At 38.8% G+C, this 72089-nt stretch overlaps 1 long non-coding RNA gene across 2 annotated transcripts; it reads left to right on the top strand.

The window, feature by feature from the left end:
- Positions 1-27811: 27811 nt before the first annotated feature.
- On the top strand, positions 27812-64272 carry LOC146761556 (uncharacterized). Of its 2 annotated transcripts, XR_014944240.1 has the most exons (4): positions 27812-30661; positions 31160-31230; positions 63664-63779; positions 64172-64272. It is a non-coding gene; the product is annotated as an uncharacterized LOC146761556 (long non-coding RNA). The 2 variants fall into 2 exon arrangements; XR_014944241.1 differs by lacking the exons at positions 27812-30661; positions 31160-31230 and adding an exon at positions 63016-63205.
- The last annotated feature ends 7817 nt before the right edge of the window (positions 64273-72089 follow it).

The raw sequence follows: 72089 nt of genomic DNA, 5'->3' as shown, positions 1-72089 counted from the left end.
TACTTGATCACATACTGTGATTTTCCATGTAGTGCCTATATCGTTTATTATATGGAATGGATAGAGATTACTGAATGAGACAAATTATTATTTTCAACTTTTTTTTTTTTTTTTTTTTTTTTTTTTTTCTTTTTCAGTCCTCTATCATATAGACAATCTGTTCTAAGCTTGACTCAGACCTGGATACTTCAGAGCCTTTCTAAGTCAGGTCAGCCATTTATTAGACATCAGAGAATCTACATAGCCTTACTCACAGTGGAGAATATTCTGTTATTTCTGTGTTTGGGTTTGTAACTCATAGTGCTCCTTAAATGCTGTCCCAACAGCGTGCATACACCAGATAATGAATTTTTAGAGCAGAGTGTGTAGCAGCTAATTACCACATGAGTACTAACAGTAAATAGGAAGGTAAGTATTATTATAGTCTGCATGCTACAGAAGAGGATCTGAACATACAGAGACACCAATTTTTGGTGCCTCAGTAGTCTTCTGGATAAAATGGGACACAACTAGATATTTCTGATGTGCCAAGTGCAGGCAGCTCTCAGAGCTGAGACAAGTCAGGAACACTAACAGGCCATCCATCCTGTGGGCTCAGTGATGCACATCTTTTGATACTGCTCTTTTGCACTGCCTTCTTGTGTGCATATGTTTCCTATAGAAAGTGCTGTTTTGTGTGGCTCACCTCACTCCTTGTAAACCTACTTGACTCCACAAAATGCAGTTGCTTCACATGAGGCTGGAAACTGAAGAAATAGGGAATGTATTATTGCATTTTCAACACAGAGTGGAAATTGTGGAAAGGTGAGAATCTTGGCACTTCTCTTACACTGAGAGCAAGAAGAACAGATTACTCCACTTAATAGCAAGATAAAATGAGAAACAGTTTGTCCATTATCAGTATTTCACAGTGTATCTCCCTCTCTCTCTCATCCACCTTTCTCAAACTCCTGAATTCCTGAAGCCCTGCAAGCTCCTTGTCTTCCAAGATCCATTTCACAATGTCGAGATAGGTTGATGGAATAAAGCAGATCCTTATCCTTTGGCACCTGTGTTTCTTTTATCTTTCTTCTTATTATATTTTCTTCCTTTCATCCATGGGAAAGAATTTCTGTGGCAAATATTTCTCAGGCCTTTCTAAAGGGTCTGTGTGAAAGGGAAAGAAGAAGGAATAAAAACAGAAAAAGCAAAGAATTTTTTTTTTTTTTTTTCAAAGATGAAATCAGAAGGGTATTTGTTACAGTAAAAATGCAGCAAGTTGAACAAAAGGATCACTTTGGAACACCTTGTTGGTAGGGCCATCACTTTGATGTCAAAGGTTACTCATTTGTGGAAGACTTTATATGATTATGATACAAAGTATTTCTTATGGTTTGGCTACTACTACTATTAAAACTGTCAGCTTGAAATTACCAAGATTTCACAGAACCACAAAATTGCTGAGGTTAGAAGGGACCTCTGCAGATCATCTAATCCCCTCTCAAGCAGGATTCACTAAAATGCATGACTCAGGATTACGTCCAAATGACTTCTGAATATCTCCAGGGGAGGAGGCTCCACAACTTCTCCAGACAGCCTGTGCCAGTGCTCCATCACCCTCACAGTAAAGAAACTTTTCCTCAAGCTTAAGTGGAATTTCCTATTTCAGTTTGTTCCCGGTGCTTCTTGATCATTTACTGGGCATCACTGAGAAGAGTCTATCTATCTCCATCCTTATTATTGATCAGATCCCTCTGAACCTTCTCTTCTCTGGGCTGAACATGCCCAACTCTGCCAGCCTTCCTTCATAAGGGAAGTGTACCCTTCATCATTTTAGGTTCTTCCCTGCAGTGCTGGTTTTGAGCAGGTCCACACCAGCCTGTACTAGTGTATGGGGTTATTCCTCTGCAGGAGAAGGACTCTGCACTTCCCCTAGCTGAATTTCAAGAGGTTCCTCAGACCATTGCTCCAGCCTGTCAAACTCCTTTTGAATTTCAGCACAGCACTCTGGGTTATCAGCCACTCCTTTCAGACTTATATCATCAGCAAACTCGCTGAGGAGCTACTCCCTCTGCTCACTGTGCTGCTGATCATAACCCTCTGAGACCTGTCACTCAGCAAATTCTCAATGCATTTCAATGTCCACTCATCCAGCCCACTCTTCCTGAGCTTGTCTATGAGTCATGGGAAGTAGATAGTGCCAAAAGCCTTGCTGACATCCAAGTGTACATCCAGTGCTCACCTCTCATATACCCAGCCCGTTGTCCCATCGTAGACAGCAAGTAGGTTGTCCAGAGCAGGGTCACAAAATGATAAGAGGTCTGGAATGTCTCCCATATGAGGAAGAGCTGAGTAACCTGCATCTGTTCAGCCTTGGGAAAAGAAAACAGGGGAGATCTGATTAATGTTCATGATTATCTAAAGGGAGGTGGGAGACAAATGGATGAGGCCAGGCTCTTCTCAGTGGTTCACAGCAGTAGGACAAGGAGTAATGGCCCCAAACTTGTATACTGGAAGTTCCATACAAACATGCAGAAGAACTTCTTTATGGTGAGTGTGATGGAACACTGGAACAGGCTGCCCAGAGATGCTGTGGAGTCTCCTTCTATGGAGATATTCAAGACCCATCTGAATGCCTGCCTGTGTAGCATATTGTAGGGCACCTGCTTTAGCAGGGGAGTTGGTCTTGATGATCTCTTGCGGTCCTTTCCAACTCCTGCAATTCTGTGATTCTGTGGTTAAGCATGTTTTCTCTTTGGCAAATCCCTGCTGACTACTCTTGATTACCTTCTTGTCTTCCATGGGCTTAGAGATGGCCTCCAGACTGATCTGTTCCATCACCCTTCCAGAGACTAAGGTGAATCTGACTGGCCTGTAGTTTACTAGGTGCTCCTTCTTGACTTGTTTGAAGACTGGGGTGACATTTATGAAGTAATTTTTAATTAGTCACGTGTACTGTGGGGGCATTCATACCTACTAAGAGATATATTACATTGATTTAAGTAGGCAGTTTGATGTTGCAGTAGGAAGCTCATCTGTCCTGTTTCTTATTCAGGAAAATTTCTAGTATGTGATTCTTTGTTGCCAGCATAGCTTACTATCATATATAGACTAAAATCAGCAACTTTGTACAAAGTAAATCTGTACAAAGTAGGGAAAATGAGAAAAAAGACAGTAAATATTACGCTAATACTATGAACAAGCTAGAACTCTCTTTATAAAGCTGAAACTGAGCTATTTAAGGTTTTAGATATACATAATATTTTGCAGTCAAATGAAAGTGCTTCATCCCATATTGCACTGCTTTTGATATAAATAAAATGTATGTGCAATATTTCATTACATTTCAGAAAATGTAACAAGAGCAAAATGGCATGATCTTGTATGGCAACATAACTTTGTATTCATGGCTGATTTTTTTCCCCCTTAACACAGAAGAATACTGTGGGTTGATGCAGTGTCCTAACACAATAGGGGCTAATGAATAGAGCTTGCTGCACTCAAGAGACTGCAGTTCAATTACTAGCGGTGCCAATCAAGTCAGAAATATTAACCATGGTAACAGCAGATTTGAGTTGCATGGAATGAAGCAGTGGCTTCTTGGGGAAGATCGCCTCTTGGGAGGGAAGGGAATGATCGCAGCAAGAGTCACAGAAGGTCAGAGAAAGCTTCTTTGTGGTAAAGCAGAGCAGCATGCAGCATGTGATGGGAAGCTCTGTGCTGTTTGTGTATGTTTTCATTGCAGTGTGCCTATGACAACTAGCAAGTGTGATTAACTATGGAGTCTATGAAATGTGCATAGCATATTGAATTTTATTTTGTATGTATATGTGTATTACCCAGAGTACTTACTATGCCCTAATATATAGTACAATGTAATATCCAATTATGTGAAAGATAAATTTCAATGCAGATTAGGTCCTAAAAGGAGTAAAATGTTGCTGAAGTCAATGCTGCGCTGAATTCCACCAATTGAATCTGTAGCCTTTTATGAGGATTTACTTAATATAGTGCATTTGTTCTGCTGGCTGATGATCAGAGTGAGGATCCCTTGATTTGATACAATGGCAGTGTTATGTATTAGTAGCATGAACAGGAAGCAGCTGGCGTCCTGTTCAGAAAACAATTTCATTTTTTATTGCAGAGAGCAATATTGAAAAACACTGTGTGTGCATGAGGGGCCTAATCCTTAAAAATGTGAGAGCTGAGATACTCTCCCATTTCATTGACCAGTCACTTCTGAACTATTGTTCTTGATTTGCCTCTTTTCACAGAAAGCTGTTCTGGTGTCAGTTCTTCAGAATACAGAGAAAAATAGCTCAAGCCCTGGAATGGCTATTTTGCACCTGTCTGCCACCTCAGCTGTCTGGTGAGTATGTTCAGTTGTGTAATGCTTTTTTACTAGACGGCATTTCTTTTCGGTCAGCATCAGTGAGAACTTCTTCTATACTATGCACCAGGTAACATTAAGACTGTTAATTATGGGTACTGTTTTGTGGGTTCTTAGATTCACTGTTTCCTCATAGTTTTGTAAAAATATCAGACAGGTTTGTTGATATCTGAAGAAGTAGCACTAAGAAATGCATTTGATTGTGTCTGCAAAGCTTGTGACAATAACATGTACTTAATATCTTTCTTCTCTGAGGATTTTGGAATGCATGATGACTATTGTATACATTCATGATATCTCTGTAAGGCAGACAGGTGTAGTGCTTGGGCAAGGAAGGTGAATCATAGTGTCTTGTCTAGATCAGGCATATGAAGTATAGTCATCCCAGTCTAGTTTCATCACCTTAGGCCCCTCTTGTAGCCAAATATTTTTCAGTTTCAGGGGATGATTCACCTCAGTTATCTCAGAACCTGCACCAAGATGAGAATAAATGGAGGTCTCCATTGTCCAGAAATGGAGCTCGAGGTTGCTTCATCACCCACATTTGGGCTCTAAAACCAAATGAGATGGAATGACTTGAGGAGTGTGTCCTGACAAGTTAGGAAAAATAGCAGCCAAGGAAAAGAGAGCAGGCAAACTTGAATTTTAATCCCATTTTTATCACAGCTGTCTGTTTGGCCTCAACAGGATTGCTTTCCATGATTATCACCTTTTTGCTCCTTTTCCTCCCACTCTTTGTCTGTTTTGAGCATTGAACAATTATTCAGTGTAGGAGACTGTCCCCCTTTCCTTCTAATGAAGAATGTTTAGTATTTAGCTCCTATTAGAAAATATGATCCATGTGGTTAGGATAGCCTGGTAAAAAGATCTAGGGGTCCTGATAGATGAGAAAAATCAGCAGGGATAGGGAGGTGAATGTCCCTCTCTACTCTGCTCTTGTGAGGCCCCATCTGGAGTACTGTGTCCAGGTGTGGAGCCCTCAGTACAAAAAAGATATGGAGATTTTGGAAAGGGTCCAGAGGAGGGCCACGAAGATGATCAGGGGGCTGGAGCACCTCCCCTATGAGGACAGGCTGAGGGAGTTGGGTTTGTTCAGCCTGGAGAAGAGAAGGTTGCGGGGTGACCTCATTGCAGCCTTTCAGTACCTGAAGGGAACTTACTCCCAGGAGGGGAGTAAACTCTTCGAAAGGGCTGATAATAGCAGGACACAGGGAAATGGTTTTAAGTTAAAAGAGGGAAGATTTAGGTTGGATGTTAGGGGGAAGTTCTTTACTAGGAGAGTGGTTAGGTCCTGGAACAGGCTTCCCAGGGAGGTTGTGGATGCCCCGTCCTTGGAGGTGTTCAAGACCAGGTTGGACGGGGCCCTGGGCAACCTGATCTAGTAAAGGTGTATGTTTGGTGGCCCTGCCAGGCAGGGGGGTTGGAACTACATGATCCTTGAGGTCCCTTCCAACCCAGGTCATTCTGTGAATTCTGTGAAAAAGCTCTTGTAAGTCACTGCTATTTCAATTGCATAAGTGACTTAAGCAATCAGTGAAGGAGGGATGAGAAGCCACTTACCATGTTTCTTAGACTACTGCCCTATCTACTGGGCTAAACTGCAATTTACTCACTGGATCCAATTATTGTGAAACACCACCAGAAGCAGATCAAGGAAGTTAATGCTTAGATTTACTGATGGTATGTTGTCAAGACATTTGCTTGAGAAATGCAAGAATCATATTCAGGTCATGCTATGACTGGCTCAGAGCAGTGCCTGAAACCAAGTTAGTCTTCAGTATTGGTTGCCATTAAGCTACTGGGCTATTTTCTTGTCAACTCAAGGAATATTAAAATAAAGGGTGTCTGGTATCCAGAATGACCTCTTCAGTGTCTAGACCAGTCTCTTTGGAGAAAAGTGGCCTGGGTTCAAATTGTGATAAGTGAAAGTCAGAACAGAACCAGTTTCATATGTCTCAGCAGACCCATAATTACTGGAAGAAAGTATGAAACTGGAGTGATAGATAACAGCATTATCAGCATCTACCTCTAAAACCCCCTTTCCATTTGTCCAACACAAACACACATTTTGGGATTACTGAAATTACACTTTCTGGCATGAATTAAATATTATTTCACCTGATCTTGATGTTTGCAGTGGTCTGTCCACAGCAACTATTGAATTTCTAATAATGGCAGCTTTATTAGGCTGCCATGGGAAAAATGTATGTAGCACGAGCACATTTGTAAACTATGCACTCTGCACTTAGTCCTTTTGTATTCAGTAGAATATCCAAAGTTACCCAAGATCTTCATTTTTCTACTTTCTTTATCAATATTTTTTATCAAATAATCTCTACCATTTTGGCAGACTCATAATTTTTATTATTCCTCACTTTTGCCTCTCTTTAGCTCCTGCCTGCCATAGGAAGACATGTACTGTCTTACTAGCAAAGTATTTGTGCTAGAATATGGATTTAATAACAAGGTAAGTATTATTTCTGACCTAATAACTAATGTTAGTTGAATGATGTTCAGGCCAGATATACTAACAACAATTCACCCTTTGTTTTTAACAATATTACATTCTGTGTAAAGCAAGAAAAATCTATAACAAACAAAAAATCCCAACAGGCCAAACAACTAAATAAAAATTGAGGAACTTTATTCTAGTGTAAGCCTTATAAAATGTTCTCCATCTCCTTTCTTGTTTACAAATGTTAGGACAGTATATCTTGTCTTCAAAAAAATGTTTGTTATAAAAAAATAAATGTGCTACTTAGTTGTTTCCTTGTCTGTAGTCACAATTCATGATGCCCGTGTATTAGTTCACTGGGCCTTTTAAATGATTGCAAGGTACAAATAATGTATACCCTTGTAAAAAGACAGACCCACTTCAGCTCCTTCTCTTGCTGTCCCACGTGACTCTTCTGTCTTCTCTCTGCCTTCTGCCTGAGTAGTTTTCTAATTTACAGCCATAGTAGAATGGAAACAATATGGTCTGCTTGGTATAAATGTGCAAAATGTTACTGTATATGCAGCTAAGTTATTCTTTAAACTTTGTTATGACAAAGCAAGCTAAAGTGAGTTCCTTGGTATAACCAAAAAGGAACAGGGGTTTCACAGAGGAGCTGGTTGCTCCTGATTCTAACCTGGCAGAAGGAGGAAAAAACTGTAATCAGTATAAAGAGCCTAATTGAGCATGACGCAGAGGCAGATTAGGAGTGTGGAAATGGGAATTTCTTTACTCCTGTGACAGTAATTTACCTGCACTGCTGTATCCTTGGAAAAGAGGGTCTCCCTGTGTCTCTAAGAGGGCAAAGAAGGGTGTTTCCTTGAGGCAGGGGTGGGACAAACTATGGGCTGCCTTTATCTTGCCTCTTGGCTTTCAGCGAAGCTTTCAGATCTAGAGGAGCCCATTTTTAAACAAGTTTAATTTTTCCTGGGGTCTATGTCTTACTGATTATGTCTGTTTTACCATAGAGGGGCTGGTAACAGAAAAGATGAGCCTGTAGACAAAAGAGGAAAACAGAACAGCATGTGCAGAAAGTCAATACATATCTGAAATTTGAAGAAATATTGACTGTTCCCATTGCCATGGTAATCATACACATTAACACAAGCTTCAAACCCTAGTCTTCCTTATTCAGTGGCTAAGACTTGAACGGAAGACATAAAGGCTGGATAGTTGGATAATGGAGAAGTATCCAAAGACTACATGCAATCAGATATCCATGTGCACATAAATCTTCCTCAAACATAATCTAATCTTAATAGCAGGGAGAAGATTCCTGAATGTCATTATCTTATTTAGTACAAGTGGTTCATCAGGCTCTTTGTTTTGTGCATTGACTAACTGATGATCTTTCCAAACAACGGAACCATGACTTAGTCCTTAGAATCACTCAGGAGCAGTGGTTTGAAAACTTCAGGAGGTGTATAAATACAAAAAATGTTGTAAATGGCAGGAAAATGATTCCACTTTTAAGAAAAGAAACATGGATGCATGTACAGGCATGTTACATTTCAGTTATTTGCCCTGACAGTTTTCCTGATACACAGTATATTACTTGCTTTAAGGTATGTAAGTAGCAGTGATTTGTGATGTGTAATAAATAGAAAAGGAAGTATGATTTTAAAAGAACCATACTTGAGTTCTATATGTAAAAATAAAACATAGATACTCTATTATAAATTATATGTTGCTGTTGTTGCTGCTTCATGTTATGCTGAAGGACTATACAACCCAAACAACATTCAATGCATGCCATGTCTATGAGTTATTAAAGGAGACGCAGACAGCCACATATCAGAATGTCAGCATCAGCAACGCCCAGTCAGTTAATCTCTAGCAGTCTCTGGTGTAAGTTAGATTACCCTAGAAGTATATGTGCAGTCTCTCTATTTGAGTAGGGAGTTGGATATCAAGTATGAGCTTTCTGATGTAAAAATAGGAAACAGGAACTGTACTTTAAAGTTATTAACAGTGAAGCTGAAATGCTTTGGCTCATTTGGTTTACTGAGTGATGTACATATAAATGTTTAGCTGGACCATCTTTTAGTGACTCTGCAAAGGTGTAATGAACCATATTATGATTTTCATTTTCTGTAAGATGCAAGGACCTGTCTATGAAAAGCAGGTGGTTACCAATCTATTCAGATTGGAAAATTGGGTAAAGAGGGACTTTGGTATTAGCCTCTAGTCAGGTATTCTATAGTAACAAGTACTATGAGAACAGCTATAGCATCTAGATGACTGCCTCTCAGCCCTAAATCTCCCAGGAGGTTTCAGTCTTGGAATACAGGAGGAGAATCATCCCAAGACATATAAACACTCTGCTTGGTACTCCCTAAGCACAGAAGGAAGCAAACTTTGCTTCTGATTAGTTGAAGTTAAAAGGGCAGTAAAAAGAGAAGTTAAAAGACAGTGAGCAATTTGACCAACTTTTCTCCAGGTGCCAGCTTTCCCTCACGTAGCTGTTTCCAGGATGTAGATGAAGAGAAATAAATGTTGTTAATTCCATGTGCAGTAGATCAGTAGACTTGCTTCCACCAGTGACTAATAGTGATCAATGAAATCATGATAGATGGTTTGCAGTGGAAATCTGAAACAGTATTGTGAACTGTTTTTAGTATTACCTTCAAGAAGAAGTTATACAAATGCAGAACAATGTTGTTTAAATTGAGTGACAGCAGTGGCTGATTGGTCCTAAATGTCTGGGAGCCAGCTGCTGAAGGGCAGTATATCTCAATGATGATGCTCTCTGCATCTTTTGTGTTTGAGAGAGAATTCGCTGTAAGTCTGTGTACGCTGGATACATATATGTAGTTAGGTATGTGCTGGAGAACTTCCCCAGTTACTACTGCTTCACACTTGAGAACAGTGACATCCACCAGTAAGGAAGAGGTTATATTGGAAATAAAAAGAAACTTTCTCTTTTTTATTAAAAAAAAAAAAAAAGTAGACAGAAACCATGTTAGTGAGCAGTTATTCCAACAGTTTTACTAATATATATTTTTATTGTTCTCATAACTAGTAAGAGAGATTAGACATTTTAGCTCTCAGAGAAGGTTTTCACTGTGGCAATGAATAGGAATTGTGGGCTCTTTCAGACATTTAAAAGTATCTGTAGTTCTTTTTTAGTTAGAAGAAAAAAATAAATGTAATTTATTCAGTGTTTTTTGACAAGCAAAGTTTAGGTTTTAAATGCATAATTCCTGGCAATTAGAGGCAATAAAAAAGTATGCAGAATGGTAAAACTACCATTTTAATCTGGCTTCATGAAATATATGTTTGCCTTGCTAAACACTTAACAGTACCGACAGTGGAGCTGAGATGCCTTGCAATCAGACATTATTTGATCAGGCAGTTCTTGTTGTACTGTACATAGCTAAAGAGTTGCTTTAAATACAATAAATAAAAGTAAAATCTTACACAAGGCAGCACAGCTTAGTAATTGCTGTTTTGGAGCTCACGTCGCTGCAGTTATTTAGCTCAGCATTTCATCTCCAGCTGCAGCACAATTTTTGCCAAATATAGATAAATGAAGTTAAAGTTATTGGCAAGGACTAGTTCTGTATCCCTGTTTTGAGTTCACAGATTCATAGGAAGGGCCTTCCTTTATTTTTGTAGCTAGCAATTGTTTTGAACTCCTGTGTTCCAGTACAACAGTGTTTTCAGTTCTGTTTTATCAGATACTGGTAAACAGAGAGAATGAGCAGGTTCTTTCTTTGAGAAATATATCACATGAAACATGAGGGAGGAACAGGCTAAGAAACTAAACCTCACCCAGTGTATTTTAGGGGTTTAGTACAATCTCGATACCAAATCTGCACACAGAGACTCTGCGTGGGATGCGTAACTCTATGGAGTACTAATTACTTTCTGCACTGAACAAGACAGCCTAGTAGCAAGGTCCCCTGCAGACTGACCCTCCCATTATGAGCTACATACAGATGATTTCTGGCTTTCTTGGATATTCTGTAGAGAACAATTCCACCCTATGAAACTTAACAAGTGAGACACAATAGATACATAACACTGAACTTGTTTTATGTCACTGTAGAAACACTACTAAATAAACTCAAGAACTGTAAAATTTAGGTCGTATACACTTGTATTTCTTCATATTAGCTCAGTTCCATTTCCTTCTCTCTGTCATGCACAACAAGTTTTCAGTTTCACAGCTGTTTTGTGATTATCTATAAACAAGCAAGGGGGGTCAGGAAATGCTGGTGTTTGCCTCTGATCCACCTGGCTCCTTTTCCTTTGATCTATGATCCCTTCTCTTTAAAGGAAGCCAAGCAAGAGTCTTTCCCTCCAGAAGGCAAACTCATGGAGCTCCTATTTGGAATAGCTATGCATGGTAAAACATTTATCAAGAGCTGCTGTCTAGATATGGGAAGGAGAAAGTACTCTCCTTTTTATGTCCCAACAATGTACTAAACTTTATCTCCACAGACATTCCATATTAATTAGCATGTGCAAACCTTTCCTTGCATACTGCTTTCTCTGTGGTTTCTTAACTTAGGACCACAGCTACAGAAGTTCTCAAAAACTCTGAATTAGACTAGGAAGATTCATGAAGTTTGCCAGAAAGGTTTCAAAGGGAAATTATTTTTTTCAGATTTAGGAGAGCGAGTTATTATTATTACTTTTATGCCTGAGAAATTTCCCTGATTCACGCGGAATGGCTGGTTTCAGCCAAAGAAAAGGCTTCTCCTTTCTGTAATTTCTCAAGAGCTTAACCAATACAGTGAGTTTCACTTCACATATCCTAAGTCACCCTAATTTCCAAAATAAAATTTGGGAGGTTTAATGAAGTTACAGCTTTTTAATTGGAACAAACAAACAAAAACTATTCAACTAAAGTGCTGCTGATAACACAGCAGCAAGAAGAAAACAGAGATTTTTTATTTGCCTGTATGTTATGGAAGCAGACAATTACATTTCTTTAGCTACTACAGTGATTTTCAATACGTGTTGTGAAATTATCTACTTTTCAGATTACCCTTACTTTGATATTACTTAAGAAATGATCAGTCATGACCTCTTTTGAAATGCACTGGCTCTCACAACTAGAATATATAACTTCCTCCTATTCTATTATAGTAATCGCTATTATAGTTGGCTTTCTCACTGACTTAGCTGAAGCATATTATAAATATGGAGAATTAAGAATGATGATTTCTTTTTTTTTCATATAAGAAAAGTCAATGAAAAGAATATTTGTCACACTGGAAAATATTTTTATTAAATAATTGAACATTTTTTAAAAAGATCTTTTTCCTTGAAGGTTGTCTTATGGAAATAAGGTACTGTTTCTAATGGATACAAAGGAAAATATTTCCACTTCAGTGAATGGCTGTAAAATAGCAATGAATTTCCAACACAAAATTTGGGATTATCTAAATTAGGACCATTATTCAAGACTCACCGTCTGACCTTAATGGGTGAATTATATAGATTTTACAAAAGAGTAGGCAGAGATATTACTAATTCTCTGTGTTCATAAGGTGTACTCAGAAAAGAAACATCGATTTTGTATCCCCACCTCCTTCTCTCAGTTCTAAATCAGCTGGAAATAACACTCCATAAGATTAGGGAGAGTAGCCTGATTCTCTTGAGAGCAACAGGTAACAATGGATACAGTTTTGATGTTCTAACTCATTTCTACAGGATTGCTATTCAGGTTATTAGTGTTGGTGAAACTTTTCACCGCTGGATTCAGAGAGCACTTTTCTACACATCTGTACTTTCACATAACTCCTCCAATAAGTGCATCTTTCCCCAATAGAGGAGATAAGGACTGGGCAACTGCTCTGTACCAAGAGATTATTTTTTTGGATTAGATGAATATCTCTGGTTCCTACTGTCTCTCACTGGCTGGCATTTATTCCTCAAATAACTGTGTTTTCTCATGGCTACTCCTACATGTATTCTGGAATGTATTTTGGATTATCTCAGTCTAGCTGGCTTTTCCAAAAGAGCACATCAGGCCAAGCTCCACAGGTCTTTGTAGAAACCCACCTGTGGCCATTTTGGTGACTTTTTTGGGTTGTGAAGTTATTAGTTTTACAGTCAAATATGCATCCTTGTTATTTTCCTCACAATTAATCAGTCTGACTAAGAGGCCGATCTGGTCTCATCAGCTACATAGCAAGAAAGCAGAGAGAAAAAACAGAGCCCTTCTGATATGGTGGCTGCATTCCTTCTGCATATCCCTCCTGGAGATCGGTTTACCACAGAGTCTCCTGTTTGTACATATAGGGCTAACCTCCCCCATTGCGACATAACAACAACATGATGTGAAAATAAAGAGAAGAATTCCCAGGAATGTTCCTCTCCATAGCATGTGTGCACATATGAATGCAAGCGAGTGAGCTCGTGTGCACACAAACACACGCTGTCACATTTGGCTCAGTGGCCACTGTGGTTGAATAATGTCGATACCAGAAAGTCTTAGGGTGCTGACACTTCCTCTGGCTGTAAAATATTTACTGTTCCTTTAAAACTGAGAATAAAAAAAAAAGGTCAGTCTGTATACTGAACAAGGAGTAAAAAAAAATCCTTTTTTTATTAGAAAACACTTGAAACTTATCATGTGCAGCAGATGGGAGTAGAAAATGCAGCTTGAAGACAGTTATATAAATATATCCTTGATGTCTGTTTTGCTTTTCAATTTGCAGTGAAAAGTACAAAGGTAGAATAGAGCGCCAGTCAGGGCTGCACTGTGTCTCTTGATATCCATTCCAGATGTTGGCTAGACTTCGTGGAGCCAGGCTTATGGCACTGAGGCTGGAGCTCGTTGTCTTTTCCTCCAGGTGTGATGCTTCATGCTGATCCCCCCACATGCTAGCCCGTCTTATCCAAACACACTAAGCTCTGTGACAGGCTTCTACCACCTTTTTGACCAAAATTCACCTCCCTTCCCCCCCCTACCCCCCACCTCCATACTTTCCACCCACCCCAACTTCTTGCAGCTTGATGGGCTCTGCAGAAAAGCCCACTTGTCCCTGCCTATCATTCTGTCACTTCAAAAGCAAGTCCTCCTAAAAAAATGAGCTCTGACGTGGTTCTCAAATAATGCTAGTCAGTTAGTAGCTGCTTTGAATATTCCTCTTTGTGTTTTGAGTGTGTCTGGAGGTACTATTTGACACCGAGTATGTCTGCCAAGCCTCTAATGGTAGTTCTCTGTTTGTGCATGCTTGTAAAGGATTTTACACTGTAATATTTTAACTCCCTGATTAAACATTGCTAAGCACAGAAGTATATCATAAATCTTGCAGGCGCCAACTCCATTTATCTGAATGTTAGTTACTGTCTACGGTGGGTAAACAAATTACAGCACAGTTTATTACAATATATGGAGCCACGATGTAGCTCTATTAATATCTTGTACCCCCTGGAAATATATTGTTGGCTCACAGTCTGAATTTTCTCTCCTGAACAATTAAAAACAAATTCTGAATGGAGGGTAGGAGGGTGCGTGTGAGAGGGAGGGGGGAGCACTTTCAAGGGGAAACTTGCTGGGAGTAACAATAATGAGCTGCAATATCAAATTACTACTATCCTGAGTTTGAGGTCAGTACATATTGAGCTAGATGTAAGATATTAAAGTAGAAACTTTTCTAGTTTGGAATGTATTAATGCTGCTAAAGCTGCCAGCAAAACAGCTAGAAAGAGTTTGACTTGGAGAGGGAAAAAAACAAAGGAGAATATAAACAAGCAATAGCATTGGAGTCTCTTCCTTTCTTAGCTACATGCAGTACATTTGCAAAGATCATCCTCATTAATGCTAGCAAGTTTAAGGCACACAGTTCCACTTGTTGATCAGAGATGAACGCTAGAGAAGCTGGAATATTTCCGAAGCCATCTACAAAAATAAATAGTCACTTCTATTTTTTTATCAGATTGCTTTGCCTACACAAATAATCCCATTTACGTGAATTTATTGCAATCATTGGAAGCTCTATCTTTCTGAAACTGCAGAATAAACAACTGATTAATGTAGGAACTTAAACCTTTAGCAATTCTACCGGGAGGCTTTTCGGATGACTAGTTTAATCCTATTTGAGATAGCTTATGATATATTTCAACACAGAACTAGGAGCAAAGAAAGACACAGTGTAAGTTTGAAGGAAATTCATGGTAACTATTAAAAATAATTAAAATTCTAAAAAACTGGAACAAGATCAAGATTGAAATAGTGTGTGTAAATCCCTATTTACTTTTGATGTTATTAAAGGCACTATTGCTGCTTGTTCTAGTGGATTGAGTTGTAGCTTAATAAGATGGCTATTACTGGAGTTATACCAGCTGGATTTCTTACAGTGGTGCAGTGCTGATGGCAAAATAAAATTAAAAATAGGTAAGAAATGGTTGTTTCCCTAATTCTGCACCGCTGCCTGCAGGAAGGCTGGCACTGAAACCTCTGATACTAAATGATGACTCTGATGTCACGTTCAGTGGGAGCAGGCACCACTACTTGTTATTATCTCCCTTCCAGGAAACTAGAAAACACCAATAATTTAGAGACTGGAAAAGAGTTCATTACTTGCAGGGGCAGGGCAGGATAATGTACCAATGTTCTTAAGTGGGCTCCACTGACCAATAGCACAAACACTATCCTTCATGAAAGGGATCAGGGCTTAGTAAAAATAGAAATCCAAATATTTTTAAAACTTTTGCATATTGTCAATGTTGCAAATCACTACATGAGATTGTATAGCATCTGCTGAATATATGTCTTTAACTAATAAAATTTGGACCAATTAATTTTACCTAAGCAGTTTGTTTTTATAACAAAAAAAGAAGGAAGGCTTAATTTATTGCTGCCCTTTTCGTACTGAAGTCAATGAACTCAAGCCAGGGATGAATTCAGTTCTGAGAGTGTTAGAGAAACTAAAGTGTGTTTGTGACAGTGTGTAAAGATCCAGTTTGTATACATGATAATTCCTTGATTCAACAGTGTGTTGAGCATCCTGGCCTGTTCCAGCAATGCATTAATCACGTGTGGGCATGTAGGCAATTTCTTTCACATCAGTTGAACTATTTCTGTGCTTAACATTAAGCATGTTGAGGGGCCAAGCCTACAATGGAATTTTAATTTTTTAAAATATCATGCATTAAAAGCAGTGCAATCCACAGAGGTACTGTTAGGGCCTGTACCACCTCTTTACTGCAGAGAGAGCCCTAAGGTGCCTAGCCCTCCTTGCTCATGCTCTATTTGACTCCATGCACATAAAGAGCTCCAAGTATCTCCATAGAGTGTTTAGGAAACATCTCTTGATTGCTGAAGTAGAAGATTCAAAGAATGTGTGTCTTGGTTTCTAAAAGAACAGGAGCAGTTTAGGAATACAGTTTGATTCTGCACGCTGAATTATTGTGGATAATCAAACCAGTATATCAAAAAGTGTTCAGACCCTGGAAGCACCCACCTTCTACAGTCCTGTGAAGTAGAGGAGGGTTTGTCAGAGGAGTGCCAAATAAAGCAAAGTGTAATTTCCTGTGGTTGAGCATTTGCACCTCAACTGGAACTGATTAGGAAGGTTTGAATGTAATAACTGAAAAATCTGGACAGGAGAGGTCGCAGTCTTGCAAATTATCTTTGGAGAAGTCAGAAGAGGGGATTCTATGGAGACCTCAGAAGATACTTTGGCAAAAACTGAGATCTCAGAAAGCAGGATAGGAATGAGGGGAGGAACAGTGAACCTTTAAGGGTGAACTAGTGGGAAGGTAAGAATAAGAAAGATAAGTGCAATAAAAGCTTGGGATAGAAAAATAAGTACGTTTGACTTTCAGGTTTCTTACCAGAAGGGTGGAAAAGCAGAAAGTAGAACAACTGGCATGCTGGCTTCCCCATAGTTTCCTCATAGCAGACTATGAAAAGCCACTGAAGGTCTTACCTCTTACCTGGTGTTGGAAAGAGATGGTAGAACATCATGGCAGAGTATGAGGTAAGCAGGGAAGATAATTAAGGAGAGTCTGCAGTGCATCTTTAAATAAGAAAACTTAATAAGAACTGTGGGAGCCAACAGTAAGAGCTAGCACTTGTGGGGTGCTGTGTTGAAAAACATGCTGTGATGAAGGATATAGACAAAGGCTTTGTGTTGAGACTTCAATAGCTGTGCAGTACCGGTAGTGAAAATAAAATGGCTCCCATTAAGGGTATTATACCTGTTAAAGAAATTTTGGAATGAAAGAAAAGGATGAATGATAAATGGCAGTGCTGCCAGTCTGATCAGCTTTAACATGGATTATTCCACTCCATTTTCAGCAATGGGAAAGGCAGTCTTATAAGAAACTGATCCACTTGGTGAACTTGAATTTAATATGTCATTCATAGTAAAAACGATTTGTTGATTCTCTTTTTGCTGACTAAATGACAAGAGGCAAGTTTATCAGTGCCCAAAGAGTTTTCTTGGGCCTTGGATGATTCTACTGCTTTTTATACAATATTCAGTGGCATAATCATGGACTGGTGAGAATGATGAAGCTTGTCAAAAGGAACTGTGGTACTTATTGCTACTATCATACTGAATTCTGTTCTGTGCTGGATTTTTGTGAACACTCACCAAGCATATTAACAGGTAAAATATTTTGATGCATACTGCGTAGTAATCATTCCAAATAAACTCTCTCAAATTCATGTTTATTGGCATTTACAATGGAAAAACTATTACCTGAATAAAGTCAGGACGCAAAACCCAGTAATATGGGGTCTAAATGTGCATTCCCAGTTTATATGACTTTTGGGTTATCAAATACCCTGAGATGTTTTGGCATCTCTCAAAACAAAAACACATTGGAAGTAGTGTGAGTCTGACTCAAATTAACATTGTTTTTTGCTTAGGCAGCTAAGGGATTTTGGATCAGACTTTAGCACATAGGCACAATTTGAATGATACATTCATTAATCTTTTCCTTACCATTTTCCCACAGGTTTTTCTGGAGCAGTGGTGAATTTTAAGACAGAGAGAATCAGATGAAGTAATAGGTAAAAGTTACTTCAAGTGCAGTGGCCTGCATGGTGGAAAGCATGGAAATACTCACGAGAGAAGTAAATGAAATGAGCCCATGGCTTGAATTGCAGATGTACTGACCAGTTAAATTCACATACAGAAAATCAGTCAAGCATTTCTAACCACAGAGCTACAACATCTGGCTGTGTTATCCGCACAGTGCTATAAGCTGGAATGATATAGCAAAGTACCACACTTTTTTGATATTCTTGAAGTTTCTACTTTTAGCACTGTTTAAAGATGCTGTGCTTAGATGGGCTTTTGGTTTGACCTTTCAGCTGTTGTTCTCAAGGTCAGTTATGGAAATTCCCAGTCACACAGGTCTCTTCACAGCATTTTGTGACAAATGTATTTATGGGCAATTTCTACAAGTCATTACATTCAGCACCAGTTTAAAAAAATCAGAGGTTACTTTACACAGATTACTAGTTTGCTAGGGATAGTTTCTTCAGCTCCACATTTAACCATGAACTCATTATACGTCTTTGTGACAAATTTTCTGCAGATGCATTTCTTCCATGAGTTCTACAGCTTTAATGCCCATCTTTTTCAGGGGCTGTGTTTATGTGTTTCCCCCCCTGGCTACAAATAGATTGACATTCATATCTATTTTTTTTAATTATTTCAGAAATTAAGGAATTTAAATGAGGTTTCTATGCTAGGAGCTATATCACCTAAGTGCTGCTTATGCTGAAAGCCAGATTGTAGACATGTTCAGTACAGTGTGTTGATCTTCAGCAAGTCTCCAGAAATGACTATCTTTCTCCACAGAAATACAGTGAACCCAGGGTATTTTTCATCTAACATGAATGACTTGATCACATGGTTAATTACCACAGACAAATCTCAGATCCCCTGAGCTCTGTACCTTTGGGTCAAGAACAGCTGGGAGGAGGTTAAAGGTGGTCATGTTCACATCCATAGCAAGAGCAGAGGTGGGCTATAGACCAGTAGTGTAGACATCTGCCTTTTCAGAGAGCTTGCAGGCAAAATACCTTGGGCAGCCCTGGTTGAGAAAGCTACATAACTCTGCTCCACTGATGCTATAGTGAAGGGGATCCCTGGTGCCTGAAACCAGACTGGGAGCTGTATGGCACCTGCATTCCTGATTCACGTGCTCATGTTTTTGTGTAGTCACAAAATGACACAGGATGCCCTAGCTACTCTCCCTACTTCACTCAGGAAGTCCATATGCCACTTGAGGTCCTGCTAGATGCTTTCAGGAGTTCAAAAAAACCTTGTACATGTTGTACTTTGGCATGATCCAAAATAAGCAGTCAAAATTCAGGCCTGTGTGGAGACTGTTGGTTGTAAAATGGAGAGCACGTGACATTTACTCTCATGACTATAACAAGAGGAGCCGGTGCGCTCAGAAAGGAACACATAGCTGCAGGCTAGACGAATTAATTTTTCCAAAACTGTGTGTGTCACAGCCTTGATAAAACTCTGTTCTCTTTGTACACTCCAAGCTGCTGTGTTCAAGTAATTTTACAAGGTATCTGAATGTTTTTAGTTTTCTTATGTCTCAGTTAGATTTAGGCTCTCTTTCTGGCAGAGTTCTTTGATATGGTTTTTATCTACCATTGTTTGAGGGAAGCAAGACTCCTACAACCCATCACCTCCTCCTCTACTTCTGCACGTGCATCTTTTCCCAGAACTCCACATTGTGATCAACATGGACTTGCAATTTCTCCTCTCAAAGTCATAGGATATCTGAGATGAACAGATGGGTTGCAAAAGCAGTCACATCTTATTTCAGCTAGCATTAGAAATATATGTCTGTGCAGAAAACATTTTCAAATTCAGCCTCCTGCTTCAGTTTTCCCATTAGCTTGAGATGGTTTCCCTTCTTTGTCCAGAAATTTCTGGGCTGTCCTTGACATTCCTCTTGTTTAAATTTTAAATCTCTGAGTCTTAGCAAGTTCTGCTGCTTTCTGTTCCCTCTTTCTTTATTCTGACATGATCTCAGAGGAAATAACTTCTGAAAGTCTCTTTCCTATACCTCAGGTGATCATTAGATAAGGCTTATCAGATGACTACTTCTTGGTAACAAATCTGTAGTTCAGTTATTATCTTTCCTGGGAATCAGAATTGAAATAACCATTTCCTCTGGATAGTCACCATCTTTTATCCAAGTGTGCACCACTTAAATGGAGGTTCATCAGAATTGAATGGCTCGCTATTTTTATCTGAGAGCCAGGTGCAAGCAACTTTTCTGTCACCTACTGTGGGTTTTATGTCAATACGGAAGCAAAGAATTGGAAGAAGGATCTGAGCGTGCCACATTCCTGCTGGAACTTGTGCATTGACAGATGTCCATAAGAAAGATTCCAGTGTCAAGAAGAAATCATAGGTAGAGAAATTCCCCAAACTGTCTCAATATGAAGTGCTGCTTAGCCATATGTCTCGTTATAATTAGCACTGGTAGGATGCATATATTCCAGATCTGAGTTGATAAAATATATTCGTTTTGATAGGATGATTTTATAGACATCTAAAATATTTTCTGCCTAAGCATGGAATGCAACTGTCCTTGCCAATGATCTGAAGTCAGCCTCTTTGAGATGCAAGTACAGACTCAGAAAATGGTGCCTAACTTCATGGAACACAGTGATCTCCTGTGGCTCCACCATATCCGCATCCCTGCAAGAAGTCTGCAGGACTTTGTTTAGCTCAGTGTCCATAAGCCAAGAACAGGTCTGGTACCATCAATGTGAGAGATCCCATCTGTTGTACAACTAGTATTTCTTGCTTCACACAAACATTCCTGTTCTTTATTTACTGGGGATATCAAACTACTTTGGAGTGAAATAGGACAAATTTAAAATAAAATTCTTAATTATGTAAACATAATATGCACCTTTTATTGGAATGTGTGCAAAACAGAAATCCAAGCCATGGACTCCGAGGAACTGGAATTCACATCTTTTTCACATACAAGATTTGAAGGGAATGAACTTTAGAAATTCTAGTTCAACAGATCCAAATCCTGAAAAATATTTCATCTGAGATTACAGTAGAAACACATTGAGTGGAGAGACCAGAAAATTGTTATCACAGCCATTCTTATGTAAGAAGTGGATGAGTATGTGAATTGAATTAGAACATAAATTCATGACTTTAACACGTGCTACCTGAATACCCATCTGCTTAGCCTAAGAACAAAAAGGGGTTCATTAATGTAGTACTGAATAAATTACTCACACAGATATATGTGTTGAAATGTGTTACAATATTTAGAGCCACTTCCTTCTTTTTTTTTAAACTGTATCTTAAAAAGCCTGCTGCATTTTTCATGTGAAAACTAAATAGCAAATTGGATCTGCATCTAACAAAAGAAATTCATGTTTTGAAGTTGTGGAGCGGTGGCTGACCACTCATTCACATGGGCTGACTAGAAATGTTGCTTAGAAACACCACGTTATCAAAGAGAGCCCAACATCAGGTTGGAGTGTTTCCCAGACAGCCGGTTAGTGATGATAATTTGCAATGGAAAATTCTAATATCTCTTCCAGCACTTCTTTCTTTTCTAGATCTTCTTACTTTTCCCTCTTCAGATTGTTTGTCATGTCACTTTACAATTTTATTCCAGACTCTGATTTGAAAGATAGCATGGAAGTATGTGTACTATGGTTTTGGATTGGTAAGTGCTTCTGCAAATACTAAGAAAATGTTCTTCATCAGAGTAAAATACATAGAAAATCCATGATGAAGGAACTGCAGGGTAAACTGATGTTGTTGATATTGGGACTGCTTTGGCTAGCTTTTAATGTATGATTTTCTCTGTATATTTTAATAACAATCAATTATCGTGGATTGTTTGATTCTAAAGATAATAAAAAATGTACCATTTCTGAACAAATATAGGGACTATCTATCCAAATACTGCAGTCATCTCCTGGACAAGAGATGATTTCATATTTTCAAACAGAATCTGTTGCCCAGGTAGGACAACGAAAACCAGCATTTGTTTTGTCCCATGAATGCAGGAAGGTTGGACAGATTTCTTTCAGACTCCAAGGCAATTTTATATTGCAATGGCCTGACGTCTGCTCCTCTGGTCCATGCCACGACCCAGAGCATCTGTCACCCCAACTGCTGTGTCTGGAATGAGGAACAAATGGGTCACACTAGGGCATATGTAGAGAGGTAATCTCTGAGCAAGCTGGGTCCTAGGCAGTGTAAGTTTTATAGATGTTTTCAATTCAGATATTTGTATTAGTCCACATATACTGAATTCTACATCTAATAGAAGAAATTTCACACTTTTCTCCTTGCAAGAACAGATTTTAATCCAGAACTGAGCCCTTGTGTTGACTCAGAAGGAGGAGTGCCATCTACTGAGTCTCCCACGTGAGTTTGCACTTCATCTGCCAGGGCTCATTTGGAGGTCACCAGGGAAGTGACCAAGTGAAGCAGAACAACTCTTAAGAATCCTTTTTATTAAACCTATATAAGTTTCTGGATTTCCCCAGCAGTCCTTCTCACTGCTGAGATCAAACCTCTTTTAGGTCTTTCCCTACTTGCAATTTTCTTTTTCTTTTCTTTTCTTTTCTTTTCTTTTCTTTTCTTTTCTTTTCTTTTCTTTTCTTTTCTTTTCTTTTCTTTTCTTTTCTTTTCTTTTCTTTTCTTTTCTTTTCTTTTCTTTTCTTTTCTTTTCTTTTCTTTTCTTTTCTTTTCTTTTCTTTTCTTTTCTTTTCTTTTCTTTTCTTTTCTTTTCTTTTCTTTTCTTTTCTTTTCTTCCTTTTCTCTTATTCAAAGGGAATCTTGCAAAGTAGTGCCACAATAGAATAAAAACTTGTTCCCTGATCAAAACAGGTGGCAAGACTCAGCATCTTTTTCACTTCTATCTTAAAATAGGGCAGTTCTTTTCCTTGAAGCTAGCATTTAATCATGTGCAGACAGACCTCATCTCATTTCTAGCCCTTTATTTGCATTTTGAGGGAGTAGAACAGGAGGTTTAAGTTTTGGGTAACGGGGAATGTAGAGAATGGAAGGAGTGTGTCGATGGGGAGTTTAAGGGCTTGTATACTCTTTGTACAATATTGTGTTTTCAAGCCTGTTCAGGGCTCTGCATTCCCCATTGCTCAAAGACTGCTGCCAGTTGCAGAGTAGTAAGCACAAACTGAAATGTTTAGATTACTTACAATATAAATGTCCCTTGCCAGAGATATCATTCATGTGGGAAGGCGCAAATGAGTTGTGAAAACAGAGCGTAGAAAATGAGGATGACAACAGAATGTGAGTGAGAGATACGCCTCAGAAAAATAGTAGAAAAATGCGTTTCCACATTTAAGATTCCCATGTACTCTAGAGTAACAAATTGCAGTTGGTATACCTGAATAAGAATGAACCTTCTGAAAAGAAATTAAAACTCCTTGGTGACATCTGAGTGCAATATATATATCGCAATAGCAGCAATACATGCTCACACCCCCAGCCAGACCATGGTGTAGGCAGAGTTCAAGTGGCAAGGTCCAGGGTAGCTTCCCAAGTGCAAGTAGCACAGCAAAGTAATTGCTGCATTGGTCTGGGATTAGTAGATGATATGCCAAGTAGTGTGATATCAAGCTTGCTTTTCTTTCACATGAAGCAAAGATTCTTTCATAGATCTATGCTGTATTTAAGGAAATTTCAGTTTAGAGCAATATTATCTCAGGTAGCTTTGTTGTAGCTTGATGGCACGTTGTAACTATGACTTATGGCTCATTAAAGAGAGATTATCCAGTCAGGGGGGAGACATGCTAATATGCCAGATATCCTTCTCTTATCTGGCTCTTATCACAGGGAATTTCTGATGAATCTTCAGAATCAAACTGAAAAAAAAAAAAAATCCAAATAATGCTCAAATGTAGGGGGAACAATTAAGATCCATATGTAGGAAGATGCCGAACAGTGATAAAGAGATGAAGAGTCAGACTGGTGACAATCCCATTCAGAGGAAATAATGTGGATGACTCAGACTGAGCACTGGAATGCAATGATTGGCAGTGTGACAGCTGCAGCCTATGGCTCTGGCCCCATCCGCTGGCCTTAAGTAGCTGTTTGTCACTGCTGCAGATTGATTTATCTCTAATGATTAGAATTGCTGTCAAGGAGGAGCAGGGATTAGTCAAATATATATATATTTTTTCAATAGATCCTAATAGATGATCTATTATCTTAATAGATATCTTAAAAATAATATTTATTTAAAAATATTTTTTATTAATTTGTGACCTATTCTTAACTTAGAAACAAAGAAGCCCATTGGACAATTGCCATCATATTGTTTTGAGAGAGCCCGCTTTCCTCTATAATCTGCATTTATATGTGTGTGCAAACAGAAATAAATATATCTATCCAGAAGTATGTGTGTATCTGTGTACACGCACTCATACAGATACAGATAGGTGCATTTTTTTGGACTTTGTCCAACATTTTCTATTGATTTTAGCAGGGATGGACAAGATCTTAGATCCTCTTTCATATTCACCTTCCTTGAGGCTAGTCTTTTTTGGGACATTTAGGCAGTGTGTGTTCTATTTGTGGCCAAGTTTTAGGGTATCTGAAGTACTTATGTTAATACGGACATATTCAAATATAGTCCTGTGTTGAGTAGAAGCTGCTTGCTAATGGAATCTTTTAGTTTAGATGAAATAAAATAAAATAAAAATCTTGGGAAGGTGTCTCAATATTTGGGGTTGTGACATATTAAAAAAGAGCACTTTATTTTGTAAAAAAAACCCACCAGCACCAAAAACAAAAAAAAAAAACCACAACAAAAAGTGTTTTTCTGACTGTGGTTGCCAATCTGTTAACTTTGTTTTATCTAAAATCTTACCAGTTCTTTACGTTCAGAGGGCGCACATCATTTTCAGTCAGAAGAAGGCCTAACTTCTCTTAAACCATACATATTTTTCAATGAAATCAATATTCTTGATCAATAAGATAATTTTAAGCAAAAATGACACACTTTCAAATAGAGAAAACAAAAATCTTTTCTTAAAACATTTAAACATCACAAAATTTCTTTATAAAACAAAATGTTTGTTTCCGGTGCTTTCAATTCTGTTGCGGAAAATTCTGCATGTTCTGTGAACTTGCTCACATATCGTTGAGAGAACACATTATTCTAAGAATAAGGTTTGAAACGATTTACAAATAATTTAAGATGTACAGTATTTGAATGTAGATCAGCACTGTTGTTGATGTGTTTTAAAGTACTTCTGTCTCACATAATTTGAGTTTTATAATACCAGTGCTGGAGTAACACATGGTTCTTGCAGGAAATCACTAGGTGGAGCTCTTCTGCACGGTGCCAAGTTATTTTTTCTGTGTTGGAGCAGATGTGTAGACTCTAGAAGGAATCCAAAAAACGTGCTACTTTATTAGAGGAATTTACAGGAGCAAAAGTGGTGTTTGCTTTATGCTGCTCTGATGTCCTGAAGTCTCAGACAAGGTTGTTTGCTGCCAGCAAGGCTTTGGTGTTCAATAGAGAATTCTGGAAGAAGAGATGTACAGTAACCCATATTTAGCCTTTATTATTATTATTATTATTATTATTATTATTATTATTATTATTATTATTATTATTATTATTATTATTATTATTATTATTTTCCAGTGACTTTTCCCAGTCTTTTCCTGAATTTTGTAGTCAGTAGGAAGCTGACCCTGAAGACATTGGTGCTCAGGAAAGGGAAATATCAGTGTCATGGTGGGAGACTAATATCTTTCTTCTCAAACTGCAAAATGCAGTGTAGACTCCAAGAGGATCTGGACTATACCCATGAGCAAGAGATATATATTTGCTCCATAAATGAATACTAAATTCAGCACATAGATAAATGGCAGGCATGTTCAGCTACATTTCATTTCCCTAGAAGAAAAACTGGGTGGAGAAAATGAGCCCTGGTTCCAATGATGGCATTGCCTTGCACTGCTGAAGGAACCAAGAGTAGAAGACTGCAGAACTACAGTATTGAATTGACAGACAGAGAGCAAGGACATTTTCCTCACAAAAATTTGATCCCAGCTTAGACTTGCTGAAACTATATGCTGCCTTGTTCTGAAATGCTCTTTCAAAATCTGTGTGTTTGCTTAGAGCTTACTGTTTTGTTGGGTCACCTGTTTGGCTGAAATGTTAAAAACTGGATTTGCCAAAGAACACAGACAAGCAGTTGAGATCCGTATGATAGCATTATCAATTGTAATTTTATCTGTGGAATGGGGGAGAGAGTATGAATGTTAACATCATCAATGGAAGGAAGAAAATACCATTTTTAAGGTTATTTAGTTAGCTTTATTTCTGTCTCTTTGAATACATTAATTCTGATCATCTGTAACAGTGCTTACTAGAAACCAAATGCCTGCCTCTTACACAGCTGCAAAGAGAAATTTGGCTCCATGCTGCTAAACTACCCGGAATATTATAGAAAATATGTTGAAATATGCCTCTTTCCCAGGAGACTTTTTTTGTCCATATCTGATCCAGTATGACATAACATTTTTAATTACAGACTCTTAGAATTTTTTGTTTTGAAATCACTGTCACTGCTGTGTTTTATTTGAACAAGTATATATGTGTCATTTTTTCATTTTTTCTTCGCTTCAAAATTACTGCATTATTTAGTGTATCAGACTGAGGGTGAACTTGCAGGAAGAGTGTTTGGGTAAAGAACTGTCTCTGAGGGAAGTAGTCATATAAGTGTGCACAGAAAATGAGTCAAGGAACTGAAGGACGGAGGAGAACTTTTTTCTGCTTCTGATTTTACTCTGTGATTGCAATTATTTACAAAGTTCTTTTATAACTAGGTAAACATTATTTAAACATACAGTTTTAGTCTTGGGCACCAACTGTACCTTCCTTATTTATAGGGTGCTTAACAGAGGATGCAGTTAAAGGATTTAAAGCACTTAAAGGAATGCTGACTGCTAACATATGACTAATGCTAACTGTGGCTGTGTTTGACTATATGGAGATCCTGAAAATATCAATTATTCAGAGACAATTGGTTCTAGGTGTCTCAAACTCAGCTTTTCAGTTGGCAGATCTCTAAACAGAAAATTTTAGCTTTAAGTTCCTATTTATTTCTCACCTAATGAAAACATGAAACGAAACAAAAAGCTGCTAATATCCTAGAAGTATCAGACAGATGTATGCACTCTTGTGGAATAATTCATTGACTGTGGTGTCAGGCTGGATATAATGCCCATGAGGAAATTATACTATACTCAGCACAAAACTTAGTACCATCACAGAAGAAGGCAAGTAGAACATACAGAATGAGTCAAGGTCCTGTGCAACAATAGGAAGTGATACATGCTGTATCACGTCATGATGTATATTCCCCAAAGGGGCTGAATTAAGGCTACAGGGACAATATTAATTCTGTGGTGTGCTATTTTCCAAGTGGTGTGTTTAGTAATACTAATGCCTTTTACAGTATGTTTGAATGTATTCACAAAGAATGTATTCCAAGTCTACATTACATTGTGTACGCATGTTCAGCCAGATGCATGTCCGTTTTCATTACGTATTGTAATACTGATTTAGAACTACATTTTATCAAAGAATATACGGAAAATATCAACCTAAAACATTCCAATAATAGTTTCTCAATACTTTTGTCTACATTTCAATTTCATAACATGGAATACTTCAAAGAAAATTTCTGTGCAAGAAAATTGTTCATTTTTGGACTAAGGAAGAATAAACAGCTCTTTTTCTTTGGACTGAGAAGGAAAAAGCCCTCAGCTCTTAAAGATTCTGAAATCTCCAGTTTATTGAAGCAAAAAAAAAAAAGAAGTTTCAGCCATGGCTCTTCTCCCCACACACCTTATTCATTTTTTTCCCAGATGCTTGTAATGGAGAGGAAAAATGAGGAGAGGAACGATGTAGTTATCTAACCCAGTGAAATGTGGCGAGCTGGTTCCAGATTTTCTTCATTTTTTCCTTTTCATTCTAATAACACACATTCATTTGTATTTCACACAGGCCCCAGAAACCTGAAATAATGATACGACTGTATGCTGTGCAGCTGATGGATCTTTTCTGTGTAAGATGTCTTGCTTCCTCCATACGAAGTAAATGGTTTCTACGGATGTGTATATTAAAGTTCTCAAGCTGCACTGTAAGTGGTAGTAATTTGGACAGTGACAGCAGCTTGAATGAATGTTTAGAACGTCTTGCTTGTCATTGCTATTGTTATTTGAGATCGCGTTTCCAGAGGTTGGAGCTTATTAGTCAAAGTATTAAGGACTGCATTGTGTTGCCATGAGTAACTTCAGTCTATTATAGAAATAGGCTTAGGGGCATTACTACACAGGGAGACAATTCTGAGGTGTTGTGTCTGTCTCTTGATTTGTATGGACTTCTAGTAGTAGTAGTTGATTGCTGGCCTTTATGTATACATGTAACTGCAGACATATGGTTAGCTACTCTGGCATGCATGTGAAAAATGGATGCACTACTTGTCTGTATGCTTAACAAAGGGAATATGGAGTCTGAATGTTACAAAACACTGCATCTGGAGTTAAGGCAATAGCTGTTCACAAAGGGGTGCAAGTCATACAATAGGCTACTTTTCAGTAATTACTCCTGAGTTATTCAGGCCCCAAGTGCATATAAAATGAATTAAAAGAAATAAACTTGAGTTGAAGGTATTATATCCCACTCCTCTTAATTTCTGTGTAAACCTTTAAAAAAACCCAGCTCCCTGCTGTTTTGGAGAAACAAATGTAACAGCACCGAACTAATATACATGAACCAGAAAGAGAGATTGGCTGGTTTCAGCTGAGCCATAGGCTGAAAGCTCTGTAAAAAGTGGATGAAAATAGAACCAAAAAGAACATAAAGAATATTTCAAAAGGCTTCCCTATTGTGATTGTAGGCAGTTTTTTTTCCCCCTTTTTTCCCCCTTTTTTTCTTTTTTCTTTTTTTTTTTTTCTTTCTTTCTTTTTTTTTTTTTTTCCCTCAAGAGATGCTTGCTGTGCATCACTACATCCAGATTTGATACCTTAGGTCCTGGAAATTAAATTAAGTACTTCTGTTCTCATCATTTTTTGTCTATGCTGAAGATGCATGGGGAACATATATATGCCATCAGGTATAGGTCTCTTCCAGAATCTCCAAGAAATGGTCTCAGGTATGATCTTTGTTTGGAAGAAGGCCGCCTTATTCCCCATGGATCATGTCTTTGCATGGAAAACTTAGTCTTGACCTGTGTGTTTTTCTGGGTTATGCCTCAGTGTCTTCTGTGCAGCCTGTTACTGTGAAAAAGCTCTGTTTACTCCTGAGGCATCTATTTTCATTCTAAAAGCATTTATTTATTTATTTATTTATTTCCTGCAAGCTTACAATAAGTGACCAGAAATGGATAAAACCTGTAATTTTTTAAGGAAAACAATCTCCATGCAATTTAATACTTCATCTTATGATTTTCTTCTTTGATCTTTCTCAGTATCTCTTCCCTATATCTGTCTTGGGCTCTCAAACACAATGTTATGAGGATTTTCTAAGGTAGGAATTCTGGCTTTGTCTAACTGTGCAGTGAGCAGTGTATTTTTATGTACCTAATACAAGATTGCATAGCAATAAAAATCTGCTGCACCCGTTCTCACTGTGGTTACAATTTGGTATGAATATGAGCTCTTTACTTTGGCTAATGATATATATGGCAAAGCAGGAACTCAGCATGGAGCTTCTCTGCCATATACTGCCCTTTGCTGTGGTCCCGATGCCCCAAATGGCTGCTCACTCTGCTAATCAGCTGCAGAGGGAATGGCACTTTTCTTGCTTGTGTTTTTCATTTCTCTTGAGGAGACTCTTACTTGAAGGTAAATACTTAGGTTGCGATTGCAGCTAGCCAATTTCTGAAGAGCAGTAAGAAAACTCTTTTTGTTTCTTCGCAGGACTGTTAATTATTATTATTTTTTTTCTGCAGACTATTGGAAACAATTGAGTTATTGTGGAGTTTAGTGAATGTCCCTTGCAGCATTTGAGAGTTTTGCTGTCTTTCCTCTTTCTAGCTATAGGGCCTCTATAAAAAAATTGCTTGCACTGGAGCTCCCAACCAAAACTAGGTCCATTTCATCTCAGCTGGGGTTTCATTTCCAGCACAGAAGTCAGTTTGGTTTTGTAACTTTGCAATTCTTCTGACTGAACTGGAACTGAGTTGTAAATGTAAACCAATGTATTTTGAATTAACCCGTGGAAACTCCACTGACTTTTACATTGGGGTTTTGAATTAAGCTTAATAGAAAAAGATATGCTTATTTTCATGAATAAGACTGAAAAATAACTCCTAGGAATTATTCTACTCTTTTCCGCAATAACTGGCTCTCGAATGTAGTATTGAATAGGAATTAGGTATCCAAGATTACTCCTCCAAAGTGACCATCCAATGTAAAATATTGTTAAAATTATTACTTTATTCTATCCTGTGAGGTGCATTTTGCAGGGTAATCATCATACATAGAAACCAAGCAAATGAACAAACCTGTAGCCTATGTGGGCTTTGGACAGGGTCGATGTGGGATTTTCTGCTCTGTATACCCTGAGAGCCCTGGAGATCAGTGTTCAGACACCTGCATGGGACGAGATGGAGCTGGACGAGGTCCAGGTCTGGACAGGCTTACACACTTAGTTTTCTTATTACCTTTTCCACAGCTGATAGCTGAAGTGATTTAGATAAATAAAAGGCTATGACACCTGTGGAGCTGGGGAGCCCCAAGAGGCGCTGAAATGGATGGCTTTTTAAAGTGAAGCTCCAGTACCAAGAAGTGGGAAACACTGCTTTCCATGAGGTAATGCATAACAACTGCGAGTCATTATCCATTTACAATGTTTCTCTGTACAATACTGTGATTTCACAGTATACACTAGAAGGTTAGGGTTAGAAAAATAATAACACAGAAATGACTTTGATTTGATCAGGACAAACCTAAAGGCAAATCTTTTTTTTTTCTTCTTCTTCTTTTTTTCTTTTTAAATGAGAAAGATTTTCAAACCTTTCAGTTTATGGTTTTATTTGAATTAGAATTCCCTAACATTTTGTGCAGAGGTGTTTATATGCATTAAATATGCTTGATGCCTGATGTTTGGTAGATTATAAAAGGAGAATGGACTAGCTTCTGTGATATCTTTTGCATGGAAATATGAATTCTAGCAGTAGAAAATGGATGGATTTCTGCAGTGTGAATATTATTTTTATTCCTGATTATCCTGGCAGAACATTTCATGCTGTGTATGATGAGACTCTTTGTTTTAAAGCTACTAGAACAAGTATCTCCTTTTCCTTACAGAGAGAAAAATGAAAGATTCCAGGAATGGCGGTGACAAAGGACAGGTTTGCTTCCCAGAACTAATGAACCTGGTATGTACAAAGTTTCTTTGTCTTTGTTTCCTAGCAAATTAAACAGCTTCAGAGTACAAAACCATGTATGAGAACTCAGTTATCCATACTGTCAAATTGTTAGGCTGGTCAAAGGCATGTTATTTGCCTGTGCTGACTGGCTCTCTCCCAGACAATTTCCAGACAGGATGAGGGAGTTGGCATGGGCTGTAGACTTCACCCAGAAAGCTTTTCAGTTGCTTTTGAGGGCAAGAAAGATGAATACAGTTACAGACCACTCCAAGTTTGTTGTCATCATTACTAGAAAAAGGTCCTGGACATTTGGTTTTGCATAGATATCAGTTGTACTAATGAGAAGAACAAATTTTCTGTATTGAAAATGTACTAGGATGTCTTGATGCAGCTTGATATGCCTGAGAAGTTGTATCTCCTGATAAACATCTTACACCATGGCTTTTACTTCAAAGCAAATCCATGACCAACAGCACATAGAATGGAATTCAGAAGTACCTGAGGTAACATCAGCTCTGGTTGGTGGTAAATCACCAGCTGGAAGGCAATATAAAGATATTTGCACTGGACTGAACTTAGGATAAGCTACTTAAACTGGGGTCTGAAGTTCTTGAACTTCTTTTCCTATGATGTTGTCTTAAATATGTTTATACTTATGACATACATATGCATTAGCTATTCCTTGCAAGTCTCTTGTCAAAACTATCAGGGGACTATATGGCAGGAAGCTGTCCAACAAGAAGGAAGAAGTCAGGGCTATATTCTTCTTATTTTTATTTTTATTTTTATTTTTATTTTTATTTTTATTTTTATTTTTATTTTTATTTTTATTTTTATTTTTATTTTTATTTTTATTTTCTTTTATTTTTTTAAATTAAAAAAAAATATTAAACATTGGATCAGCTGTAACAGATAACAGCAAGTAAAATCTCAGTGAGCCTGGCATACTGACTCTGATCTCTTTGAAGAAGAATACTTGTTTCCCATTGTTTTTTCCAAGTTCTTCTGCACACAGAAACACTCAGTCTTTGGGAAGCAGGTTAAAAAGGCAGTGGGACTGGATTCAGGTTGGAATGTTTTGCTTGTTCTGTCCTACATAATGTGCAAATTACAGCTTAAGGCCCAAATGCCTCCATACTTTGTCAGAATGGGTCTTGAACTTTGCAGTTTAGACCAGTATCTACTTAAGAACACAGTTTGTTCAGAGAATGCTGTGTATGAAATCACTCTTGGAATATGACACAAAATCAGAAGAAAATTATATTACTTTAAATACAGACTGGGCAAGAAATAAATTATTCCTGACCTGTTTCTATTAAGGAGCTCAAACTTGATTAATACTTGGCCTGGATGTGCTATTACCTCCAGCAATTACATGCCACTATTACAGTGATTATTTTATAAAAGCTAATAAACACTATCTGGAGTTAATATTTGCTCCCGAGGAAAGTTTGCCAAGAGCTTAGAAAAAGTTTACAGAAGATTTTGCCCATTAGGTTTGTGTACAACATTTGAAATGCCAAAATCCTTTTAGCATCATTAATCACAAAAATGCAATGTAAAAACAGTTGTACCTAATAAAGCTGTAATCTGATACAAAAATAGGCAAACCCTCAGGAATTTAACACAATAGGCCAAACATTGTCCGTTCCAAATGAGTTCCAGTAATGCCACTATTGACTCGGCTTTGAATAGCCTTCTGCTCTTTTTAAACAAATATATATAGATAAAATAGGATTTTATTTTCTATATTACAAATGCAGCTGTTATTAATCAATCCTTTCACAAAGGATACTGGCTAATACAGTCCAGGGAAGCTATTGTGTCCAGCTTGCCACAACATCTTCTTGTCCACTAAACTTACAGCTTGCTCTGTCTTTCTATCAGTGGGGTTCAGGCTACCCTTGACTCATGAGTTGTTAAAGAGTGGGGTTCACTGGGGGCCAAGTATCTGACTGTGGAGGGTAATGAAACATGTCTCTAGATATCATCTGTCCATGGGATATAAGAAATGTTGTGTTGTGACTTGTCCTGCTATGGCACTGCCAGAAGACAGAGCTGGAGAGGAGGTGGGAGAGAAATGGGTTGCATACAAGCAGAAGTCTTGCCTGCTTGCAGTTTGATTCTTGCAAAATTTCTCCCTCCAAATGCCAGAGGTGAAGTGACATTTCATTCACTGAGCCAATCTGGGGAGCATGGGAGCATTCTTTGCTTCATTTTATCAACTAGTAGGGAGGCTGATGCTGCCCCAGTTGTGTCTGTATGTACTTTGGTTTAAGTCATGGAGGAGGTGAAGTAGCAGACAAATAATTTTCATTTGAGGTATGACAGATAACTGAGGGGCTTATATATAGTCCTGGATGTCCTGTCCTCTAGCTGTTAGCTGAATTTCTGCTCAGTGATTTTTCTTTTTTTTCCTGCGTGTTAATTTAACACCTAGAATTGTGTGATTGCAATTAAAACTTCTTTATGGTGGTAGCTAATGTACAAGGGAAGAACAGAAAGATATTACCCCATAAGAAGAAAATAGAACTGAAATATGGGAGGAAAAAAGTGCATGAGTACAGGATGACAGATGAGTTCATACAAGCTACGAAACAAATCAGTGCCTAAGTCCAGCTGGCACCATTTAGCTATCACTGTATTTAAATTCCTTTTCCTCCCAAACAGGGTGGCTACATCCAGAACTGTCTTTGGGAACTGCCTCTGATCCGTGCTAGTTCCCAAATAATTTCCAAGCATAGCCTGGGGACCACTAGCTGAGTTTTGCAGAAACCACGCTAAGGATTGTCCTAGCAGTTGGCAGGCTGAGTCAGAGGTTTTAGCTCCCTGGCACTGCTGACTTTATGGGTAAGTATATCCCAATGAAATAACAAGAAGGTACCAGAGACAGGATTGACGATGATCTTGGAACACCCACTGTCTAACAAAATATGATAGACAGTGGCAAAAGTGGCTGCTTTTGGAGCACTGAGACACTGCTCTTATCTCCTCCCGGGCTCACCTATTCTATGGCCATTTCAGCTCAGCTGAATATTGTCTAGAAGTGTTCATTTATTATCTTCCTTATTATTCAGTTTTCTGTGGACCTGCCTATTAAATCAAACATGCATGAGGCTGAAAGCAGTACAAGTTTATTCTAGCTAGGCTATGGGTTAAGCTCTTAAGTAAAAAGTTGGAAAGACATTTACAAAAAGTAAATAAAACATCAGTACAATCTTAGGATACATGTATAATAAGATTTATTCTTATTTATCTAGTTCTCCTCATCTTGTGTCTCAGCTGTTGGCCTTGTGGTCTGAATGAGGCCTGATGGGCTTCCCTTCTTAGCTCATCTTCTCTTTCAGGATGACAGTCTTTCTGCCCTTTCCATCCTCCCCCTCTTTTCTTGTTTAATTAACTTTCCTTACAATTAGTCAGGAGCAACATATTCTGGTAACTCACATTTTTCTTAGCCAATGGCAAGAAAATGGTAATGGCAATACAGTTTTGACAGCTCATAAGCCAAATTTGGTTTTAAGAGCTATTTTGACTTGGCTATCTTTCTTTCTCAGATTCTGACTCTATCTACTTCTCACCTTCTCCAAGTCTGCTGCTGAAGCTTTAATTAGCTCATTTTTCTCTGGCAAGGATAGTTTCAAAATTGTCTTCATAACATTTTATGAGTTAGATATGACAAAAGGTACTTCTGCAATACTGCTGCTATTCTCACAGTTAAGTTTTGAAGACCACACATGGAACATTAATAATGTGGATGGTAGCCTGTTAACAGTGTGCACTGTCCAAGCTAATTCCTTCCCTGTTGCTTTTTCTGTCATAAGGCTTTCCTGCCACTTCAGGACCCTTTTCCTTCTGATAATGACAACAACAAATCAGGAGCAATGCTGCATTGCCAGGTTCTTCTTGCATGAAGATGGAAGCAAAAGCCTCTTGCTTGGCTGAGAAGGCTGATATCAGCAGTTTCCTCTCTCATCCTTTTTGCAGTCGCAGCTGGAGATAGCCGTTCTGAGGAGCTTTATTGCCCTCCTCTCCTGATAAACATGAGAAAGTTGATGTATGGAAAAATGGGACTTGATGATAGCTTGACACTTTCACACCTTGGAAATCAAACTCAGATCTGTCAGGGAAGCATGCTATGAATATGCTGATGAAACATATCCCACACAGAACACATCACAACCCTAGTTAAGAGGCTTTATACTTTTCAAGTTATTCTTTCATCCAACCCGCACTGAAGTGCCTCATAGAGTTCTATAATAAAACTCCAACCACATCACATAAGGACAACACGGAGCAGATAATTTGACACGTGAGTTAAATGACAACACCTAAAACCCCCTGCCATCCTGCTGGCCCTGGGACAGCACATACTCTACCAGCATTTTGGTCTGTACACAGGTATTCATTTGTATCTTAGTGATTATAGTGAAATCTTTAGGCTATCTGATACACACGCTCTTATCTGTATTACTTTTTTCATCTGGAAACGCTATCCTGTAGTTACCAGTAATTGATGTTCACAAGTTATGTAAATTTAGCTGTCGGCCACAAGCAAAAGGTACTGATAGAAATCTGCTCTATTTCCCCCAGTACTAACATTTAAAATTCCTTTATGGAGTTTGAATTTGGTCTGGAACAGTGCATTAATGTGAATTGATAGAAAACTGGGAGTGATCCAGAAAGCCAGTGCTTAACCCAGAACCAGCACCTCTGGGAGTAAAGACTTCAAGAATCAGATATTCTACATTTACATTGCTTCCAGCTTCATACTGGAGGAAGGAGAGAGGTGATGGGAACCATCAATAATTTCAACTTAATTTTCTTCTTTCACATTTCTTTTTACTACACTTTATTCATCTGGGAATATCACACAAAGCTTAAGACCATGTTCTTAGCCTCACAAGCTGCAGATGAAATAGTTAATGAAATACAGCTCTGATTTTAGAAATATCGGTTCATTTGATGTCTGTCTGGCAGAGACAATGGTGCTAGGAAGCTACAACTGGAATGAACCTGGAACAGATAGCAGTGATGCTTTTTGTTTTGTTTGTGAACCTTGAGATTTGCCAAACGTTACACATTCCTGCATCTTAACTAAGTGTCACACTCTCAGCCAAGATTCAGAGATCAGTCACATTGGACATCAGAATATTGCATGATTCTTGCCTTGTCTTATCTATGATATGGTATGTGTCATGCTGTTAAGAGCACGGATCACTAATGGCAACAGCTAGCATTATTTGCTCTGAGATTTTGCTTTCCACACTGTAGACAACATACATCTTGTATTGTCACTGATACTTATTTCTTTTTCCCTTTAATATAAACCAGAAATCATCTGATGCTAAAAATATTTGCTTTTAGTGCACAAAAACATTAGAGAGAATACAATATTCTCATTTTACAATACTATGTTTAGGTACTTCGTTTTGTGCAGTTTTGTGGATGAAGAAATCTCACCTTGTTTATTATTTGAGTTGTTGTGGCACCTAAGTGCCAGTTCTTGACTCTGTTTTACCTCACTGCATGGACAGAATAGGAAGCTGATCTCTTTTTCAAGAGCTTGTGATTTAAACATAGGGTAAGTGGTAATGAAGTTAGAGGTAAGAGGCCCAGAAAAAGGAGATTAAAATACTGATTGGTAGTATGAGGTTTGGGTTTTAAGGAAAGTAATGAAGCAGTTTTTGAATGTTTACTGGGAGACCCTTTCAAGCTAAATAGCAGAGGAAATCAGGCATTAGAACACCTTTGTAGCTGCCAGCATTGAATTTAAGACTATTTGTCTAACAAGATTATAAGAACTACTTTACATTTTCTGAAATACATGTTGTAGCAATGTTAAGCCTCTTCAGAAGTGGTGCAGTTGAATGGAAGGATATTTACATTGCTGACTTGCAGCTTTGCCTCCAGAGGCATTTGGTGTGGTCAGCAGGGAAAGGTCCTCCAGGAAAGCAAAACCTGCATGCTTAATATGTAAAACCAATCTGAAGTGGAGAGTGCAAATAGCCTTTGTAAGGACTATTGAGAGGATACTGACAAATACTGAAATCTTTTACGTATTTCCCTTTAAATCCTTCTAGGAATTTCTCACTGGAATATTTGTAATCTGTGTTAGGGTATAAAAATTGCATTAATTAATATCAAATTTCAAACCAAAAAATTGGACTATTTATTTTACCTGGAATAGACTGAAGTGATCCCACATGATTTTAGCAAGGTTATTTAGCAATATTCTATTTACCTTACTCCTGTTTGTAGCTTCTTCTAGATTATATATAGGGGCCTGCTCTCTGCTGTCTTCTTTCAGACATCTATTTTGGCTGATTTAAATGTGAAGAAGAAAAAAAAAACCAAAAAACAACAACACATAGAGATTCCCATAAACAGATTCTTGTTTTTGAAAAATGAGGTGTCATGTATAGTTTAATTTAGTCTTTGTGTGGTTTTCCTTGGCATGTCGCTCAGACTTGGGTTTCATATGGTGTATCACAACAGTTCAGTTTACAAACCCACTTGTTGGGCTACAATTGGATATAAAAATTCTAAGAGTGCTGCAAAAGAGCAAGTTTTCAATCTTGAGAGAAGTGACAAAGATGTTCTTTAGAAGGGATGCTGGATTTCTGGAGCACATATGCTTTGAAAAGACCTTAGACAGTAGTTTTGCTTTATAATAGATAGTCTTTTTTCTTTTTCCTTTCTGCCAATACTTACTCATTCTGCTTCTCTATCTTTCTCTGTCCATCCATGGAGGAGTTAGGTCACTCTTCTGAAATCTGTGTATATGCTGCCTGCTCCTGTTTTCACCCAAGAGCTTGTTAATCTTGTTACACTGGAGAAACAACTGCTTGTTTTCATGATAGCTTTCAGGCAAAACCCTCTGAAATATATGGCCTTTTGTATATGAAAAAGGCAGTTTACAATGTTGTGTAGCAAAGACCGTATTTTCTTACATTTAGGAACAAAGACATGTCAGGCTTTATTGAGCACATCACTAACTATATAACTAGCATTGAACACTCTATTTGCAACTGTTGCTGTGTATTTTGTGTGTGATTATCACCCCTAGATCTGCATCCTATAAAAAGATATTTCTGTTTGCTTAATTATAAAGCTCTTTATGAACAGGCTCATCTGTAAATAGCTTGGTGCAGCTGAAATAGAAATATAATTATAATGAAGGCAGATGTTTCTGAGATACTTTTCATGAAACTTGTTCTGAATATACAAAGGAGGAAGGGTTTTCTAACTGGTGGGCTTTAGCCCAAGTGTAGCCTGAATTGCCAAATGTAATGAGGGGTTCACTCCGAGGGCAAAATATAGAGAATGATAATAATATAAGCATCAGAAACAACAACAATATTAATAACTTCAAAATCATGTAGAGATGCCCACTCCCATGGTAAATGGTTCTTCCTAAATCATTAAGGAGCTAAGAAACAGTTTTTGTAGCTCAACTCTATAGCCCACTTGCCAGAATATGCTGGACATTTATTCTGCAATACGTTATTTGGGGTTTATGAAACTCACATGGAGCTGCAAAGTTTGGGGTCATTTGCATACAAATACTTCACTTCTGTCTCTACCACTGTCTCTTGTACGCTCTTATATCACTTAAATTCTGCCAGGGAAATAAAATGACAATAATCTTAGAAAGTATATGTATTATATATGTATATTGCTAGACAAGAATTTATGAAGAGACTGAATCCTATTTTCAGTAGAATTAAATTCTTTAGAAAAACAACAACAACAACGTATTTCAGTCAACCTAAACATCCCCCTCTCTCCCTTTAACCATTAGTGGTAAATACATGTGCTGTAGTTGTTTGCTGGTCACTGCTGATCCAAGGCTGCAGTTCATTCTTTAGAGGAATTGTCATCCCAATCATTCCTTGTTTGTGCCATCTTTAGTAACTCATCAGCTGAGTCAGTTGCTCTCTCAGTCATTTTACGATAACACAGACCAGATAGATATGGCTGTTTGGCAAGCTCATGAATTAGAAACTGCTAGTTTAGTCCAGGATAAACTACTACAAACTATGTTATGCTGTGAAATCGCAGTTTTCAGCCAATTACACTATTACTTCATCCACAGAATGTGGACTGGAGAGTCAGTATTTGGTGCTGCCAGCCTGCCCTCCTCCCTCTCTCATGCCTCCATTTGCAGGGCTACATGGGGAAACAAAGAACTGGGCTACCTTAAAATTTGCAGGGGAAGCAAAACAAACAGTTACAGGTGTTTTGAATTGAGCCATTAATGCTCCTGATGTTCCTGATGTGGACATTTTTCAAACATAAACTTAGGCATCTTATTAAAGCTTTCAGAAATGAACATGGGCATTTGCACTATAAGATATCAGGGTTTTGATTTAAAAGGTATCCCTTGATTTCAAAGGAACAGGTTTTTGAGGTGACTTCGGACAGCCTGTATTAATTTGATTGGCTTTCTCTATTTGATGGCAAACTAGTTATCATTGGCAGCATCTCCTCAATGTACAGAACGAAGCCTATGTATCTTTTACAAGCAATGCATGCTCAAACACAGGGAAGCTGAATCTAGTTTGGTAGGTCTCTTGAGATGTAAACAATGGTACTTCTGCTCACTTCTGAACAACTTCACTGTGTCAACATCAACTTCACCTACCGTGCCATGACCTAAATCTGGTGGTTACCTTGGTGCAGTTCACTGTTACTACTAAGGATTTTGGAATAAATTTTCATTACTATATGCTGATCAAACATATTTCAATTTAAGAACACGTCATAATTCTCATTTTAAAGGTATATCCCAGACAGAGAGATTTTTCAGTCCACTTGGTTACATTTGCTCTGTATTTACAGCATTCTTTAATGGAGTAATAATTAGAGAAAATACCTGTATGTGCATCACTTCCATTAACAATCACAGAGATTACATATGCACTGAGGATGGGAATGAAGCTCCCAGGCTGTACATACTTGTGCCTGAGGCCAAGACTGGAGGCCTAACAAATCAGCTTGGCTTTCTGGTCTCTTCTGTCTCCATGGAACTTGCTGTAACTTGAATACAAGTTGGGGAAAGAAAAAAAGGAAGAAATTGAAGGCACTGCACTTTCCCAGAAAATAAATATTCAGCTGTTACATAAATATGGCAACTGAGATTAAAATTGACAGAACACTTGATGCCACAGAAACACACGGAGGCTGCTCCAAAAGTAATGCTTCCTATTTTATTATGTTTGGCTAATGACTCCAGAGGCAGATGTTGGCCGTATGGCAGTAGAGAATGAGCTTTCCCACCAATATCCTGTTGAATTTTTTTGCTGTGTGACAGATGGCAACAGACGGCCACTCTGATACAATGGTGTCTGACATGGAAGTGTATGTGAAACAAAGGTGTATCATTGCATGCCTCTGTGCAGCGTAAGTGGCAACCACTGACATTCACTGACACTTGTTTAATGTTTATGGAGACCAAGCATTGGATGCGAGCACAGTAAGACAGTGGATAATGCATTTCAGCATTGGTGACAGCAGTATGAATAGGACAAGTGATGTTCTGGACAGCATATTTTGATGAGCACTGCATGCAGGCTCTTGTTCACAACTCTTGAAAACGCAGAACTAATGGTGGTGACTATGTCAAAAAGTAGTGTTTTATAGCTGATAATTTGTTCTATCAAATAGTGTTACTTGGGGAGGCCCTAGTTGGCAAACATTGTCCCAGTTTTCAAGATCAGCAAGAAAGAAGACCCTGAGAATTACAAGCCTGTCAGTCTCACTTCAGTGCCTGGTGAAATTATGGAGATTATTCTGTGAGTTGCTGAAAAATGCTTGAAGGACAACACAGGCATTGGTCACAGAGAACACAGGGTGAAGAGGCTAAGTCCATTTAACAAACAATCTCATTTTTTGACAATGTTACCCAACCAGTATGCCAAGAAGAGCTGGTTGATGTAATTTTAAAAAAAAACAATTAAGAAAAGTTTTAAATACTGTCTCTCACAGTATTCTTCTGGACAAAATGTCTGTTGTATAGATAGAAATGGGTGAACAATTGATGGGCTGGGCTCAGGGGGTTTATTAAATGGGGCAACATCAGGCTGATGGCTTGTCACTAGGAGGGTTCCACAGAACCACAGGTTAGGTCAAGTTCTCATCAATGTTTTTATGAATAGACTGGATGAAATTCTTGAGTATATATTAAATTTGTGGGCAACACTAAATTAGGAGGAGCTGCTGTCTCTCCAAGGGCAGAAAGGCCTTGCAGAGAGATTTTGACAAATCAGGGGGCTGGGGAATCACCACCTCATAAAGCTTAACAAAAGCAAGTGCCAGATTCTCATCCTGGGATTGGCCAGCCCTAGATATATGTACAGACTGGGGAGTGCGGGACTGGAGAGAAGCCCAATGGAGAGACATCTATGTGTTCTGGCTGACAGCAAGTTGAACCTGGACCAACAGTGTGTCCTGGCAGCCCAAAGTACCAACTGCATGCTGTTGGTGCACCAGACCCAGCACTTCCAACATGCAAGGGAGGGGACTGTCCCACTCTGCTCTGTGTTGTGCGGCCTCACCTCAGAACTGTGCACAGACTTGGACTCCAGATTTGGATATAGGAAGGATATCAAGAAGAGCATGGAGATACATCAAGGGAGGGGCAGGTGTGGGGTAGAGAAAGGCTCTGCACCAGAGGGTAATTAAATTAGGACTGCTTTCTGGAGTTAAGTAAAACAAATAAGAACATCACTTTTCCATGCATTGTGTCCTTTCACTTGCTGTACATAAAGGAAAACCCTAAATACATTGATTATGTTTTGCTATGAATATAACAATTGTTTTATTTGTTTGTTAATTAATGAAATACCATACTATGATATTAATATTGTGCATTTATTGTATAATACACATATTATAATATTATATAGTATTATATAGTGTGGTAGGTATCATTCTGCATAATAGTCCATGTAATGTTCTCTATAATGTAATCTACATTAATTCAGATTTGTACTGCTGTAAAGATACAGCAGCAGCAAATTTTGTCTGAAATCTGTCTGGAAAGACGTATCTTATAAGGTTTCACCTAGGAATCTGTAAGTTGCAGTTGTATGTTTTTGCACTTGTAGGACACTTCAAGGAGATAGGATCTGGACCATAGCCTTCAGTGGTAATGGGCAGAGCAGCTGGGAAAGGGACAAATCAAAGAGGTTTTACAGTGTGGGATCAGGAGGACTACAACAGCTGGGGAGGGTCAGGAAGGTTATGACATTTGGGGGAACCGTTGGGTAGGGAGCTCTTTGGTGAGAAAGTATGAGAGTTATGGCAGCTGGTACAGAGCTGGCGTGGAGACTTACGATCAGGAGGAATTGGGAACAGTACAGCATCTGGAAGCTGATCAGGCAAGGAGCTCATATCATCTGGGGGATCAGGAAGTACACAACAGCTGGGAAGGGTCAAGCAAATACCCAACACACATGGAATTGAACAGCAGGGCCTGGTGCCACATACGGATTCTCAGATTGCTTTTTTATGTATTGCTGCTGTCTACCTTTCTGTAAATTTCCCTTAACTCATGTTCAAAATGTGTCTTTGTACAAAGATAAGCAATTTGAATTTCTACTCTGGAAAAAGAAAAAGTGGATAGTCCTTCCTAACCACAAGGTGTCTTGCTGAAGTCCTTGTACTTCTGGCAAGTGAAAGATATCCTTCAACTCTTTTGCTGTCCTACGAGCTGAAGTTTTTTACAAAACTTTCTCCAAGCTCTGTTAGTCAGAGGAGATTAACAGGAACTCAACGTGTGGAGACTCAATTCTTGGTGGTATTGCTCAGTAATACCAAGTTGACTTTGTTGCCAACACTGCTGGTGCAGGAAGGGTGAAATTCATGTGTCCTGTTTGGCTTACACTATCTCTGGCTGAGATGGTGCTTATCTATTCAGCAGTTTATCTACTCAGCAATTTATCTAGTTAGTACTTACCTTTTCTTAAGTGCATCTCTTTTCTATTGCATCACTACTTAACGCTGTGCTGAAAGTAATGCCTCTTATTTATTTCCATGGAAGCTACAATGAATACAAAGAGCACAATCACACAGTTTGATAGAACAAATTCTCAGCTATGAAACACCATTTTTCAACATAGTTACCACCAGTAGCTCTGCATTTTCAGCAGCGATGAACAAGAGGCTGCATGCCATGCTTATCAAAATCTGGACCAGTGGAGGTGAGCCACTGTCACTGTCACTACTGCTGACATGACCCATTGTCTCACTGTGCTCACATTCGCTGGTTGGTCTCCATAAAAATTCAACAAGCATCAGTGAATGGCAGTGGGTTCCATTTTTTCCACATGGAAGAATTCACTTCCATACCTTTGCTTCATACATGTCAGACATCATTCTGTCACTAGACTCCTCTGCAGCCATCTGTCATACAGCAACAAAATGTAATGGAATACTGCTGGGGAAAGTTCAACCCCTGCTACCATATCACCACTTATGATGTCATGGGCCAACATCATAAAACAGGAGATATTACTTTTGGAACAGCCCTCATAGTGACCATAGGTATAATGTGGCATGTTTTTTCCTAGTATTTCTACTTCCTATGTGAGATTTTTTAATTTCTTCTATTCTTGTCCTTCCTCTGTGCCTTGGTTGTCATGGTTTTGTTTGTTTGCGTCTTTTTTTGTTTGTTTGTTTTTGGTTTTGTTTTTGGTCAGTAATTTTACAAGCACGAACTTTATGAACAAATAATGGTATTTCCTTGCTTCTCATATTCATATTCTTTTTTTGCTATTTCTCTATGACCTTTCCTGACATTCCTAGAAAACAAGCCTCTTTCATTATAGCCTCTTGTATCTGCACCCAAGTGTTTTGTTTTGTGTTGCAGTTTGATTGTAAGCTCATTTGGCAAGGACCATTTATAAATTCTGTTTTAGGGAAGTGCCTCGCAAGATGCAGTCCTTCACAATAGGTCTCATAGGTACTAGCAGGAATAATGAATGATAATAATGAGTTCTTTGAAAGCCCCAGTTCCTTATGAAGCTTTGACAAAGTGGGAAATGATGTCACATCCATCAGGCAGTTGTGACAAATATGCATAGGGTGAAGGGTAAATTGTTTTCCTCTAGAAAAATCTGTAGTATTCTCTTGTGTTTTCCATAGCTGCTCATATTATTTTTTCTTCTATAGGCTCTTATTGCTTTCCAGACATGCTGTGCCTTGTCTTTGCCAATTGTTGCCATCTGTCCTGATGACATTGTGATGGAGGTTGAGTGTGTTGCTGAGCTTCTTAATAATGTCACAGTGTCATTTTGTGTTACCTCTGTCACTCTGCTGCTGTTATGCTAACTTGTCTTCCTTGTTTCTTTTTCACGACTTATACTCAAGACAGTCTAAAAAATGCCCTCTGGATTTCAGTTCTTCTTTCCACCACATCTAATATCTCATCTGTTCTCTACAGCTGCTTTCTGTGTTCTGTATTTATTCTAATCATATTCTATACGGTAGAAAGTGCTGCTAGTAGGACAGATTTTTTTAATTTCCTCTTGGCATTCAGTAACACCCTATTAAGTGGCTGTGTTTACACTGCAGTTGTCAATGATCTTTTCCGGGTCCTCTGCTCATTAAGCAATAAATTCAACTTTCCTGGCTAGCAGTGTTTTGAACATTTCATGTGGCAATATGGAGCCAGTCCCACAGGGAATGGTTTCCTCTTACCAGACTGCTCCCTCCACGTGCTATGCTCCCTGTTGGGTTTATCTAACTATGTCATCTCTATGAAGGATACTTGAAGCAAGCTGTTGCCTCTTTCTTAGTTGCATGCATATTGCCAGGGAGCCTGGGGGACCCACCATCTGACATTCATAGCACTCGGCTCCCATCCGAATATGTCTGAGATTCCCAGTGAAGCGTGGCATGACAAGTTCCCTCTTTCTTTTTGCAGAATTACTTCTCATCCACAATTAAGGTAATAAAGTGTTTCTGCCAACCTGTTATTATGTTAGCATTCGGATAGCTATCAGTCACGGCAGAATTATAAAAATGGTCCAGAAATACTTTCTCAAGGACATCTCATAAATAACGTTGTTTTCCATTTACTTTAGAGACCAGGAAATATGAAAAGTCCTGATGACTTAGGTCACAAAGAAGATAAAGCACAAACAGCAATTACTTGGTCTTTCTTTCCTTATCTCTATACTCTGCTTCAACTTTGACTTAGGAAGATCACATCAAGGGGTGGGAGAAAAATTAATTGTGCATTCTGGTGCTTACCCTGTCTAGCAAGACAGGGAAAAAGGGTGCCAATGCCAGCTGTAACAGTATTTGGGACATGTAGGAGATCCACTGGGATGTGGACCAGGGCCACAGTTTATTTCAAAAAGGGCGCTGAAAAGCCATGACAATGGTAATAATTTTCACTCCTGAATTAGGATAGATTCAGGCTTACTTAATAGAATAAGGGTTGTGAGGGTAAACTCTGGGCAAAGAAAATCAGAGAGTTAATACAAGAATCAATGCAGAGACAGAGAAACTTAATAAAATCTATTAATTATCTTTATTAATAATGGGTGGATTTACATTCATGCTTGTGTTTTGGTGGAAGGACTTTATATTCTGGAGAGAGAACTTAGATCATATAAATAGCTCTGAATTCCATTATACAAAGTACCATGTGTACTGGTAGGACACAAAGAGAAAATCTCAAATACAGTGTTAAAGCTCGCATATTATTAGCAGATTTATACCTTCAAGTTGCTTCCTTCATATGCTGCCTTTGACTCCTGTTTCACCTCCCATAAGTCCTGTGACCTGTTGCTGCCTTTTATTCTCTACCTTCTTCTCATATATGTTACAGTTTATTTTGACATTAACTTTTATCCTCATGAACCTTTCTGTGTTGATTATTCTTGCTTTATCTCTTCATTCAAATTTCAGCTTTTGTACAACTTTCCAGTTTGCTTAAGGTTCGTTCACAAGTTGGACTTCAAGTGCTGTTTCCCTTTGTTCTTTGAACACATACAAGAGGATATTTCAGAATTCATCTGATCCCTCTGTCTTCATGCTCACATAATGTAAACCTGCCTTTCATGGTTTCCAGTGCTATCAGTATTTTTGCCCTCTCTTCTTTCAATGAAGGTAAAAGCAGATCTGCTGGTGTGTTATAGGTAAAGTAAGTTAGCAAGCATGAATTATGAACTGCTCAAGAAATAGCAGCTGTTGAGCTTGTGTGCACAGCAAGGATTGTCTGATGCTGATCAATAAAAATCAGAGTCAGTAGCCATGTACCAGAGAGACCATCTGTGGCTAGAGAGCCAGAATCTTGCTGACCGGGATAGACACTGCTGGCCTGAAGGAGGATGGGGACAGGTCATATTCATATAACCCACAGAGAAGAACATATTTAATTGTCAGTAAGTGCTAGCTGGCAACCTGCGGTCAAAAGTACACTACTGCTCTGCCTAGATCTCTGAGAAGTAGGGCCTGGAAATCTGCAAGTGAAATATTGGGAGACATTGCTCCTATGCTGTTAGTGTCATAAACTGGTATGGGTAGCAAAATGGGGATTGTTACTAAAGACCTTTAGTAGCAAGGGAACAGATGGGAGAAGTACAGAACCTTGACTTGTTGAAGAAGAAAAAGTAGCAATGGCTCCTCCCTTATTGTGGACCTTGTGTTAATGCTCCTGTTGTAAAGAATTCACCCTCAATACCATTCACTTTTCCAGTTACTGCCTCACTTTGCATTTTACTCCTGTGTGTGCTGTGCTTTGTAATTCAGTTTTTATCCCACAGCATAGACCACTTCAGTTTTCCTCCTGTTTTTTTTTTTCTTTTTTTTTTCCCCCAGTTGAAATCACTCCTGTCAAATCTCAAATGCCCTCTTAGCTTAATCTCATATTCAGTAACCCATTCTCTCAAACCCATCAGCTGTCTTTCACATAAACAAATATACTATTCTTAAAATCCTAAAATCTTACTCCTGTATTGTATCTCTGACTAATGCACGCAAAACCCACTGCCATTTCTTTGCAGATGGTTCACAGACAGAACTCTCCTTTTGATTTCTCTTTTTAACCTACAGAAAAGTCCCAACTATTTCACAATATTTTGTGAATGCCTCTAAATTTTTAATAGTAAAGGTCAGTCTGAGGAAAACCAAATTCTCGTTAACTATCTACACTTTTTTTCTTCATCACTATGGCATGACCCTGCTTGTAACTGATATAATTTAGTGTTGTTCTGTACTTGAGCCTCTCTCCATTTTCTTTCATCGAGTCTATGGCATTTTTCAGGTGCTCTCCAGGAACATCTTTAAGGTATGTAAATATGTGTTCTTTCTTACTGTTCCATATTGTGAAGAATTTTGTCCAGATTCTTTCATTACATCTTCATTTTCAGTTAATTTCAGCTTCACCTCTGCCACACAGTTTTACCTCTTTAATACCTATTGTCTCTTTTCTGCTGTAAAGTCCTTCAAGCTACTCTCCACTCTTTATTTGCTTTGAAATGTTGATTCCCAGTCTCAGTTAGCACTTTATGCCAACTTCTGTCGTGTCCTTGTTTGGACTTTTTGTGTCTTCTCCAAAGAACTTACTTCCTTCCGTAAGATGATACTTACGATCATCAGCAGTGCTATCTCCTTATCTAAATCTAAAAATCCTGTGTAAAACTTTACTGAGAAACATAGGGGAAACACAGGAATAATTTGGCAGCTTGCATGGTGTGCAACTGCTTAAATGTTGGCTGTTCTCACACAAAAGCTACATCTGAACTATTTCCAACCCCCTGGGTAGTCAGCTAAGACAGGGGTCATGGTTTTATCTTAAGTTTACAAGCATCTCTCTGCCCTGCACTGATGGTGAAGAGAAGCAACCAGACAGTTTCTGTGAAGATGTAGATGTATAAAACCCAAACTAATGGATTGGTTTCCTATCATAATTGTTTCTATCCTACTGTTTTCTATTAGTTTGATTCAGGTATTCCTTGGTTTGTCAACTTTAGAGATTTTCTGCTTTTCCATCTTTCTTCAACCCAAAATATCCTATATTTTCATCGTATCTGTAGTGATATATAAAATATACAATAACCATGGTAATGATCCGATTGAATTCAAAGTAGCTAGAGAGCTCAATAGTTGACTTGACATAGTTATCATCCCTATGAAGCTCTTACAGAACTCAGTATTTTCAGGTGCTTATGCATAAATGAGAAATATGTTTTCATGGGATAAATGCTAACAAAACAAGTTGTTATTGCTTTTGAAATTTTCTTTTGGCCTGACTCATGTAGTTGGAAATGCATCTGCTGATCTGACTCTAACAAATTTAGTCTCTCTAGCAAGTCAAGAAACAAATTAAGCAGGAGAGACAGAGGATTACCCAGACAATCCTGTCAACCTTGCCAGCCTAAGAAATCAGAAATTAAAACTTTCCTATAATTGAATGTGCTGTAGAGTCTCAAGTATATTTTACTACAGTTACAGACAATTTCCTTAAAATAAATAAATAAATAAATAAAACAGAAAAGGAGGAAATAAATAGTAAAAGCAAGGAAAATAACCATTCTCATACACAGAAGAAATATCTCAATAATTTGGTGTGATACAGAAATTACTTTGCTAAATTAAATACATTAACCAAATGCCCCGACTGTCTGATGCCATGTTATAGTCTATTCAGCATATGTGAAGTCTTTTCAATTGCGCCAATATGTTACATTTGCACAAGTCAGTTTTGTTTCATGCTATATTAGAATCTGAGGGGTGTTTTTATTTTTTCAAACTAGCAATAGAGATATGAGTAAAAGACATCTACAATTTTACCAGCTAGCAAATTACATGTTCCCAGAAATGTAGCATCTCTCTTCCTTGTACTCTGAGTTCAATATCAATTTGGTTACACAGATAGTTATCTTGAAGTGTTTTTCAATAGGCTCAGATGTGTGAAGTTTTAATTAGCTCTAATAATTGCCTTTTCTAAATTGTTTCTATGAATGTCTAATCTTTATAAATCACATTAAAGTGCAAATTTTAAAATCCAGTGACTGTAATTATTTTCATTTATTACAAGATGAGTTGCAACTAACTTTCTACAAACAGAAAGGTCTCCTTGGATAAACAATTACTCATACAGTGGCTGTCACATCTCATGTTAAAAAATAAAGAATTTTAGGGCCTGATAAATAAACCATTTAGTGTTTTATCTTATTAGGACCTGTATCAGCATAGTTGTCATTCCAAATTCCACTAATATGCTTTTCTTAAGGAAACAACGTGTGTTCCTAAGAAAAATATATCCATCTTCACCCTTTAGCAGTAGTGGTCAAACAAGTACTCTTTATCCTCTGCTCCAGGCACATTTGGATGATGTATACTGCTGAAAGAGTTTTGAACAATCACATCTTCACTGTATACAGAGGCCCAAAGATGTTTTGCAAGGGCATAACGTACCAGGAGAATTTTTAAGGTACTGCCCACACAAAGACACTAAAGAAAAGAAGGTCAGTAAAAGCATTGGGATATGTTGAACTGTGTTATATTGGCTTCCAAACACTTTATGGATGAACTCCTGGAGGAGTGCACAGTCACTGAAAGGGGCAAGAGTTTAGGCTTATTTTACAACCTGTACACTTTTAAAAAGATGCAAATAGACAACCAAAAACATTTCTTACGCAAAAAAGAAATTCATTTTATTTTCATCCATTTCAAATTATTTTTCTATCCTTCTTGTTTGTTGTTGTTTTTTGTTTGTTTTTTTCATCAAACTTGTAAGGAGTGTGACTTTCTCTATTCATTATTGTATTTTCCTTCAATACTATCTATGCACTTATTTTCCACTTTGCATGTTCCAATTCCACAGTCCCGTCAGCAATGGACTATCAGTTCCGTTGAGGTATAGCAGAATATGGTTTCTTGTTTCATAGCAGCATTGCATCTTCGCACTCTTTTTTAACATTATAACAAAAATATTATTATTACAGAAGATTGCAGTGAAGTCTTAGGGAAATTACATTTATTACATGAACTGTAATAAAATGCTGTTAGAGTTAATACTGAAAATGCAATGACTTTCAAAGGAAATAACAAAATTTCAATGACTATAGCAGGAATTCATACACCCAGCACAACTTAAGTAGTGTCATACAGGTTGGATGCCTCATAATATTCTTTCACCTGCTAGATAACCTGGAAAAACTGACACTATAGTCCCTTGGTTTACCCATATCAATATCTCAAGGAGAGTCTCACTTGTTATAACTTGCTAACCATTTCAGAGTCAAGGCTAAAGACCATTATGCTTACTTTTTTGCTTTCAGATGCCTTTTATACCCTGCCATTCCTTAATCTCCATGACACCAAAACTTACAGTCTCATTCAATTAATTGCCACTCTGCATCAAGGGAAAAAGGTACCTGTGGTGGGGTTATAGTGGTGCTGTCATTGGTATAACTCAAGATTTTCATGATGTCAGTGCTGGAATTTAGCTTGGCTGACACACTGTTTTCAAGGCTATGACAATTAAACTTACAGGGGGAAAGCAATAAGTGTGGATTTTACTCTCTCCTAGAAGGAAGAACGGGGAAATAGAATGTCTTGTATAGGTTTATGAGAATTAGTTTGTTCTCCACTCTGAAGTGCTGTTCCAAGCCTCAGTTAAATTAAATAAAACCAGTGCACACCAGTGAAGAAGGCCTTGAGACACTCCTTAAGTATTTAGAGGTTGCTTATGTTTTCTGAGAGCTCAGATTGTTAACAGATACTATTATGTAGTAATTAATGTTTCCATTCTCTTCAAGAGAATGGAAAAGAAGGGACTGCCAAAAAAACAAAAACCAAAAAACAAAACCCAACAACAACAACAACAACAACAACAAAAAGAAAAAGAAAAAGAAAAAAAAAAAAGAAAAAAAGAAAAAAAGAAAAAAAGAAAGAAAACCCAGAAAGAAACATGTTTCTGAGTTTTTGTGGTAAAAATGTTTATTAATATAAGAGCCACTGGTTCCAGCAGGTCTCAGGGAATGATTTATACTTTCTTCTTTATTTGATGGTCATTAGACAATTATTTAAAGAAATTGGGGTGCCTACTTTTGTACCACACCCTTTTGGATTCAGTCTTTCTTGAACGTAACCAGGAATGTTTGTCTGTAGGACCATATAGAAACAAGCTTACGCCCATGGGCTTCTGGAAATGATAGTTTTTGTAACTGTAGCTTTCAAATCAAAAACTCTTCTGAAGATTTAACAGTATACAGATCAGGAATCTGAAACTGTGGATTTGCTAATGACGCATATGCACACAGCTTGACCAAAATGCAGGTTGCAAAAGCAGATGTTTAAGTCTGTTAGCGGGTTGTATGCAACATTGTACTGGGTGTGACCTGGGTTTACATGTGTTTTTAATAGATGAATCTGTATAAACTGATTCCAGTGAATGTGCATCATGTGGAAGATAATGCTTCAGTACTTTAGTTGAAAAAATGTGTTATTTTCAGTCAGAAAGAGTAAAGCTTCTCTCTCAATCAGACTTTGTACATCTGACCTCTATTATAGATGGTTTAGAGAAAAAGAGAGACAGGTCAATGGTCCTTCTTATACTGAATTTTTTAAATTTATTTATTTATTTATTTATTTATTTGTTTATTTTACAGATTCAATTTTCTATTAGATTTAATCTGAAGTTACTTATATCACTACATTTTTTCTCTGACTGAACAAACTTGTCTTTATAAAGTGGACATAATATTTTAGGGCTTTTAGTTATACTTGACTATAAATTAACAAATTCTTTTTGAAACATCCTTGAACATGTGGTGAATTTATTTTTTTCCAAAATAAAATGTTCCACGTCTGCTAGCTATGTTTCTGAATGTCAAATAATACAGATCAGGTATTCACTGTTAACTGTGAACCTGTGGGGCAGGAAATAATTTGTACTTTTTACAATGTCTATGTATGTGAATGAATCCTCCAGATATTGCTGGAATACAATAACATAATGAAGTGATAATACAATGAGCTAGAGTGAGCCTCATGTCACTGAAATTTGTTTAAAGCATTTTCAAATTGCATTCAGAAGTCAGGCTCCACACTGGATCTAGTACTGTAGAAAAAAGGCAATCAGGAGACCTCTACTCAGCTTGAAAAATGATCCCGCTTTGGAATTCATCTTATTGGAATAGATCCTTTTTGCTTTCATTCTTTTTCTTCTCACTTCTAATCCTATTTAACTTATTAGGAGCTTGGATATTTTCTGGGGGTGGGGACTGTACATTTGTGTCCAGTTTCTGTTGAAGATTTTTAGTTATAATACAGCTAGAATTATGAAAGGCAGGAGAAGCGTGGTATAAGATCACTATTGGTTTGTTCAGGCTGCCCAGATACTAAATGCCTGGGCTTGCAATTCCCACGTCATGTACTCTGCTAGTCTTTAAGTAAAATCCCATGACCTTGCTTGTGCAAATGAACTGTGATTTTCTTTGTACAAAGATGACAGACAATATAGAATCGTGATTGCTCTGTAATTAAGTTTTGCCTGAGGACACATAATGTGAAGATTTCTGAGCAATATAGAAGAAAACTTAGTAGGAGAATGAGAGAAAGAAAGATATCACTTAGAAGGATTTCCTCTAATTTGTAGAACAGTCCTGTCATCAAATGCTCACTTGAAAGAGAAAAATCCATTAATATGGCTTAATACAGAAGTACTAAAAGGTATAGCTGTTATGGACTTTAAACTGTCTTCCTCTAGGAGATAGCAATTAAAAAAAGTAACATGCACTATAAATAACATGCTTAATTTTCATCTTAATTTGCAAGAAAAATAGGGAAGGTTGCTTGGAAAAATCAGCCATACGCCTTTGGCTTTCACAATGAAAAGAATTCCAAGTTGTGAACTCTTTAGCCATATGAAATGCAGTATAATTAAAAGAGGACCAACAGAAGTTTTGGGCTTGAACCACGTACATCAATTCTATGGTAGATTTCAATAATACCAAATTAGAATCACACCTCATTTGTAACTAGATGCTGCACAACAACACAGAAAACAGGACACTTTTAGAAAAAATTAAGCACATCTTATAATCCTTGGTCACTATTTTCTCTCTTCTTATTCTTCTTATTACTATCTTATTCTTCTGGTAAAAGAGGATGCTGAGAATTTGGAGATACTGAATGCCTTCTTTGCTTCTGTCTTCAGTGTAAAAGCTCTTCCTCAGGAATTTCAGTCCCTGGAGTGTTAGTGAGAATGGGGAATGGAAGACTTCCCTTTAGTCAGGGAAGAGGTGGTCCATGAGCACCTAGGCAACACCAATGTTCATAAATCCATGGGACCCGATGGCGTGCATCCAAGGGTGCTGAGGGAGCTGGCAGAGGTGACTGCTGAACTGCTATCATTTTTGAGAAGTCTTGGAGAATGGGAGAGGTGCCTGAAGACTGGAGGATAGCCAATGTCACTTCAGTCTTCAAAAAGGGCAAGAAGGAAGATCCAGGTAATTACAGGCCAGTCGGCCTCATCTCTGTCCCTGGAAAGGTGATGGAACAGCTTGTGTTGGATGCCATCTCCAGGCAATTAGAAGAAAAGGAGGTTATCAGTAGTCAGCATGGGTTAGCCAAGGGGAGGTCATGCTTGACCAACCTGGTAGCCTTCTATGATGCTCTGGCTGAGTGGATGGTGGTAGAGCAGTGGATGTAGCCTACTTTTATTTCAGCAAGGCATTTGATACTGTCTCCAATGACATCTTTATAACAAAGCTGAGGAAGTGTGAGATAGATGAGTGGACAGTGAGGTGAGTTGAGAACTGGCTGACTGGCAGAGCACAGAGGATTGTCATTGGCGGTGCAGAGTCTGGTTGGAGACCTGTAACTAGCGGTGTTCCCCAAGATTTGGTGCTGGATCTGGTCTTGTTCAACATCTTCATCAATGACCTTGATGAGGTCATTGAGTGGCCACCCTCAGCAAATTTGCTGATTATACGAAGCTGGGAGGATTGGGTGGCACGACTGAAGGCTGTGCCGCCATTCAGCGAGATCTGGACAGGCTGGAGAGCTGGGCAGTAAGAAACTGGCTGAGGTTTAACAGATGCAAATGTGGAGTCTTGCATTTAGAGAGGAATAATTGCATGCACCAGTACAGGCTGAGGGATGACCTGCTGGAGGGGAGCTCTGCAGGGAAGGACCTGGGTGTCCTGGTGTGTGGCAGTTTGGTTGTGAGCCAGCAGTGTGCCCTCGTGACCAAAAAGGCCAATGGCATACTGGGGTGCGTTAAAAAGAGTGTTGCCAGCAGGTCGAGGTAGGTGATCCTCCCCCTCTACTCTGCCCTGGTAAGGCCTCATTTGGAGTACCGCATCCAGTTCTGGGTTCCCCAGTACAGAAAAGACAGGGATCTCTTGGAAAGAATTCAGTGGAGGGCCACAAAGATGGTGAAGGGCCTGGAGCATCTCCCCTATGAAGAAAGGCTAAGTGATCTGGTTCTGTTTAGCTTTGCGAAAAGAAGTCTGAGAAGGGACCTGATCCAGGTCTATAAATATCTAAGGTGTTGGGGGCAAAGTGGGGAGGTCAGGCTCTTTTCAGCAGTGTGTGGAGACAGGGCAAGGGGAAATGGCCAGAAACTGGAGCATAGGAAGTTCAGCACAGATGTTCGCAAGACCTTCTTTATGGTGAGGGTGACGGAGCACTGGAACAGGCTGCCCAGGGGGGTTGTGGAGTCTCCTTCTCTGGAGATATTCAAGACCCACCTGGACACCTACCTGTGCAACTGTGTAGGGGGCCTGCTTTGGCAGGGGGGTTGGACTCGATGATCTCTGGAGGTCCCTTCCAACACCTACGATTCTATGATTCTGTGATTACCAACAGTAACTTCTGAGAGGGCTATTTTGTATGTTAATCTTTTATGTAAATTCTGACATTATAGAACAAAGCTGCATGTTCCTGCTCTTGCTGTGTCTGTAGTGCACAAGGCAGGATGAGATCTGGTTTTCATGTTGCTGAATTCTGTAGCCTGGGTTTTACTGTCTCCTGACAACAATTCCTGGCACTAAACTGTGGCTGGAGATTGCCATGATTCCTGGCACAAAGCAGTGGCTGGGGATTGCCTAATGGGGATACCAGTTAGGCATGGATCAAAATTGCTACAGAGATGTGCCAGCATTCAAAAATTGTACTTTTGGCCCCATTTAATTTACTGTTGTGGATGTAGCAATGTGTCTGAGGAATATCCTGCTCTGAGTGCACTCCTGACAACAGTCTTTGTAGGAACATGAGCTACAATCCAAGGTGTATGCAGCCCTTATCATCCTATCTGTCCTCACATCAGAAAGTCAGTTTGTAATGGAAAATTACTGATGATAGGTTCAGGAAGAAGATATATTTCTGTCAGTGAAACCCAGAGTGTTCCAACAAATATTTAGATGCAAGGGTTTTGTGACCTGATATTGCTTTATGTTGAATTATGTTTGTATTGTATCTACTAAGAGTATTTCCCAGCTCCCAGAGATGGAGTCTTGGTCTCTCTGCAGTGCAAGTTCCTACAAGTCTAGACCTGTGTGCACACCATATTCCCCTGTTGCCCATGATGGGGTTCTGGGTGAGGCAAAACATTATATAAGAAATATCAAAGTACAGAGAAATGTATCCCTACTAAATGAGGTGGAAGCCCTGGTAACAGAGGATGCTGAGAAGGTGGAGATTCGTTATGCCTTCTTAGCTTCAGTCTTTAACTAAAGACTATCTCACAGGAATCCAAGACCCTGAAGAAAATAGAGAGAATCTGGGGAAAGGAAGACAGACATCCCGTTGGCTGATGAGGGTCTAAGGGGTGAGTGCTTAGTCAAAATCAATGTGCACAAATACATGGGCCCTGATGGTATGCACCCACATGTACTCTGGGAGCTGGTAGAGGTGACTGCTGAACTGCTCTCTATGAAACATTTTGGCAAACAGCAGAGATGCTTGAAGACTAGAGAATGGCCAATATCAATCCAGTCTTCAAAAAGGGAAAGAAGAAGGATCAGGGAAACAGGCCAGTCAGTCTCACCTCTGTCCATGGAAAGGTGATGTAGTGGCTGACACACTAGAAGGCTGTGAAGGCTGTGTTAACATTCAACTATATCTGGGCAGATTGGAGAGCTGGGCAGGAGGGAACACTGTGAGGTTTAAAAGGAGCAAGTGTGGAGTCTTGCACCTGAGGAAGAATAATTGCATGTATCAGTACAGGTTAGAGGATGACCTGCTGGAGAGGAGCTCTGCAGAGAAGGACCTGGGTGTCCTGGTGGCCATGAGCCAGCAGTGTGCCCTTGTAGACAAGAAGGCCAATGGTATCCTGGGGTGCATTAAAAAGAGCATGGCCAGCAAGGCAAAGGAGGTGATCTTCCCCCTCTTCTCTTCCCTGATTAGGCCACTTCTAGAATACAGTGTCCAGTTCTGGGCTTCCCAGTTCAGAAAAAAGAGGGATCTCCTAGAAGGAGTCCAACGGTTGGCCACAAAGATGATAAAGGGCCTGGAGCATCTCCCATATGAGGAAAGGCTGAGAAATCTGAGTCTCTTCAATCTGAGGAAAAGAAGACTGAGGGGAGATCTGATGAATGATTATAAATGTCTAAAGGAAGGTGGGAGGCAAATGCATGAGGCCAGGCTCTTTTTGGTGGTGTGTAGTGATAGGACAATCAGTACTGGCCTCAAACTTGAACGTAGGAAGTTCCATACTAACATGTGGAAGAACTTCCTTATGGTAAGTGTGATGGAGTGTTGGAACAGGTTGCCTAGAGAGGTTGTGGTGCCTCCTTCTATGGAGATATTCAAGATCTGTCTAAGCTTAGCTGTGTTGTGTGATCTGTTGTAGGGTAGCTGCTTTAGCAGGGGAGTTGGACTTATGATCTTAGAGGTCCCGTCCAACCCCTTTGTTTCTGTGATTCTGTGAAAGAATCTATAGTGACCTCTATGAAGATTTCATGATCTGGCCTATCAGTTTATGAGGACTGCACTGTGGGGTCCCCATTGTAAACACAGAGTCTTACAAACCTTGGCATCCTGAGATAATTATCCTCCAGTTACCATGTGCCAGTGGTAATGTGATAGTCTGACATTATTAATAAAATGTGTCAAATTGCAAGTTGAGAGGAAACGGATGTTGTCAGTGAACCAACTTTTCAGCTTTTCAGCTTTCAGATTATTTCTAAATGATTCTGAACATTGCTAGAGGCAATCTATGTACTTGATTAAAAATATTTATACGTTTAAAATATTGAACATCCTGCAGTGCTTTTGTCAACAGTAACTGGAAAGACAAACCAAAAATATGCCTTTGTAACACTTGATTCAATCAAAACCAAGTTTTATATATGGAAGCCCTAATTAAGCTTAACATAGCTCCAGACAACTACAGTCAGTGTTTTAGTAAACATTAGTAATTGGTTTCCATGATTTATATGCACTGTAGACTAGACTGAAAAGTGGGACTGTGATTTCAAGTGACTTTAGTTATTCTATGGTAGTATTCTTAATATTAATCAGTTTCTACCCTCACATTTACTAGCATAATTTCATTACCACTGCAAAGGTATTCCTTGCTATGCATCATTTTCCCTATATATTTTTATTTACCTTGTATTAGAATATGGGGCATTTAATGATATATCTTAGTTGCAAAACCAGAAATACTCCCATTTAAAAAAAATTATGAGGCCCTAATATTGATTTAGGAGTACGCTGTGAATTGACTTAATGCATTTTTATACTTTGATATTGTTCTGTGAAAGGATCTAGAAATTGCTAGATATTGTTGAAATATTGTACTGGGTTCACTGGTGTGCTTGTCAGTAAAAAGGAGAATGGACATAGTAGAGTGAGTCCACAAAAGGGCTATACGGAAGACTGAAGGGACTGGAGTGACTAAGAAAACTAGGACTACTCATCCTGGAGCCAGAAGCTTTTCAGTGGTGCCCAGTAAGAGCAAAGAAAACATAAGAAAACATTTTACTGTAAGAGTGGTAGAGTAGTGGGACATAAATAGGAGTTGCAGAATCTCCAATTTGGTAATTATTCAGAACCTGAGCGGAGGTGGTCCCAGTAGTCCTCATCACTATCTGCAACTACTTAAAAGGAGGTTGTGCCAAAGAAGGTGTTTCTTTTCTCAGGTGACAAGCAATAAGAGGCAAGGAAATGATCTCAAGTTGTATTAGGGAGGTTTGGGCTGGATATTAGAAAAAAATCCTTCACAGAGATGTGTTTATCAAACCATAGAATGGTTTGGGTTGGAAAGCTCCTGCAAGATCATCTAGTTCCAATACCCCCGCTGTTATGCATTATAATGGGCTGCCTAATGAAGTGGTGGAATCCCTATGCCTGAAGATATTTACAAGGTGTGTGATGCTGTACTAAGGTTTAGTGACAGAACTCAGTAGGTCAGGATGATGGTTGGACCTGATTATTGATGATCTTGATTCTGTGACTCTGGGCAGGCTGCTGTTTCTTTGAGCATGGGGGCTGTTGAAACAATACCCAAAAGTTCCTTCCAGCCTTAACACTTTCATGGTTCTGTAAATCGGATTTAAGTGAGAATCTAGAAGTCAAAGATAGGATATTTTCCTCTGTGATATTGATGTTTTAGCCCTGTAATAAAGTACCATACCTGTTGCAATTCTCACATAGTTTCTAAAATCCTACTGAAGGGCCTAAGATTGCCAACTTGTAATTTACCTCTTAAAGGACTCCATTATAAGCACTGCACATTCAAAAGCAGTCTATATGCTAGCAAATTAACCGTACTGTTCCCTGGCACTGAGGCAGATTGGAATGAGAGAATCAGCATTCAGAATGTTCAACTCTCCTACCTTCCAAAGAGGATGGCATCATCCCAGCTGCCTAGTGCAGTGGTCCTTGGCCAGAGCTTGCTCCTGCACCATATCCAGAAATTGTCTGGGATGAGATTTGTTGGCCTGGGCTGGAGATGTTCTGGGACCGTTTTTACAATTTAACTTTGAAAGTGATAGTTTCCAGCCTTTGAGAACATTTTCCAACACTGTACAACTTGTAAGTATAGATCCATGTATTTCACAGTATCACAGTTTTGTGCGGGAAGGGACCTTAGAGATCATCGAGTCCAACCCCCGGGATTCGAGCCTCCTGTGTAGCAGAGCGGCACTTCTACCACTTGCTCCACACGGGGGATTCAAACCTGGGCCTCTGGTGTTGCAAAGTGGTGTGCTTAACCACTGCGCCACCGGAGGCACACATTTCTTTGCTCTGTTTTAAAAATATTGTTTTATTTAATTGAAAAATAAAGGATAACATTGTGCAGACATTAAAAAATCCAAAGAAAAAAAAAAAAAAGAAAAAAAAAGCCTAATCCCTACTCTCATTTCCCAAAATTTTACAATTATTCTTCATCTCTTGTGAAATTCTACCTGGAATAGTGTGTTTGTCTCTGGGACCTACAGTGTAAGACAGACCTAGACCTGCTAGAATGGATCCAGTGGAGGGACATGAATATCAGAGGGCTGAAGCACCTTGTATTGGTGGTAACTACACAGCTGTTAACAAGAATGGTAACTAAACAGATGGTAGTAGAAGCATAGAAGGTATAAGGAAAAAGGGGAACTAACCAGTGATGGCACTAGGAGCTGAGGCAGTCTTCACTAGCAAGCAATCTCCAAGAGATGCTGCCTCAGTGAGGGTCAGCCCTTAAATGAGGTCTCAGAGGAGGTGGAGTCGAACTCCACCCCTCCCGGGAGCACAGCTACATAACTTTCACCTGTGCTCCTGCAGCTGACCCCACACTTGCCTCAGCTGATTAATCAGTGGTTCACACTGTGATTACCAATCTCCTATACACACCTCTCATATGAAGAAAGGCTGAGAGAGTTGAACTTTTTTAACCTAGAGGACAGAAGGCTTCAGGAAGAGTGGCCTTCTGGTATTTAAAGATGGCCTACAATAAAGATGAGGAGGCACGTTTTATCAAGGAGTGCAGTGACAGGATAAGGAGTAACAGTTTTAAACAAAAAGAGGTAGGCTTATATTAGGTACAAAGAAGTAGTTCACCATGAGGGTGGTAAGGCTCTGGAAAAGGCTGCCAATAATAGTTGTGGATGTCCCATCCCTGGAGATGTTCAGTGCTGGGCTGGATGTGGCCATGGGCAGCCTGGTCTGGTGACTGAATGGAAGATGTCCCTGCTCATGGCAATGGGTTTTGAAACTCGATGGTATTTAAGAGCACTTCCAATGCAAGCCCTTCCTATAATTCTGTGATTTATGATGGAGTCTTCTTGGAGGCTGTTTGGAAACCAGGATCCTGGATAAGTTTACTCCAGTATCACAGAGATTATTCTCTCTGAAACAAGACAATTTATCTTGTACTTAGCTTATTCCTCAGTGATCTTATGCTTCCTTCTTGTTCCACCATGAATGACCAATTTCTCTTTACCTTCTCTCTTCTGTTCAAAAACTTCTTGTGTTGCTTCAATTTATAGGTTCCTGCTAGTGCCATGGTTTCTCTGATTTTCTTCTGGAAATTCTGCAGTTTCTTTTTTTTTTTTTTTTTTTTTTTCCTTGCCAATTACTCGATTTTCCAAGTTATGCCTTCTCCTTAACATACCACTATCTAATGAATGTAGCCATTAATTACCTTCTATTATGCCCATCAGTCTTGTGGGGATTTTCTAGAGCAGTGATTCTCAATCTTTTTTAATCCATAGAAAATGTAACTGTTTTTAAAAGAGTAAAAATATTTCAAAAAATATGCACAGATAATCTTATGCAGTATTGCCAGCCTTTATTTGGAAACAAAAAATATGAGCATCGGTTCATTATTTTATTACAATAATTATTTTAATGGAGCATGAAAACATGTCGAGGTTTTTTTCCCTTTCCCCAAATCAAGTACACAATTATTTTGTGAATTACACTCCTGCAGGCAACTAAGTACCAAAAGAATATAGTAGTTGAGATAAAAATGAAGAAATTCACATGCATCTGCGGTATTGAAATGAATCATAGAATCACCTGGGTTGGAAAAGATCTTCATCAGCTCCAGCTATCAATCTGACCTACTAAGTCCTGTCACCAAACCATGTCTCTTGGTGCCACATCAAGACATTTCTTGAATACTGTCAAGAATGGGAGCTCCATTGCTTCACTGCCATGAGCAACCTCTTTCATTGTTTAATCACTGTCTCTATGAAGAAATTCTTTCTAATATCCAGTCTAAACCTCTGCTGATGCAATGTGAGCTGTTTTGTAGTCTAAGAGTGCAAAAAAGGGCCTATCATAGAATCATAGAATTACCCAGGTTGGAAAAGACCTTGAAGATCATCAAGTCCAACCTCAGCCTAACCAGTACCCTAACTCTAAAAACCCTCAACTAAATCATATCCCTGAGTACCACATCCAAATGGCTCTTAAACACATCTAGGGATAGTGATGCAACCATCTCCCTGGAGAGCCTATTCCAGTACCTAACTACCCTTTCTGTAAAGTTCTTCGTAATATCCAATCTAAACTTGCCCTGGTGCAATTTGAGGCCATTTCCCCTTGTCCTGTCACTTGTCACTAGTGAGAAGAGACCTGCCCCACTCTCACTGTAAGAACCTTTCAGGTACTGGAATACTTGGCGATAAGGTCTCCTCTCAGCCTCCTTTTCCCCAGACTAAACAGCCCCAGATCCCTCAGCCTCTCCTTGTAGGGCTGATTCTCCAAGCCCTTCACGAGCCTCGTTGCCCTTCTCTGGACCTGCTCCAGTACCTCCATGTCTTTCCTGTGCTGAGGTGCCCAAAACTGAACACAGTACCCGAGGTGAGGCCTCACCAATGCTGAGTACAGGGGCAGGATGTCTTCCCTAGTCCTGCTCACCACACCATTAATGGGACAGTATGGGAAAAGTATGGGACAGTATGAAAAAGACTACAACAGGGAAAAGGAAAGGGAAAGAGAAAAGGAAAGGAAAATGAAAATGAAGAAGAAAGGGAAAAGGAAAGGGAAAGGGAAAGGGAAACAAAGGGAAAAGATGAGAGAAGAGGGAAGTGGAAATGCAAATGAAAAGAAGGGAGCACTCATAATATACAGCAGTGGATCTTTTACACAGCCTAGATAGTATGGGCAAGCATATTTATATGCAGAACTGAAAAAAAAGTTGAGTATATTTCAGTCAGTTTTTCTAAAATCTGATTCATTGTAGTTATCAAATAGTAACTGAACAGAATTTACATCCTCCACACCTAGGTTAAAATTCCCTGAAAAAAAAAGGTGCTTGTGAATATCTGCCTGCATTATAACCACTGTTTGACTTAACCCCTATATGCACATGCATAATTTTTGTGACAATTTTGATGCTGTTGACAAGGTATTTAGAGTACCTAAAGATTCCAGTATGTCCCCATTTGTTATTCATAGCTCAGAGCCAGCTCACACATTTCTACCATCTCTGTTACACCTATCCAACAATTTGCAATTATTTTTTTTTTTCCCCAAGAGATCACATTTTGCTGGTTTGCAGACAATTTTGGGATAACAAAGCTTGAGGCTGAAAACATTTCCCTTAATACTGAAAACATGAGATGTAGCATTCCATTCATAAAGTTAGATCTTTTTTGGGAGATGAAGGTCCTCATCTACTCCCTGTCTGCAGTAAGTGGGTGATACTTGCATGATTGATGGGGATGAAGGCTGAGAGCTCAGCATATTTTCTGAGATGCAAACTGTGGGAGAAGAGAGTCTATTTTAGTATATTTTTTTTCTTCCTATTTTTCTTTTCTGTAGATAGTGTTATGCAGTACTGCTTGAGTGTGGTCATTGACCTGGTTAGTAAGGTGAAGTTGCTAAATAACCTTGGTGTGATTAACTACAAGAAGCCAGGAGATCAAAGGACTACCCACTATTTAAAAAGCTCTTAGGAGAGAAAGACACAGAGAAGGGGGTCAGTTCTTAGATGCTGATTCTGTTGGGAGCAGACAGTGATGGAAGAGGAAGAATTCTCTGGTAAAGGAAAAAGAAATTCTTTTTTTCTTGTAAGGTATGTGTAGTATGCCTCTTTATTCTCCAACAGAACCAAAACTTTTGTTGTGTCATCTGTGGCTTCAAGCCTGATACAGCTAATTTGTTTGCATTTTTAATGTTTGTTTTGATACTAAAAAACCTGATGTCAACATGCTTAGTAAATAAATGCTGTAAGTGCACTCCCCATGGAAAAAATGAAGCAGTGTTGTTTTGTATGAAGGCAGAACAGTATCTCTTCTGTCTAGGTTCATGTATCCTCAGACTTGCACCTTTTTTTCCACTAAATAAGAGTGAAAAGGCCTGAAAAAAAGAGTGTTAAATCAGGGAACCTGTCAGTAAACTGCCCAGTATAGCTGCACAAAAGGATCAGCAGCTATAACCCAATTAAACACAGCTATTTTACAGTCCACTACTGCTCATCTGAAAATGTATTCCAGTGTTCACTGATTACTTCTCCAAACCATTTTTCTCCAGTGCTAGCAAACTTCTCCTTAGGAATACTGAACATTTGGCTGCAGCTCCTGAAACTCAAAGGGAAGATGATAGTGAAAAGAACAACCATAGGGGAATAGTGCAACCAGAAGCAATTAGTAAGTAAAACTGTCATGGTTTTATGATTTTTGGTTACATCATAACATCATGTAGTGCACTGGGAGTTAAAGTGTTAATGCTCCATTTCTGGGTACCTGCCCAGAAGAGAAGAACTACATTCCCCAGGGGGCTTTGCAGTCAGAGAGGATAGAACTCCTGGTAAGGTCACCTGATCAGGATTTTTTCTCTTTGTCACTCTTCTCCTTCACCTCTCCTTGCTGCTGCCGATCCAAACTGCACGCATCACTTCAGTATTACTGTAAAGCCTACAGCTTTCAGATACTCTCTCATTTTATTTGATTTATTACCTTCAATTCTAATTGTATTGTATTATAATGTGTTATCCTGCCTTCCAATATCATATTTAGTAAATTACTTTTTTTCTCCTCAGATCGTTGCCGCTGTTTTTAATTATTTTGGGGTCCCCTGTTTCCCTTTTCATGAGGCGTGGATTTTGTGAAATCCCTCCACCCTACTCATCATGGTATTGGGCTGAACCAAACATTCTCTGCATTTTGAACACAAAGTAAGGGCTTCACAGGTGTGCATAGAAAAAGGTACAGTTAACTACTTAAAAGGTCATCTCAAGGAATGTTTCAGTTAGGGTATCCTTTCTCTTTTAGTTCTGTTTCTGGTTTATGAGTTCAAAGTAAGGAACCAAGCTATTGCTTTTTTAATGTGATCATTCTAATAGCTAAGCCAAGCCATTTCTAACTTTGCTTTTATAGATTGCATGACTTCAGCCTGCACTGATCTGAATGTTCTTCTGCTTACCTATGTGTGAGGAAAAACCTCTCCCAAAAAACTCGTACGCAGATGAGGTTACATATTTCCCACCAACATATAGTTTGATATACTCTGATTATTACCCTACTCATCGGCTGAACAATTTGTTTCAGGAAGTCTCATCATGAAATCTGAAAAAGAGGAATCTTACAATTCCGAGTCAGTATTAGCAAATTAGACCATCTGAGGTTATTATCTTCTGTCTACAGATCTCCTGATAGATCTACCACCTACAGACAGTCATTTTGCAAACATGGGTCTCTAACAGAGGATTGTATATTTGTGCAAATTACAAATGACTTCATGAAGAGTGTAGAAAATATCCTGCGATTACTGTTCCTTATCATATATTTCTGAGATTGCAACTCCCTGTGAAGACAAATAATTTATCTGCTATGTGGCACTACAAAATGTATTAAGAAAGAGTCATGAGAAATGAACCTGGATCACTGCACATCTCTCTTGCTTCATTCTGGTTATCTGAGCCAGATGCAAACCAGTAAGCTCTTAAAACTTGTCAGAGCCCTGATTGCATCCGTGGTGCTCAGTTGCAGCTTAATTGACATGTTTTATGACATTCTGAACACCACATGGTCTAAGAAGTGCAATCCCACATCTGGGGAAATGAAATGCCAGCAGACAGGGCTTTCTCCCCCATGTTTTGTTTATTTAGAGTGACCTTATTCTATAATCACTAATTTCTGAAAATAAATCACATAGCACTCATTTCCCAATAAACTGGTATTTATTCGCCTTAGGTTATCAGCACCACGGTTTTGCCTCATTTCTTTATCTCCACGTGGTAAAGTCCTGGTATAAATTTTCTTTATCCTTTACAGACCTCTGTTTCAGTTCACTTTAAATGACTAATTTGCCTAAATAGCCTTCAGTTTGCCTTGGAACTTTTTCAGCTGAACATGGTAAGAAAATAAAAGAATGTATATCATCTATTTAAGCAATTGCCCCTTAACATCTCTAAAATTATGCAGAATATTTTTCTAAGTGGCAATAATGCTTACTACTCATTTTCTGCCTATTTTTGTCCTTTGTCCTCATTTCTGTAACTGAGCCCACTGTCATCTGGTAGAAATATTTACCAGTTGGATCTGAATTGGCTTGGTAACAGTGAGAACACATCTGGAGTCTAGACTCAGCGGCTCTATGGGCAGGGTCATATCTCTGCGCTACATCAGCCCCAGCGCCTATTTCTGTTTACATAGGTGGTGTGCGGCATCATCTGTTTCAGCTGTCAGACACTGCAAGCCCCCCGCTCCCTCCCACCGCCGAGGGACTGGCCCCCTCCCCTCCTCCCTGACCCTGGCCATCCCACCGTTATCAGCTGGAGACAGGAAGCAGGGGACCTCTGGCATGCACAATGGGAGGGGAGGGGGAAGAAAACCTCTGCAATCGATAAACTGGTGTTATTGGCGTACCAGCACCGCATGCCTGCTCTGCAGGACTTGGTTATGAGTGGTACCTTTGCTTGACAGAGGAGGAGGCTGTATAAAACATGCTAGGGACAGAATAGTCTTTTGGTATGCAGGGAACAGTGCTACAAATTCTTATAAAAATCCTTTGATTTTTCTTTTTTCTTTTTTTTTTTTTTTTTTTTTTTCCTAATTAAAATGTGTGCCTAAGCCCCAAGGATTTTAAAGCTAGGGAGAGTACTAACATGTTTTTCTGAATACTGCTGTTTACCTCAAGGAAGGGACTGAAATAAACGCAGAAATTTTATCATGTTACAGCATATAGCCATAGGAAGTTATTATGACAAGAATTTTGTCTCATGACAACCCTGAGGTATCTGAATTTCTATGATGTGTGAAACAGTTTCTCTGTATGTTTGCAAATGAGTCAGGACATTTGGGGATAAAAAATATTACACAATAGTGCTTCATTACTTCTATAAACCTAGATGATGGGATTTTCTTTTCTTTGCAAAATGAACCGGTCAGAAGAGTGGGGACCATCATGTGAAATGAAGTATATATGCAAAAAAGAACATGTATTAACACAAAGCCCAGTTTTGATTCAGGTTAAGAAGCAGCCCAGTGTTCCACCAGAGCTTTAACATGAGAAGGCATGAGCAGATTGAGCTGATCACACAGACTGCTAGTGAAATGGAGACAACACATTGCCTCCTGGATTGGTACTATATGCATGTATAATACACACTTTTAAATAAAGGGTTATGGCAATGGGGTTTCTCTGAATTTAATACCTCCTATTTTATGATGTTGTTCTACAACATGAAGGTGAATACCGGTATGGCAGAAGAGGTTGAATGTTTCCATCAGTATTTCATTACATTTTGATGCCATGTGACAGATGGCAACAGAGAGGCACTCTGACAGAATGACATCTAACATGGAAGTGCATATGAAGCAAAGATATGGAACTGAATTCCTCCATGTGGAAAAAATGGAACCCATGGACATGCACTGATACTTGGTGAGCATGTATGGAGTCCAAACAGTGAATGGTGTGTTTCAGTAGTGGTGACAGCAAAGTGAAAGACAAGCTGCTTTTAGGGTGACCATGCATAGCTGTCACACTGTGACTGGACTATTTGATCTTAGTGGTCTTATCCGCCCATAATGAAAGATGGGTGGTGATGCACTGTAACAGTTTGCCCAGGGAGGTTGTGGATGCCCCATCCCTGGAGGCATTCAAGGCCAGGATGGATGTAGCTCTGGACAGCCTGGTCTAGTGGTTGGCGGCCCTGCTCATAGCAGTGGGGTCGAAACTAGTTGATCGTTGAGGTCCTTTTCAACCCAGGCCATTATATGATTCTATGAATCTATGAATCTATGAATGTTTCTATGAAATGAAGAATAACTTGATCAGCTATCTTTGTAAACCGGTAGATTACAACCAGAGAACTGTGTACAATGGAGTGGTGACATGAATTCCCCATCTAAGAAAAAGTTCAAGATGCAGCTGGTAAAGTGGTGTGCACCATCTTTTGGGATAGGAAAGGTGTGATCTGTATGAATTCCTAGAACCTGGACATGCAATCGGCTAATCACAACATCACAGTGCTGACAAAGCTGAAGACTCAAACTTCCAAAGCCAGATGACAGAAGAAGACAAACTTTCTCTTATAACATGATGATGCCAGGCCCCATACCAGTTTGAAAACCATGGAGCTCATTTTCAGTCTTGGCTGGGCTGTCCTAACATACTCACATTATAGTCCAAGTTTGGTGTCTTCTGAATTCTGGATGTTTGAGCTGATGAAAGGTATACTGTGCGGGCAATATTCTCTTAGCAATAACGCTGTCACCGCTGCTGTGAAAAAGTGGGTCACCTCTACTGGTGTGCACTTATATACAAGCACAGCATGAAGACTCTTGTTCATTGCTGGTGAAAATACATAGCTAATGTTGGTGACTGTGTTCTATCAAATGGCATTATTGTGCTCTTTGTATCTGTTGGAGTTTCCATGGAAATTAAATAGGAGGCATTACTTTTGGCATGACTTACATATATTACTGTCACTCTTAAAATTATTAGCAAATATTTATAGGGGCAAAACAGTGTTGTCCTCATTTCATTGCACAATGTGCAATCAGGTCCTATCAACACTGAGAGTAATTCTGTTCACACTTAAAAATAATAGACCAATTTATACAATCACACTTTTATCAGTAAACATCGTCTGTGTATAGTTGGAGCCAATATGCTTGAAAGAGAACAAACACAATTTTGTTAAAGGGGAAGAGTGTGCTCAACAGTCTACTGCATTTCACACCATCAACAAAATGGAAAACTAAGCTATTACTTCTAGAACAAATTCTGCCCAGATCCCTAAGATCTGTACCATCTTCTTTAACATAAAGGGGCTGTGTAATAGTGAGTTAAAAAAGAGATTGCGAAGTATTCTGGTATTGGTGATGTGGCAAAACTCAGAAATAATCCTGTTTGACTTAATCTGCAGAGCAGTTGGCAGAGCAGGCAATATTTATAATGTTTTCAAAGATAATTTTTCTTGTGAACTCAGAATCAAATTTTAAAAAGTGAGCAGTGTTAGCTCAATTCAGCACATGCAGGAGACAGTGTTAATGTATCTTTTGACTTTAACTGCAGCAGAACTTAGCTAATGCTAGTACTTTTAAACTACCACCACATCACTTTAAAAGCACCACTTTTCAAAAATATATATATATTTTCTTTACAATAAAATGACTTGGTTTTCAAAGTTGAGAGCCAAAAACTGTCTACAAAAGATCTGTATATTAGGATGGAGATTTCCTTTCAAACAGCTTGGTTTGGAGCCACCACAAAACAAAGCTAGTTGGATCCTCTATAAACAAGAAAATTTATTTCAGATCATATATCATGGCTCTTGGATGTAATAATTTCCCAAATAAAAATGGTGAAAATTGCTCCCATTATGATGCAAGAGATAAGTTTGCAAAAGTATAATACCCAGAAAGTACACAAGCATGTTCTTTTTATCATACATCGTATCACAACATTTTGATAAATTCCTGTTTATTTCACTTGAGTGCATTAAGGAGGTGCTTAAAAAATTACAGACAGCACAGATAGAATAATTAGGACTTTTTTTTTCTTTAATCTGATGCATACAAAACATTACATGATACATGACGCTGTGCAGAGCTAGCAGAAGTAATATGGTTCAGTTCATAAAACTTGCCTGTGAAGAGAATCTCAAAGTATTCTGAAAAACTCAGAAAGGCTCATACTGTAAGACTATTTTAGTATCACTGAAATAAAAATGCAAGAGTAGTGTTAGATTATATTCAGTTATACTATTGAGTCAAAGCTTGCTGAAGGACATGGATGAACAAGTCCAAGTTAGTCCTGGTCAAGGGTTGGGTAATCCTTTGTCTGAGGGACACAGATGGACAAGGCCAGGGGCAAGGAGAGAGAGGTATAAACTACAGATGAATGTCCGTGAAGTGGTGTTTCCATCTCAAGGAAGATGGCCATCTCTGGGAGTGCTTCACATGACTCTTACCCGAGCATCCAGGAATGTTACTTAGGCAGGAAAAAGGAGGATAAAAGGGGGAGTAGCAACCATGAAGTTAGGTTTTCTGACATGTGATTCCTCACAACCTGACACGTGCATGCTGAAGAAAATGCCTGCATGCTGAAGAACGAGAAAAGTTTCTGCCATCAGATTCTTCACAACGTGATGCTCGTTTGCTGAAGAAGAATGAGAAGGTGTCTGCCATCAGATCCCTCGCTATGGATGTCCTGCTCATTGATGGATTCTCCTGGAATCCTGCTGCCTGCTCCCGGACTTACCCTCCCTATGGCTCCCTCCTGATACCCTCTTGTGGCCCAAGGCCTTCCATGCTGCTGCTGCTGCTCTCCTCCCCTGTGCTTTTGCCTCAGACCATCAAAACATCTCTCAACAGGATCGCTGCTGGATCCTGGTGGTGACTATCCCTCCAACCACGGCAGATGGTATAAAGCTAAAAGGTATCAGCACTGGTATCTGACCAGGAGCGCTCTGTGGGTGTAGAGTTATCAATCCACTAATTCTCCTCATTGTTTTCTATATTTTCTTTTGCTAGTGGCAAGTACAAAAAGCTTTCAGGATCAAACTCAGCTCTACTGCCTTTGAATGAATGAAGGACGGCTTGCATCATATAATCATAGAATCATAAAATGGCCTGGGTTGGAAGGGACCTCAAGGATCATCAAGCTCAAACTCCTCTGTTTTCCTAGATGTCACATACAACACTACATTTGCTTTTCTTTCACAATAACCCTTGACTCCTAAATTTTCCTGCCCCTTGTCCAGTGATTGGGAAACTCATGAAAGTGTGAAACATGCTGTAGTTTTTCAGTGCACTTTGATTGGAGGTGTTAGAAATCATATATCGGAATCTTTTCTCAGAATCTTGGGTTTTGGGAAATGTACACTGCAAAGTGCGAAGGCAAGTTTTTCAGAAGGCCTCATGGTCTGATTTTTTCAGCTTTATATGGAAACTTGCTCATGGACATGTTGCAATTCTCCTTGCAACCTGTAGAAAATCTGTTAAGGTTGGCCATAGGGTGCAAATAGTTCTAAAATATTTGTCAACCCATTCTGGCATTAATAAAATGGAAACTGAGAAGTCTAGAAGTCTAACAGTGAGGACCTACTAGAAAGCGTATATTGGATAATTTGAGTAGCAATGAAAATTTACCTTGCCTTTAACTTCCCAGAAAGAGTTTCTCTTAAGAAAAACGAAGTTGGAATTATCCCATAAATGTAGGGGTAGCATGAAGTTACTAAAGCTAAAAGACTATGACAGAAATTAGTAACTAACATTTCCTCAGGAATAACTATTTCATGGGGGAACTGCAAGGGATGGGAAAGAAATGTGATATGTCTACAGAGAGTTTGCTCAGATAATACACTTGGAGCTCTCTCAAATGTTTGGAGAGCATTCAGGAACCATGGCTTGAATGGGCAGAGAATGTAGTCTGAGTCTGTGGTACTGCAGTGTTGCAGCTGGCTGCCTTCAGTCAAGTTATTCTATCAAAGACTTTGTGCTGATGTAGTTTTATACCAGTAGATGTTTTTATTCACAGTTGATATGAACAACTCTGGGGTGATCTGTGCAAGAGTACCGCTTAATGGGAGGGAGCTACTAGTGTTTTGGATGAATAGTGTTTAGTTTTAAGCAAAAAAAGATCAGCATAAAAATCTGACTAAACTGAATTCTTTAAAAAGAGTAACCACGAGCAGTCAGACTGCACAGTGTTTATAATGCTCTCATTCATTTAAGCAAAGTCAGAAGTCTCCAGAACTATCAAAATGGGTGATGGGAGAGGGAAACAGTGACTTTCAGACTTAATGTAGTAAGTGTTAAGTGTAGTAGGATCGCTTGTTTCTAGACCACCACTGCAAATCTGTCTCAGCTAAGAAGCGTGGAAAATCATAGCTGTGTAAAAACTGTTTATTCTCAGACATGAAAAGAGTCAGAGATCTTAGTCAAATTTCTGTGGGTAAATCTCTGTGTACTTAAGCTCACCACCACAATGGACAGCACATGGCACTTGGCATCCACCCCATGCTGTAAGTGTATGCACAGGGACAATATTATCATGGTAACTTCTAGAAATAAACATTGCATTCTGGGTTTTTACTCACCCTGGCAAAAGTGAAGAAAAACTTGAAGTCAAGCACTGAAAAGGAATTTGCTTCCCAAACATCTTTGGATTATAGTGTTACTCTGGCAACTTTTACTGTGGATAAATTCATGAAATGGAGAGGGTCTTGTTAAGATAGTGGATGTGGCTGTAATTTTGGTCTGCTATAGAAAGTATGGAACCAGATGTGGAAGTTAATGTAGGAAAGGAACACTGAAGGAGAATAAACAGATGGTGAATAAAATAAGACCTTTCTGTCTCATATTTATGAAGAAGTCACATGTAAGAAAATGAACTTCTAAGAACCCACTGTGAGCAATGAAATAGGAGAGTTTGAAAGAATGAGCCTGAGTCTGATCCTATTAAATAAACTCCGATGTGAAAGAGCATCATGACATGCCTTACTC

This window comes from Coturnix japonica, chromosome 3, assembly GCF_054131305.1.
Source record: "Coturnix japonica strain WE chromosome 3, WE-NBRP24, whole genome shotgun sequence".
NCBI lineage: Eukaryota > Metazoa > Chordata > Aves > Galliformes > Phasianidae > Coturnix > Coturnix japonica.
This window is presented reverse-complemented; position numbering and strand designations above follow the sequence as displayed.